Source organism: Centropristis striata, chromosome 16, assembly GCF_030273125.1.
Source record: "Centropristis striata isolate RG_2023a ecotype Rhode Island chromosome 16, C.striata_1.0, whole genome shotgun sequence".
Lineage (NCBI taxonomy): Eukaryota > Metazoa > Chordata > Actinopteri > Perciformes > Serranidae > Centropristis > Centropristis striata.
In genome coordinates this window covers 20506437-20577933 of record NC_081532.1, presented here as the reverse complement: position 1 = coordinate 20577933, position 71497 = coordinate 20506437, and the positions used below count along the sequence as shown (strand labels likewise).

The 71497-nt window shown below is 39.0% G+C and overlaps 4 protein-coding genes and 1 long non-coding RNA gene across 5 annotated transcripts in view; 2 read left to right on the top strand and 3 right to left on the bottom strand.

The window, feature by feature from the left end:
- The window catches only part of nol10 (nucleolar protein 10), a 24974-nt gene extending 295 nt beyond the window's left edge, over window positions 1–24679 (top strand). The window contains exons 2-21 of the mRNA XM_059354027.1: window positions 1639–1684; window positions 1768–1866; window positions 2689–2766; window positions 2867–2904; window positions 4631–4767; window positions 4893–4958; window positions 6019–6079; window positions 7568–7653; window positions 7909–7987; window positions 9599–9748; window positions 9929–9995; window positions 11609–11661; window positions 18224–18350; window positions 21081–21160; window positions 21269–21367; window positions 21751–21843; window positions 22322–22498; window positions 22838–23148; window positions 23349–23451; window positions 23947–24679. Of these exons, the coding sequence (XP_059210010.1) occupies window positions 1639–1684; window positions 1768–1866; window positions 2689–2766; window positions 2867–2904; window positions 4631–4767; window positions 4893–4958; window positions 6019–6079; window positions 7568–7653; window positions 7909–7987; window positions 9599–9748; window positions 9929–9995; window positions 11609–11661; window positions 18224–18350; window positions 21081–21160; window positions 21269–21367; window positions 21751–21843; window positions 22322–22498; window positions 22838–23148; window positions 23349–23451; window positions 23947–24111 (2115 nt within the window). The 3' untranslated portion in view covers window positions 24112–24679. The remainder of the gene's footprint in view (window positions 1–1638; window positions 1685–1767; window positions 1867–2688; window positions 2767–2866; window positions 2905–4630; window positions 4768–4892; window positions 4959–6018; window positions 6080–7567; window positions 7654–7908; window positions 7988–9598; window positions 9749–9928; window positions 9996–11608; window positions 11662–18223; window positions 18351–21080; window positions 21161–21268; window positions 21368–21750; window positions 21844–22321; window positions 22499–22837; window positions 23149–23348; window positions 23452–23946) is intronic.
- Window positions 24680–42725: 18046 nt separating this feature from the next.
- Window positions 42726–44177, bottom strand: LOC131988365 (uncharacterized). Its single transcript, XR_009395872.1, has 2 exons — window positions 44037–44177; window positions 42726–43555 (listed from the first exon to the last, which is right to left on the bottom strand). It is a non-coding gene; the product is annotated as an uncharacterized LOC131988365 (long non-coding RNA).
- A 46-nt stretch (window positions 44178–44223) lies between these two features.
- Window positions 44224–50025, top strand: odc1 (ornithine decarboxylase 1). The gene is made up of 11 exons (XM_059353488.1): window positions 44224–44370; window positions 46004–46152; window positions 46388–46522; window positions 46771–46944; window positions 47090–47262; window positions 47361–47577; window positions 47666–47749; window positions 47873–48035; window positions 48146–48261; window positions 48361–48575; window positions 48685–50025. The coding sequence occupies exons 3-11, from the start codon at window positions 46421–46423 to the stop codon at window positions 48821–48823; spliced, it is 1383 nt and encodes a 460-aa protein (XP_059209471.1). The 5' UTR covers window positions 44224–44370; window positions 46004–46152; window positions 46388–46420; the 3' UTR covers window positions 48824–50025.
- A 1725-nt stretch (window positions 50026–51750) lies between these two features.
- On the bottom strand, window positions 51751–58606 carry LOC131988446 (G-protein coupled receptor family C group 6 member A-like). Its single transcript, XM_059353557.1, has 6 exons — window positions 58328–58606; window positions 57923–58235; window positions 56777–57598; window positions 54601–54825; window positions 54399–54516; window positions 51751–52676 (listed from the first exon to the last, which is right to left on the bottom strand). Exons 1-6 carry the CDS (start codon window positions 58525–58527, stop codon window positions 51751–51753), a joined length of 2604 nt encoding a protein of 867 aa, XP_059209540.1. The 5' UTR covers window positions 58528–58606.
- Window positions 58607–59789: 1183 nt separating this feature from the next.
- Window positions 59790–65022, bottom strand: LOC131988445 (G-protein coupled receptor family C group 6 member A-like). The gene is made up of 6 exons (XM_059353556.1): window positions 64446–65022; window positions 64038–64350; window positions 62901–63704; window positions 62004–62222; window positions 61794–61914; window positions 59790–60715 (listed from the first exon to the last, which is right to left on the bottom strand). The coding sequence occupies exons 1-6, from the start codon at window positions 64691–64693 to the stop codon at window positions 59790–59792; spliced, it is 2631 nt and encodes an 876-aa protein (XP_059209539.1). The 5' UTR covers window positions 64694–65022.
- Between the last annotated feature and the right edge of the window lie 6475 nt (window positions 65023–71497).

The window sequence follows — 71497 nt, the reverse complement described above, 5'->3', positions numbered from 1 at the left end:
TAGCTGACATTAGTCCTGATAGTATGTACTGTGAAAATGTCAATTCACTCTCTCTTTTTTTAACGCACCACTTTAATAGGACGTTTCATATAAATACAGGAACAAACCTAGCTATAGTTAATTGCGACTCTTCAGTTGAGGCCTGAATATTATTATTATTATTATACATTTTTTTTCTTTGGCAATGTATTTCAAACCGTGGCGAAGAAGGTATTCAGATACCATATTTAATTAAAAGTAGGCTACTAATACCACACTTTGAAATTACTCCACTACATTAAAAGTCCTGTCTTCAAAAGTATCAGCATCAAAATGTACTTAGAGTATCCAAAGTAAAGGTCCTCGTTATGCAGAATGGCCCCACTCAGATTGGTATATTTATTCTTAATTCAGTGCTTAACAAATTTATTAGACCACCTGTCATAAAAACGAGAAAATTTTAAAAATCTTTCAAAAAACTTGTTTAAAACTAAAATGTTATTGTTATTTATTTGGCAAATAACAAAGTGAATTCACCCTTTATTGCCAGATTTGACCCAGCTCACTGGGCTTCTCTGAGAAGTCAGAAATTAATCAAGCAGAACATGCAACCACTACAATTCATTTTTCTGTTCAGGAATGCAGGAAAATAACTATAATTTGACATCTTTATCAAGAAATAATAATGTGCTTTCATATTTTTTTTTACAGTTTTTGTAATAATAATTACATTTTAGCATTAAAATATATTGGTTAAAGATCTTCTTTATACTGCTGTATTAACCATTACAGAAACATAAAAAAAATAAATTGGGTAATTACTTATGCTGTTAATTTAGGACCGCTGTCGCACAAACCGGTGGTCCAATACATTTGTTGAGCACTGTTTATTATTACATCATTTGTAGTGGTGCATTTATGTAAGCAGCATTTTATTTTTTGTAAAGATAGGGCTCATTTTAACTACTTAATATAATGTTATGAGGTTTAATTAAAAGAAAAAGTCTAAGCACTTTAACCTAATAATGTTTTTTTATGGTAAATCTCGACCTGAAAAGTAACTAAAGCCGTGAGCTAAATGTAGTGGAGTAAATTGTACAAAATTTGCCTCTTAAATGTAGTGGAGTAAATAAAGTATAAAGTTACATAAAACAGAAATACTCAGTATACCCAAAATTGTACTTAAGTACAGTAGTTGAGTAAATGCACTTAGTTACATTCCACCACTGATTTAGAAACATATAAAAAAAACAGGAGAAATGATCATAGGAACAAGCAGTATTTACAGAAAATGAAAAGCATCAAGCAAAAAAATAAGTTTTCATCCTTGGTTTACATGTTGGGAAAGGAGTGAGAAGAAGTATAAACGTATTCATTCTCACCCCTTCACAAGTTATTAGAACATTTTAACCTGCTTTCCTATTTATGTGAACCTAATACACTAATTAATCATCCTAAATTTGTATTAATATAATATTTTTTTATGTTTAATCAATGCCAAATAAAAATAAAAGGTAATTATTGATATACCTATCCTAGAAATTCATGAATTATATATAACATACAATACAAATGGATATCTAATATACAACATCTGACTCTGTAGTGACTAATGTAAAAGTAACCAGTTATTGATCATCTTTAATCTGTTTCATGTAGTGGCTGTCAGATCGGAAGAAGAGACAGTTACAAAAGAAAGATGTCGGTGAGTTGAGCATCTCAGACAGGTCAATTGTCTTCAAAATGTATGTCATCTTTCTGATTTTTCTTTTGATTTTTTTCCCGCAGACATCCAGCGCAGGATTGAGCTCATCCAGGACTTTGAGATGCCCACAGTGTGCACCTCTATCAAAGTGTCCAGGGACGGTCAGTTCGTCCTGGCAGCAGGTAAGAGGAGCTATGGAAAGATTTATGCCGGGGGTCAGCAACCTTTATGATACTGAGCCCCATTTTTACACTTTCTTGTTAATCAGAGTGCCAAATAAACATCAAGGTTAACATGAAGTTTAATCATGACACTACATCAAAATTTAAATCTCCAACGGATCTGTTGTTTTATTTAGCCTATTTCTTCCATTCATGTTGGGTCTCAAACTGAGTGTCCCAAACCCCATGAGGGTCCGCCAAAGGTTCACAGGGGGTCAAGAAGGCCTCTTTATTTTAAGGGGTTTAAAGCTGCGTTTTGACCAAGAAAGAACCAGGCCCATCTCAGACCTGGGCATTAGGCACGTGAGGTTACCCAGAAATTCTAAATTAATACAACTGCAGTGCTTTTATTTTGAAGGCGATTTACGTATGTGCCTCTGTTCCACAAAAAACACTGAGTTACCTTGTTGCCAATTGGCATCTTACAGTTCCCATTTTATTGTACAGCTTTAAATAACATTCAATCATTTACAAAATGTTGCAAAAGCAGCAAATGTCAAAAAGGGAGAATTAAGTTTAACAAACAGAAATATGAGCCCTGTCCAAGAGTGCTGCCATCCTTGTCGAAAGGTCATTTGGCGTGTAGATGAGAGGATACTTCAACATTTTCAAAATACTCTTTCAGTTATATGGACCCTTCTGTGATTCTGAAATAAAGATTGATGATTGCTAGTGTGCCACAGGTGAAGCCACCGTGTACCTGCCTACCTGCTTTAGCAAACCTTCCTTAAAAGTGTGAATGACATTAATCAGATCATTACATTTTTTTAACATTAATTTCAGGCACGTACAAACCCAGGATCCGCTGCTATGACACCTACCAGTTGTCCCTGAAGTTCGAGCGCTGTCTGGATTCAGAGGGTAAGTTAGTAGACACATCTACCTGCTGTTGCATGTAAGTCACATGTCCTCGATGTCTAAATTGATGAATTCCTTTTCTCTCTCTTTCCCTCTCTCATAGTTGTGGCGTTTGACATCCTGTCTGATGACTACTCTAAGGTAAGACACTGGGGCCCTCTTGCACTGAACTGTGTTATTATTTATGCACATGGTTTGTAAATTCATAGTATTGTTATGCCATCGTTTAAAATGAAGTGCAGGTTAAGGGTGCACGTGCATTGTATATACCCAATATATTTTAATATTATTTACAGTGCTTAACAAATTTATTAGACCACCAGTTTGTGCCACATCTGTCCTAAATTAACAGCATTAGTAATTACCAAAATCATTTTTTATGTTTCTGTAATGGTTAATACACCAGTATGTACTAACTCTTTAACCCAAATGGTATTTTTTGTAATGCTAAAATATAATTATTATTGTTATCCATGCATTTTCAAATTTACTGTTTTACAAAAAAAACAACCTGTAATAGAAAAGCACATTATTATTTCTTGATTAGGATGTCAAATTATAATTATTTTCCTGCATTCCTGCACAGAAAAAATAGTTTAAGTGGTTTAATGTTATGTTGATTAATTTCTGATTTCTCAGAGAAAGCCCAGTGAGTCGGCTCAAATCTGGCTATAAAAAGGTCAATTCACTTTATTTGCCAGATAAATAACAATAACATTTTTAGTTTTAAAGAAGTTTTTAGAAGATTTCTAAAATATTTATGTTTTATCATTTTTATGACAGGTGGTCTAATACATTTGCAATGTATATATATATAGATACATATATTTATATGCGATGTTGCAATTTTCCATATTGTTCTGTAGAGATATTCCATGTACATTTTATCATTTATCTATGTATCAAAAGCAGGAGACTCAATCTCCCTCTCACATACACATGCTAGTTTCATGTAAATCAATGTGTGGAGTTTATGAATTTAAAATTAAAGCTTTCCAAAATGTTGTATACAAGTTAGTCTGATAGAAGATCGAGGTTTTATTTATATGTTGTATTGTCCGGCTCTATGTGAGGCTTTCAAAAAATGGTGTACCTATAAAATAAGAAATAGACACCAAATTGTCCAAGTGTTCATAGCAGTCTTTAGATGGAAAAGTCGTTTTTAAATGGACTGAACTTTTGGTGATTACCTCATACATTTAATATTGAATATAGCTAATTAAGTAACTATATTGTTCTTTTTCAGCAGAACCTTATATAGACAATGTAAAGGTGGTGAAGGTTCTGTTAAGAGGCAACACTCATTATCAGTACACGTGAAGTTATTATTAGGAAAAACCTCTCGTCTCTACAGTTATTCATAAATGTCAAAGCGTGTTATTGTTTTATTAATTATACTATGAAAATGGAAATATTATTAACAGCGTCCGTAGTTCGTACAGCATATTAAACATTTGGAAAATGTGTAATTATAACCATTATATTTTTAAGGTTAGGAATATGCTTGAATTTAAAAAATGCTCATTGAAAAATGCTTGATTTTCAATCTTATCTGGCATTTCATCTTCATATATTTTATATATTAAGTTAATATTAATAGCAAAAGAAAAGTGTCCACATGCATTGATTGCTGTCGGTACGAATGAATGGTTATGTTTTTATAGTTTCATATATAGTTACAACTTAGATGATTATAAAGGCTTTTAGATATTTCTGGTATAGGTACCTTAAAAGTCCTTAAAAATACTTGAATTTTACTCTTAAAAAGCTGTACGAAACTCTGTATAATATGTGTCAAACCCTTGTGCTTTTCAGTGCTATTGTCTTAACGTCACAATGTGTTTTTATCTGTTATTTGTCTCCACAGTTGGTGTTTCTGCACTGTGACCGATACGTAGAGTTCCACTCTCAGCACGGACACTACTACAAGACACGGATACCAAAGTTTGGACGTGACTTTTCTTACCACTACCCGTCCTGTGATCTCTTCTTTGTCGGGGCAAGGTAATTATGACTGTATTAAAGCTAATATGATTGATAGATTCTGGCATGTTTTTAGATCTATCCCTCGACTGTCTGAGGCCTAAGTTGATTGAGTGTCACTGTTAATGTTTCTGTTTTCATTTCAGCTCTGAGGTGTTCAGACTGAATCTGGAACAAGGACGCTTCCTCAACTCACTTCAGACTGATGCAGTGTAAGTATAACAAAGTGTTATACATAGTTTTTATGTGCAGTGATATTTGTATTGTCCAATAAAAGTAAGTGGTTAATTCTGGATTCAGCCAGTTGAAAGCTGTATTTAAATTGTACCATTAAAGTCTGTCAGTTAGACTTAAATGACATTTAAATTAAATCACATAAACCCCACCAACCCACCCTGAGGTTTAAAATATATGTCTTCTTTTAAAAATCTCCAAAAATACACCGTTTATTATAAAAATAAACTGTAAAAATTTTCAGAATTTGAACTTTCAGTCACTTTTTATTCTACATGTCTCATTTAAAATGTTGCCAAAAATAAACTGTTTGGAATAACTAGATCCTGTTAAAAACATGAATTTCTGCTGGGAAGAACGGTCATGTGAGAAATACTCAATAGAAATCAGACAGAGCTGCAGGCTGTTTACACAGAGCAGAGGAGAGAGGACAGGAGAGGTTCCAAGTAGGTTGTAAAAATGCAAATAGTTCAATATATATAGCATGTGGAGACACAATTTTTTCCCCCAATATCCATGACACTTATAGGCACTTGGAAAAGTATTTTTGTTTTTTGTGACGTATAAAATTATAACTTTGTTATTTTGCACAAAAGACATTTTTGAATTGTTGTTCCCACGTTCGCCATGATTGTGCTGATTCCATAGAACTGCAGGGCAGGTAAAATACAAGGCCACAGTGAGTAAAAAAAGCAAAAAAGAGATCGATTGGGGTTCAGAGGGTTAAAGACAGAATATGTTGTGAATGTCGGTCTCTCTGTTCTCGTACCTGGCTGACGTTTAGCAGTAGGAGACAGTTTTTATTTGGGGTTCAAAGGGTTAATTCACACCAAGAATGTGTTTTTTATTATTTTATTTTTTTTATTTTTTAAAAATAAAGAATCACTACTGCGAATGGCAGTGGGTGGCTAATTAATCTATATATATCTGGCCCCTGGCCTCCTGTCAATTTGCAAAAGTTTCCACCGGCAAAGCAAGTTCTTTGGTGTCATTCTTCTCAGCTGATGTTCATGGTTCTTGTTTTTCTTGACTTTTTAGGGAAAACAATGTGTGTGACATCAATCCTGTCCATCATTTGTTTGCCACAGGAACCTCTGAGGTAAGTGCTATAGCAGGCTGTGTGTGAAATGAGGCACGGGTTATTATCACACAAGTGAAAGTGTGACTCTGTGTGTGTGGTCATGTTCAGACGTGGCAATAAAATGCATCTTTGGTGATCCTGTCACAATTGGACAGCTTTAACCACGTCAGTTCCCACCTGACATTTGAATGTGTCTTTAGTAAACACTTTCCATTGTTTCTCACTTACCCGCTCTGTATGCCACTGTGTTTGTGTGTAGTCATTAATTGCTACGTACATTTTAGTATATGCTTAGACATATCCTACACTTCAACCCTGAGTCCAAAAAAGTTTGATTGCTGTTTAAATCAAATAAAGTAGGATAGGACCAAGAGAAGACTGGTTTCTCAACATACTATTGCAGGAATTTGGGGATTTCACCTTCTATAATCCATAACATCAAGGAAGATTCAAAGAATCACACTCAAAATTCAAATTGATATTCACTGAATATATTTTGCCTCATTTTGAGCCACCATATGTGTAAACTCAATTTATTTTTATTTATTATTATTATTTATTTATATTTTATATTTCACTTTTCCCCCCCTAATCTTCTTTTCTTATTTTATCCTTATTTATTTTATTTATTTTTATTTATTTATTTCCTTCCAAGCCTCTGTGTGTAAACGTGTGTAACATTAGTCTCACTGCATTTGCAATTTTCTTCCTCTTAATATCTGTGTGTGCACACGTGATTTTAAACAAGAAAATATTCTTTGTTATGCTTTTACTTTACTGACTGTGGGACCGGAGGTTGGGGTAAAAAGGGGGAAAATGTTTTTGTGCTAATACTTGATATATACTTGATGTACTTATACTTGATATATACTGAAATGAATAAAAACGTATCTGTAAATCTCAGAAAACACAGTTCGTTGCTGCATACTACAATAAAGACCCCGGACTGTTGAGCAATTTAAGTCGTATATTAAGCAAGAATGGTAAAGAATTCACTTTCAAAACTTGAACAATCAATGTCCTCAGTTCTTAAATACTGACTGTTGTTAAAAGAAAAGACGGTGTAACACAGTGGTAATCATGCCCCTGTCCCAACTTTATGAACATTTTGCAGGCAGCAAATTCAGAATAGAAACAAACAGTAATGTATATCAGTTTAAACATTAAATATCTACAATCTACAATGTCATTTAGCAGACGCTTTTATCCAAAGCAACGTACATTTGAGAGATCATACAACACAAGCAAGGATGAATTCAAGAAACAACACAAGAATAAGTGGCATATATTACATTGAGTCCTGTTAGGACGTAAGTGCAGGTTTTGTTTTTTGTGTTGATTATGTGTGTAGGTATTCAGTAAGGAGCTGGGTCTTCAGCCTCTTTTTGAAAATTGAGATGGATTCAGCAGATCGTATGGAGTTTGGAAGGTTGTCTTTGTCCAACTTTTTGGCAGTGCGTTTCCTAACTCTGCATTTATCTGACTCCTCTCCCACTGGATCACCAGGGAAGGGTTGAATGCTGGGACCCTCGCGTCCGGAACAGAGTGGGCCTGCTGGACTGCGCCCTGAGCAGTCTCGCTGAGGGAGCAGAGTAAGTACAGAGCCGCCACACTGAGATGTCACAAGAGTTCAGCTGATGCCAGTCTGACGATGCATATATAGCCACATGGCACTTTTGTCCACTGCCTGTAATCTTTGCATGAAAGCAAGCTGCAAACTGTGCATCATTGTTGTATACTTCAGAAAGTTTTTATCTAACTCACAGTTTCATCTTGTCCCAAAGCGGCAACAATATCGACCAATAATTCATGCTTCTGTCTTTGTGTCTCGTTGTTTTTGTTGACAGAGTTCAAAGTTTGCCCTCGGTTAGTGCGCTGAAGTTTAACAGCTCCCTCACCATGGCAGTCGGCACCAGCACAGGACAGGTGAGACAAAAACATTACACTACATGTTGGGCTAATAATTGAAATTAGTGTGACAGGAAATATTTTTACAATTTCCGCCTGCAGCTGCCTGACATCACTCCTTTTTTTTTTTTACTTTATTTTATCAAGTTTTCACACACATACCATACATTGAACTAGTAAGTGACTAAAATGGCTTTACAATAGATACACCCGTTGCCAATAGCAGTATGACATTAAAAAAACAGCAAAAGACAGGGGGGTACAAATAAATTATTACAGGCTATGATAGTGTTACAGTCATTAACAAAGTGTTTCAAATACAAGACAGGTTGTTTCCTCTTTGCATATAATTGTCCCACTTTCTCCAGAAAGCATCTCCTTTGTCCTTTTGCAGTCTTAAACTGAAGGTCAACCGTTCCATACATTGAATGTTGGTAACTATGTTTGACCATCCCTTGAGAGTGGGAGGTTCCTTCCGAAGCCAGCACCTTGTTATGGCCTTTTTGCTTGCTGCCATGAAAAGTTTCAAAAGATATCTGTCCACCTTAGATAATTCCAAGTCCACGTTCCCCAAGTAAAAGGACAAACAGGAGAATTCAATGTCATAACCAAGGACTTAGTATATAGTATAGTAGTATATATAGTATATATAGTATATAGTATATATAGTATATAGTAGATAGTATAACGAACCCCATCCCAAAAAGATTTAAGGGTAGGGCAACCCCAGAATATATATGTGTGGTCTGCCGTACAGTGGCCACACTCTCCAGCACTTAGGGTGTAATCCAGTCTGTTTGGACTTTTGTTTTGGTGTTATAAAAAATCAAACAAAATTTTTCCATGAAAAATCCCTCCACTGTTGTGAGGCTGTGGTGGTAATTTGTGTGTTGATAATATTAGTCCTACTGACATCATTCCTGATGGCATGTCTGTCAGACATCTATAACACTGATCTATGACTTAGTTCTCCACTTCATCTCCGTTTGTTGTAGCTGTAAACTCAGCTGCCCACATGGCGTGAAATTCTGCCTCTTCTTCCTGAGATTAGTCGAGTCACAAATACGTCATTCACCCTTCTCTGAATGACACTGTTCTCAACACAAGCTTGATTTTGACAGAAAAGGTCAGGCTGTGATGTAGCCATTTGTTCAATGATGAAAGATGCAGTGGGTAATCATAAAATGTTACAGAATACATCTTCAGCTTGTATTGCATTTTATCATTTGGAAACCAACACTTGTGTTGTCTGAAATTACCCACCTTCACTTAACCGCTTACGTAAAGCAGCTTGATTGAATTTTGAAACCCAAATCTATTTTGCATTAAGAAACAACCTGTCACTCATCACAAACCCTCTTTACAGTGCAATCCACTTGTTTTTATTACAACACGCCTGTCATAATTGTTTTTTGTTCTATTCAAGTAGGGGTTTATTTTTATTATTTTCGCTGAAGGTACTGCATAGGTGTAAACATCATTTTTTAGCAAGTGTGCGTGTGAACATGCAAATTTCAAGTAAAAAAATAGATCATTAAGGGGGTTTTCTATGCGGGTCATTTTTGACACCTAAGACAACACAAGGGTTCTTTTGCAGTGGTGTTTTCAACCCTTTTCTTTGTCTTACAGGTGCTGATGTACGACCTGCGCTCCAGCCAGCCGCTGCTGGTTAAAGACCACTTTTACAATCTGCCAATCAAATCACTCAACTTCCACGATCAGCTGGAGCTGGTTGTGTCAGCTGACTCCAAGATTATAAAAATGTGGAACAAAGACACTGTAAGTTTCAGTAAAAGCCTGTTTAAAAACCTAACATGTGCTGCCTGGGAGCGATGATGTGTTGAGGACTGTTTCCACAGACACTAATATCAGGATGGGACATTCTGCATCTGTCTAGACTCTTTCTGATGCCTTTTATCTCATATTAATAGTTTCTATCTATCTATCCATCCACCACAGGGCAAGGCCTTCTCCTCCATACAGCCTCAGACCAACATCAACGATGTTTGCATCTACCCTAAATCAGGTGAGAACACATAAGTTTGTGAAATTATTGCAGAGCCCGAGCAACACAGATGCCAATACTGATTTTAGAGGGGGAAATTCATCAATAACCAATATTGTGGCTGATATAGTAATTTTTTTGAGCTGGAATGAAAACATTGTGCACCAATTTTTCACCACTCTAAATGTGCCCAGAGAGCTACTTTCTCAAACATAAAACTTTATTGAGTCATATTCAACATTATTTTACATCATACAAATGATGTGTTACATTGTCAGCCAATTATATAAATGATAACTGGGGATCTAAAGAATAAATAGGAATAAAATAAATGGCTAAATAAATGTCTTTATTGTTACATTTTTATATAAAAAGAAGAAGAAAAACAATAGCTAACACCATTTCTAAATCACGTCAAGCAACATTTTCTGCATTATATATATTGAGTAAATTGTTGTTTTAATAACGGCACTATTGGACGACATACACCGATACTGATAGGCCAATGTCAGCCAATAATATGTGCCAAGCGATATATCTGTCGGACTCTTTGTTGGTCCCATGCAGGAAAATTTAGGTGTCAGTGGCAGCTGAAGTACAAGAGGAGAAACATGGGAAAGCAACTTTATAAAAATATAATACCATACATAAAAAAATGTGATCTATATACAAAAAAACATTAAAAGAACCACATATACTGACATAAATAGTAACTCTAAAGTGTATTGAGATGAACAGAGACACTATAAAGTGAAAATGAGTCAGAACTTCTGGTATTCGTGCAGCCATCTTTCACCACCAGGGGGTGACATCTAACAGTAGAGTTCACACACTCATGGCATGCTATCACAAGGAACAAAACTGAAGTTAAACTTTCACATTAAACTCATAGTTTAAATCATTATTTGGTTTCAACTTCAGAGTTTTTCTTCTGAAGGTTTTGTTTTTTTAATTGAGGTTTGATCCTGAAAGAGTCTTCATACATTTGTATGCTGTTTTTTCAGCTACCTTACAGATTTTATGGGTTTTTCAAATTCCCTTTTCATCTTTTGGACAGAAGTGTAATTTAGCCTTAGGATATGCAAATTAAAATATTTTCACCACCTGCCTTTACAATTTCACAGACTGGTGTCATTTTTCAGGACCTTTAAATTGCTCGAATATGGCAAAAATCATAACCACAATTAGTTTTGTCAATATTGAGATCAGGATTATTTAACATAGTTACTCACTTTGGAAAAATCCTGCATTTTGAACTTTCTAAAAAAAAAGTTTGATGGAACCTAAGATACTGTGTAATTCAACTAAAGAAAAATAAATTACATAAATAAATAGAATAAATAATACATATATAATCAATTAATATATATGCATTTAAATGCATGATGTAAAAACAATTAATAAAAATCAGTTAGATTACAAAACGAGTGCATCATTGTGAAACAGAATGTTGCACAGTTATCGTTTCATCTTTTTTCCATCACCATAATTATACAAATCAGATTAACCGCCCAGCCTGACTTCAAATATACATGACTGGAACTAAATCCAGTGTTTCCCCCACAGCTGGGCTCTATTAATATCTGCCCTGCTTCCATCCTCACATTGTTTTGCATCCTGTGTCTCATTGTCAGGTATGCTCTTCACTGCCAACGAGGATCCCAAGATGAACACGTTCTACATCCCGGTGAGTGCAGACACATTTACAGGTCACATCCACATCCTGTTCATCAGGTGCTCGCTCTTGTCTGAGACACATTTTTATTGTGCTGTAAAGGATGTTTGATGTTACGAAACAGCTGTTTATACAAGCTTCAGTGATCCGGGTGTGAAACCACATGTGTAGGAGATGGCAATAGAGTGTGTGTGCGGTTTATGACCAGCCGTAACGGTGGGTTACTGCTATTGTTTGTGATGTCAGAAGGTGCTCCTGGAACTACAACGGAAGCAGTTTTAAGGACTTTGCCAGGTGTTTATATGTCTTCCTGTCTATACATGGACGGATTTTGTGCAAACCGTGCAAGATGCATTTACAAAACTTTAAATGGATAGTTTGGATTTTTTTTTTTATTAGGTACTTTGCCCACAGTTTAGTAGATGATGGTCTGCACGTTCCTAGTTTGGGAAGCAGATGCACTTCAGGCAGGAGACAGACTGCAGACGAGGCTTGTCACAAAACGTATTCTAACCACCTAAACAAGAGCCCACCCTAAAAATGTTATACCCATTTATGTGCATGCTATTTTTACACTGGCCCTCATTTATCAAACGAGCATAGAAACGAGCACAGATCTGAGCGTATATTTCGTCTTATGACAGGGTCCACGTGTGATTTATGAAACGATCGTATCTTGCCAATCACAGCATAAGAATGATCAGCTGTTGATAAATGTGGCGGCTCGAAACAAGCGTTATTTAAATACCACGCCCTAATATATACCCGATTCAGATGGCTTGCCTCGAGAGTTTACGACACCGAAGGGCGCAATACGGCCAAAAAGAGAATTTTTCCCCCTAAAGTCAAAAGCTTTATTAGCAAAGTGCACTGTTACAAATAACAACAGTAGCGATATAGACATATTACAGAAATAAGCAGCGACGGAGGTTTATGAAATAAAAGTACTTATAGTTATATACTCAAACAAGTTTGGTGAATATTTTACATTTGGAGCACAGACTTAAAGTTTTCACAGCTTTTTGGTTGCAGCCAGGAGGTAAATAATGTTTTGAGTAATTTTTATTTCCAAAAGAAGAGGAATTTCTCAGAGGCAGAAAGTGAAACGCTGATGTCTGACAGGAGCAACACAACAAACTACTTTTGTTTGGCAGCATAAAAAGTGAAAAGGAAGTAAATTAGTGGTGCTGTCAGCAGAGTAGTGGACCATTAAACTCCTGGCAAGGTTGGAATATTTAATTTATACATTGTGATATATAAAGCCTAATAGCCTATATGATATCCAAATATTGTTATTATTATGATGGAGAGATATTATTAATCTCTTTACATTTACTAAGAATGATGTCCCAGTCAGAGGAGTGTGTGGCAGCGCTGATTGGAAATGTTTATATTCAGGCAGCACCGCTGGTGAAGGAGACGTCGACGCTCCGGTGTCGGAGCTGGATAACGCTAATTAACAGAAGACAACAATATTTATGTTTTCAAATATTTTTATTGTGAAGCAGACAGTATATCAAAAATACATCCATCTCTGGTTTGTCCAATGCTTCATAATTTCATTATAAGTAACAAAGGTGTCCTACAAATAAGCAATAAATGAAAAACAATAAATGTGAGAAAAATATAAAAAGTATACAAAAATATGTAAACAATTACATATATTAAAATAAATAAATAAATAAATAATAACACCCTCCCTGACCCACCCCGTCCCGCCCACCCAGTACTACTCAATTTGTCCTACATCCTGTTTTAAGAAAGAAATAATTGGTTGCCACATCCTCTTGAAGTCTTCTAACCTACCACTAAGAGAGTAACAAATCCTTTCAAGGTGCAATGTTTCAGTCAGAGCCAGTGCCGTCAAACCAAGCTTTGAAAGTAGGTGTCTCCGTTTTTTTCCAATGGAGGAGAACAAGTTTTTTCCCACAGAGGAGACCATAGGATAGAAGGCGGCGCTGTATATTCTGTAGGTTCCCAGTGCTCCCTGATGCCCCTAGTATGACCAAGAGTGGATCTGGTTGTAATGTAGTCTTAAAGACCTTTGAGAAAAATGAAAACACTGCTGTCCAGAAATTTTCTAACTTGGGGCATAGTGCGTAACTGTGCAGTAGATTTGCCTCTGCTTGGTTACACTTCTCACAGATGGGTGATATTTCTGGGAATATTCTATGCAGTTTTACTCTTGAGTAATGCAACCTATGCAGAGTTTTAAACTGGATCAGGCAGTGTCTAGCATTCAGGGAGCAAGTGTTAATATATCTCAGGCTTTCGTTCCATATGTCCTCTGCTATCTCAATACCCAATTCTTTTTCCCAGCCTTCCTTTATGTAATCCGTGTTCACCTGATCTAGCTCCTGAAATGAATCATATACAACTGAAATTGCATTCCTCTCCATCGTGCAATCTCTGAGACACCTGTCTAGCTTGTCAGGGGTGGCGTTTTCAAAATGGTCCAGATGTGTCCTTACAAAGTGTCTGACTTGGAAATATCTAAAAAATTCACTTTTTGACAGACCATATTTCTCTTGAAGTAGTTGGAATGACGCAAATGAACCACTAACATACAGATCACCCACACTGTGCAGTCCAAGTTCTTTCCATCTATCAAAGCCTCCATCTATTATAGAAGGGGTGAATGATGGGTTTGCTGATATTGGGAGTATAAAGGATAGCTTCCTAAGTTTGAGTCGTTTTGATATTTTCCTCCAGATTTGAATAGTGCTGTGTATAATTGGGTTGTAGCTATAGCATGACTTTTTAAGGTGGATGGGAGACATCACAATAGCACCGATCGAATAGGGAAAACAATCCTCTCGTTCCATGTCCAACCAGCTGGCGAGCACAACAGTCTCATCTAGCCAGTAGGAGATGCATCGGATATTTGCTGCCCAATAATACTTGACAAAATCTGGGAGGGCCAGCCCACCGTTTGTTTTATTTTTGCACAGATGTCCCCTTTCTGATCCTGTGTGTTTTGTGATTCCAAATAAATGAAGGAATCATAGAATCTAGTTTTTTAAAGTAGGTTATGCTAAGGAAGATGGGTACATTTTGAAAGAGGTACAGTAACTGAGGGAGACAGACCATTTTGACTGCATTCACTCTACCAATCAAGGAAATAGGAAGGGTTTTCCAGAACTCCAGCTTGTTTTTAAACTTATTTAATATAGCCACATAATTAGCTTCAAATAATTTATTATATTTCTTTGTAATTTCTAACCCCAAGTATGTGAATTTCTCACATGCCAATCTGAATGGAGTATGTTCTAGTGCACCTGGGTCACTGCATCGCACTGGCATCAGCTCACTTTTAGTCCAGTTCACCCTAAGACAACAATATTTAATATCCTCGGCTAGTACTCTTAAAGAATTTCAAGGTCCCAGGGTGTATTTATTTTAGATTATGTTTTTATGATAAATGATGTAGTCTAAACATGTTTTGGTTTGTCACCATTAAAAATAAAACACAGCAGAGTTTTTTCAGCTCCAGGCATCGATACAATAGTCAAAGATCAATTCTCCGACTCAGACGTGTGGACTTCACACTGACTCAAATTTGCGTACACGAGCTGAGAGCAGACTGAGATCTGATCGTACCCTCCGCTTACGTCCAAATTGATAAATGCCGAGCCTTGCGTAGAAATGTTCGTATGCCCACTTTACGCTCACTTTCTGCCGTACGCTCGTTTGATAATTGAGGGCCATTGTGTCCACCGATTTTTGTAGCTGTTTCATTTGGCAGTACCTTTGCTCAACCGTAGAATTTCCATGTTCCTACGCATAAGGTCGGCCTTTGTTTAGGTGGTTAAATTCCATTTTGTGACAGGCCCCTGTCTGTAGTCTGTTTCTTGCCTTGCCTTGTCTGCTTCGCCTTCTTGCTACGTACCTAATACAACCGCACTTTAAAAAATCCAAGCTGTCCCTTCAAGATGGAGCCATGTTTAAAGATGGGCCCATTTTTATTTTAGGTCACAGATCATTGTTGCCAGTTTCTATTATTATTATTATTATTATTATTATTATTATCATCAACACACTGTCCTGTGACTCTGATTTTATATTGTGTGTGATTATGGTGATGTGTGTACAGTAAACTAGACTCTGCTTTGTGTAAATGGGTAAATTCCACATGCTGAACTTCAGCCCTACACAACTTAGCTGTTGAATCTACAGCTGAAATAACGGTTTTGCTAATTAATTAAGTCCAGTTTCTTCTGGCATTGTGCTTTTGGAAGTTCTAACATACATTTCTCACAACTGTCTTACATTTATTTAACTGAACAAAGGTTAAAATTGTGATATTTCTTATTTCTGTCAAAATCACTTTGTTCTGCATGTCTCATTTAAAATGTTGCCAAAAATTAAATTAACTGAATAACTAGATCCTGTTAAAAACATTAAATTCTGCTCCTCAGCGACACCGTGAAGCCATGATTGATTCTTCTGAGACGAACAGTCACGTGACAAATATTCAATAAAAATCAGACAGAATTGCAGGCTGTTTACACAGAGCAGAGAGGAGAGGACAGGTCGTAAGTAGAGGTTGTAAAAAAAGGAAATAGTTCAATATGTGTCACATGTGGGGACCCAATTCTTTTTTCTAATATTCATTGCACTTGTGGGCACTTGGAAAAGTGTTGCACATAAGTTCCATTTAATTCCAATTTTTAAAAACGTGTTTTGTCTTTTGTTTTATTTTATTTAGTGTTATTAGGACTATATTCTGCACAAAAGACATTTTTGAGTTGTTCCTACTTCTAGCCACGATTGTACTGATTTTAGAGAGGTCAAATAATGAAGTTAAATACAAGGCCACAGTCACTAAAATGTAAAACAAGCAAAAATGCCCTGAAATGGTTTGTTGGAGTTCAGAGGGTTAACCAAACAGTTAGACAATATATTGAGAGAAATGTGCAAACAGATCAGGTCAGGAATCAAACCTTACTGTAATGTCCTGAATCAGAAAACTGCTCCACACAACTCTGATTATCTCTGTTGGACAGCTCAGAGCTTTATCAGCCCTACGCTCACCTAAAGAATGACGTCATCATCTATGTGGCATGCACACATTCCACAGAGCAAGCAGAAATGCTGACTTTGCTCTATTGCATAAGACAAGTGTGTTAATCCATTGATTCCAGCTGTAAGTGGACCTTTTATCTACTTTACTCACAACTAGTCAATCCTGACACAGCTCTGTGTGTTGGTCAGTGTGTCAGGGTTCGTAGGGGTGCTTGAAATCCTTGAAAATGCTTCAGTTTAAATGTTGTATTTTCAAGGTTTAAAAAGAGCTTGGATTTTGCATAAAGTGCTTGTCAATGCTTTAAATTCTTACTGTATTTCTCTTGCAATCGGACTATATCCATCTATAGACTATAGATAATCATATCTTCAATGTAAAAAATAATGAGTAGCCTATCTGAAATGAAGACCGTTCCTCCTAAAAATGTAATACCATCGCTGTTGGTATGGTTAAGTGAAATCTCCCCCTTTTAGTATGTAAGTACTCATCTAAAACATGCAATTTACAACAGGTGTAAGATACTGTAAAAGCTTGAAAATTGATCTTGAATGTCCTTGAAAAATGCTTGAATTTGACCACTGCTAAAGTGTACGAACACTGGTGTGTTCTTTAATCACAAATGCAGCTGGCAAAGATAAACAACATTTTGAACCTTGACAAACGGCAGAAAATACAAAATTACTCAACTTGACTAACATTACACACTGAGGATGTTGACCGGGAACACGTGATTCTGGTGAAATTTAAGCATTTTTCTTCCATTTCGGTGAAAAAGAGGGGCACTTCCTGGCTGTCATTTACAGGTTGCTGCCAGGACAAACCCCTCAATCAATAACTTGCAAACAGCTGCAGACAGATGTCCCAGGAATTAACAAATACTGTTTAATCAATTTTATCAGAACAGAAACCTAAGAGCTCCTAATTACTTTAAGAATTTGAATGCATTTTTGGCACCTGTGTGAAACTTAAAAAACTTGGTCACACATCAGAGAGAGAATATCCAACTGTTGCAATCATACGTATTTTTCGGGCTCCATAGCGCCTCCTAAAGTGTGGAAGGCATTAAAAGTAGGTTCCATATTCATCCGGTCTGGTGCACACATCGCGCTCATCATTTTTGGACATATTTATCATTGGAGTTCAGAAGGTCCATCCACACGGAAGTCAGCCATTCTGAAATTTGTGCAATTTATACAAATTTTTCTAACTTCTTCTCAAGAGTTTACCAGAGGTTATTCAAACTTGGCTGGCATAACCCTCTGACTAATGTGACGCTAAATTGTGAAGAAAAAAAGCATGTGTCTTTTTATATAGTGTATGTAAACTTCTGGTTTCAACTGTATCTACCCCGTCATGACCCGAGACGTGCAGCAAGGTGCGATGGCCCTTTCATTGCTGCTCGCAGCTTTAGTTTCACACAGGAATGGAAACATGAGCTTGGAGAGTTCGTCTATTTTTGTTTCAACAAATGCATGACAAGTTTCATACTTAATCAAAAGGTCCACATCTGAACCGTGTGTGTGTGTGTGTGTGTGTGTGTGTGTTTAGGCCCTGGGCCCTGCACCTCGGTGGTGCTCCTTCCTTGATAACTTGACAGAGGAGCTGGAGGAGAGTCCGGAGAGCACAGTCTACGATGACTACAAGTTTGTAACTCGGAAGGATCTGGAAAATCTAGGTGAGACCTTGTTGCCCTCATTTCTCCTCCTGACAAAAAACCTTCTTGCACTTGGAAACAAATCTCAGAGTTACACAATTTCACTTGTTTAGTTTGAAAGTCCAGAGGCAAAGTGAGATCACTGTACAAAGAGGGAATTTAATCCCAGCCCTGAAAGTTAAACCCAAAACTATAAATCAGTGTGAGCCACTTTGCCGCCTTAGGGGTTTGCACAGTTGGCTAGACGACCTAACTAGAGGCCTTGAGCAGCGCTGCCGGATCTGATGAGAGAACAAAGCAACCATATCTATGGAAACAGGCACAAAAGAAAAGACTTGAGAGAAGACCAAACAGGTGATCTTACCTACCAACATTACAAAAAGCTGAAGAAAACAAATAAAAGAGGAACACATACATGATAAATATAACTTACTGGACAAGTCTTGTTGCCCTTTTTTAACTATCATTGAAAATATTACACATACTGGGCCATCTCTATTTATACAGGGTGTCTATAAAGTCTCTTTACAACTTAAAATATGTTTTACAAAAGCAAATAGACAGACAAATATGTGAAAAGTATTACAAAATGAGGAGTAGATATTGAAGTTTGGACTGTGGACTGGGGAATACCGGACGTCTTTGAGATTACTTTGTAACCCCTTCTAGTCTGATGCAAGTCTACAATTGCTCTCTTTTTTGTGAGGCATGGTACACATGAGCTTCTTGTGAATAGTTAATGATTCAAAAAGTTTGAGTGTTTGGTGTAGATCAAAGTATCTCTACACCTCACTCAAATCTCATGTCATTTTTAGGACTCCACGTTTGCTAATTCTTGACTCCAATAAGGTCTTAATGGAGTCATTAGCCAAAGGGTTCACTTACTTTTTCTACCAGCATTTTGAATGTTTATGGATATATTCAATAAAAACATGACATTTTATAATTGTTTGCATGGCGATAGGTTAAGCATGTTGTGTTTGTCTATACTTGGGACTTAGTTGCAGATCAGATCACATTTCATGACAAATTAATGCAGACAACTCGGTCATTTCAAAGGGGTTCACATACTTTTTCTTGCAACTGTAATTCACACTTACAGAAATCGTTCCAAACATGAGGTCAAATCCACTCTTTCTCACACTACTTTTTCAAATAGTTGCGTAGTCCTTGGCATTATTAGCCAAGTAGTTAAAGAAACTCTTGTGTGACATTGATTTGAGAAATATCTCCCACTGAGTCACCTGTGTATGTGGAAAGGAGAGGACCAGAGAAACGGGGGTTGGAAATGGATCCTGCAACATGAGGACCTAGACATGTATAGTTGAGACAAACAGGAGAAATATAGTTAGCAGTCACTCTAGAAAAAAGCCCAAAAACCACAACTGGCAACTTGCAGTATTTGTTAGTGACTTTACATAAAAATAAACCCAAAGTTGCTTTCAATAAGTGGATTTGGTGATGCATCAACGATTGAGAGGCTTTAGGTAAGAAAAGAAGTGTGTGTGTGGGGGGGTGGAAGTAAGGATGGTTGGGGGAGTAGGGCCTGGATGGGTTGAATGAACATTGGAATGCAGGCTCAGCAGTAAAGAGATCAAATGACAAGAAGCAGAAAGGTGGTTGGCTGCGGTGAAATAAAAGGAGAGGAGGGAGCAGGGAGGGGAGCAGCAGTGTTGATTTACAGAAGCTGTGTGTAATGTGGCCCTGTTACGTAACTTTGAGGCAGCCGACCACGCTGAGGGGAGATCCTGGAGGTTACTCAACACTCTTTATGTTCTTCTATCTACACACTCTCACTTTTGTGCATTTATTTTTCCGTTATTTCACGCCCTTCAAGCTTTGACGCAATACCTTTTTAACCATGCTGCTGCTCCCAGTCACACCTGCGAGTGAGTCATCTTTGGGTGGAGATTTTCTCTTTTTACTTATTTTTTCTCTCATACAATTTGAAATCCTAGAAAATCCTCAAAACGACAAGAACAAGGGTGCGGTACAACCACACCATTTAGCATGCCAGAAATGCAGCATGTTCAGATACATAGTATGTGAAATGCAATATACACCAGAAATACCACCATCACATTTTGCAATATGAAAGCCTGCATCCTTTCTTTGCAACTCTGACTCACGTTTGAGAATGTTGCATTTTTTAACTTTAACATGCAAGTCCCAGGATTATAAAAGTCATTAGAACTAATCAAGTAGGGTTTTTCAATCACCACTTTTGTCCGCACTGTGCCAAACCACGCTGCACAGATTTGCATTTCTATTACCAGTTTTAGCGCACCAAGTAGAGCCGAGCATCTCCCTATATGGCCAACCAGTGATGACCCTCCCCCGTCAAACAAGCGTATGTCGCAAGACACAACTCATGACGTGCAGGGGACCATAGAGAATAGCTTGACATTTACATTTTATAAATCATTTTTGTTTACAAATCTTAGAAAAATGCACCCAAATATATTTTAATTTGTGTCTGTAAAAGTATTTTATAGGACACGTTTTGTTGCAAAATGTACAAAATTTTATTGCAATTAAATTTTCAACCAGTGGTTGAGCGACCAATCACCAGACTGACATTGCTATCCATACAGATGCTAAACATGTTTAAATGTTTCTGCCCACAATATCTAATAAATTCAGTTTTTTTTCTCACAAATGCCTGCCTTGAATTTTTAGTCCATTTTAATGAAAGTATATTACCAATTCCAGATTATTGTTCTGACTGTGTGTTTTCCTTACTTGTGTCAGGTTTGTCTCACCTGGTGGGGTCGTCTCTGCTGAGAGCCTACATGCACGGCTACTTCATGGACATCAGACTGTATCACAAGGTCAGACTGCTGTGTCAGCTTTGTGTTTACATATCAAAACCCTGTTAAAAGAGTGTTTCAAAGAGCTTTGCTTAGATTTGACAGTTATGCTCTTTGGTTTGGCTGCAGGTCAAAAGCATGGCAAATCCTTTTGCATACGAGGAGTACCGCAAGGATAAGATCCGCCAGAAGATCGAGGAGTCCAGGACCCAGAGGGTGCAGGTTAAGGTGAGAGGGCCTGACACAAAGTCTCGTCTTTCCATTACTTCACTTCACCTATTATTTTTTCTCTTAATCTATACTTTCTCTTAATATATTTTTCACATTGTCCCACATTGTTGCAATACGTTTTTGACGTTGACTTGCATCAGATCCATTAATTGCATGGAGTTAAATGTACTTTTTAAACTGCTTGTGAAGTTGTTTAATACGTCATTTAAAATCTGCTTCACATTCTGTCATATTCATCTCAAAAGTTTAAAACAAAACTTTAGCTTTGTAATTTTTTAGGCTGTCGTTGAGAGTGTTGCTTCACAAATTAAGCTGATTGCATTATCCTGCCCGTTTCCTGTATGTGTAATCAAATGTTCAATATGTTCTGACGGAAACAGAAGCTGCCTAAGGTGAACAAGGAGCTGGCTCTGAAGCTGATGGAGGAGGGTGATGACGAAGCAGAGCTGGCTTCTCGGAAAAAGAAGGGCAAGGTAGGAGAACATAGATTTCTAAATCAAGGTGTTTATGTCTCCATGTGCACTTCCAGAGTCTCTGAATGTATTATTACTTACAAAATAAGTTTTTAATTGCTCTTTGTGTCCTGTTCTTTCTGGGGGGGATTGCTTATTGATACGACATACCATTGTTCCAACAGATGGCTATATGGGTCCGGTGGCCCAATAGTCCAAAAATACCCACTGGACTCCATTGACTGCTGTGCTTTTTAAAAAATAATTATGTTTCATAGTGTGACAACGCTGTGGTTAAAGAAGGGTTAGGGACAAAAAACACTTGATTAGGGTCAGAGAAAGGTCTCATAAGATTTCAGTGAAATTGGCTGAAGAAAATTAAAAATCTAAAGTTTGAAGTTTGAGTTCTTTGACTTCTTTAGCTGCATATCTTTCCTACCACAGCATCTGTAGGCAAACCCTCATCATTTTCCCCATCTCGACTTTCCAAAACTCGCAGGCTCTCCCCAGCGTCCTGGGAGACGACCGATTCAAAGTTATGTTCGAAAACCCAGACTACCAGGTGGACGAGCAGAGCGAAGAGTTCCGCCTCCTCAACCCCATCGTCTCCAAGGTGGGAGAAAAGAGAAAGAAGAAGCTGCGTCTACTGGCTCAGCAGGTTGCCGCTTCCCAACAGGTAACACTGAACTCAGCTGTCAGCTCGTTTCCTGCACAGGTATGGAAACTACAGCCTGCAGTCATTTACAAATGCAAGATTTAAAGTTTTGAGCTGCTGCCACATGAGAGGAGATGCAAGTCATAGGAAATAATTTAATGGCTTTGTGCTAGAGGGGAGAAGTGTAACTAAGTAAATACTGAATGAACGTGAATCAAGTGTGATATTAGACTACAGTGCCCCATAATTCCTCCAGGCCTCTGTTTCTCTCTTGTTCACATACTGTATATTCTAGACATTGTATAGGCTGAGGCCAACAGCACAACATCACATCAATGACTTTGTAACATCTCTATCCAGGCGGATGAAGACGACGATGAGCCAGAGGGGCGAGCCAGCTCCGATGAGAGCTCCGACGATGACAAGAGCTGGGTGGAGGAGGTGAGGGAGCAGCGGAGGTTGCTTTGGCAGGAGGGCCGAGACCGCCGGAGGCAGGAGAGGAAGGAAGCAGACCGCAACACCGTGCTGCTGGATAAGGAACAGAACGGAGGAGAGAAAACCGCAAACATGGCTGAGAGCAAGAAGACAAGTCAGCCGCAGTATTATCAGATCAAAGCTGGGGAAGAGTTCAGAAGTTTTAACGACATGGCCCGCAAGCAGAAACTACAGAAGTATGTCGTTTGGAAATATATTAAATGTGAACTGTGAGAGGAGTGCTGGCTTATTGTGTTATACAGACTGCTCTAGGGTTTGCAGCTGTTTATGACAACCTGAACTGTCCAGTTATGGAAGAAATCCAAATAACACAAATCTCTGACTGCCCTGTATATCGTTGGTATACTGTGTCTGAGAATTGTGTGTATTCTTCCAGGACTTCTTTGGAGGACCGTCTGAAGTTAGAGGAACACTCTGGAACCAGCAGCATGACCGACACTGCAGTGGGCAGCAAGCAGCTAACCTTTACTCTCAAGAAGGTAAACTGTTGGTTGTTGTTTATTCATTTAAAGAACAGCTTTTCCCTTTTTTGCAAATTGTAAACCAACTAGTGCAGGCAATCGTGCAAAGTGGAGAGGATGCACCAAGGTGGTCTGAAAGTGCATTGCAGTGCAAGGGAGAAGCTTTAATTTCAAACTGTCCCTCAAAAAAAAAAAATTTTTAGAAGGGCTATCAAAGCAACAAAAATCTGATGTTGCACACTGCAGACACTGATGGTAAAACCGACATTTTTCACAAGCAAAAGGAATTTCATATTACAAAAATTCCACCAATAACATACAAAACAAAAGCAACATCTGAGCAACCTCTTTAACAAAGGAAAAATCTGAAAGGATTCATTCTTATGGTAGTATATGATGCAATATACAGTAGAAAAGAGCATAAATGGACAGGAAGAAAAAGAAGAACTTGAAGAGATAGTTTTGTTTATTTGCCTGAACACACATCAAGCCTTATTCTGTCCTCCTTTGCAGTCGGAGCAGCAGAGGAAGCAGCAGCAGGCAGAGCGGGATCACCACGAGGAGAGGAAGAAGCTGAGGAGATCGGCAGGACACCTGAGCAGCGGCCGCGGGAGAGGCTGGGGCGGCGGCAGGGGAAGAGGAGGAGGAGGGAGAGGGAGAGGGAGAGGTCGATACTGAGAAAGGCAGCCTTTATCTCTGGATGGATAACAAAGGCCTCGCAGGCACAGTCTTCCACTCACGTCAAGGTGTTGAAGCAACAACTTAAAATGAAGAAAGCAGATTTTAAGCTGTATAGAGATATCGAAGACCGGAGAGTGACAAAGACTAAGACAGACAAGCCTGTGTCCCGTTCCTGGGTGGTCTGTGCCATGTGTTTAGCTGCTCTCTGCAAATTCAGAGCATATTATAAATAAAAGATTACCTGTGGTGCTGCCTGTGTGAATATGAAGCATATGCAATTATCCAGAAGTACCTTGAATACATAATTTCTTAGCAGGGGCAGCCCCAGACAGATTTAGAGATATGAATACCTGAAAAGACTCAATGTGACCTGTCTTGTCTCAGGCATCTAGTTTCTTCCAGGTGGTCTCAGTTGAGCCTGCTATTTCAGTTAATGGAGGCGAGAAAATGTATGATTGTGGAAAAAACAAATATTATTTTTAATCCTTTTTGTTATGACTGTGTATGTTGTTAAGCCAACACTGGATTAACTACACTTGTACTTTATATTATATTTGGTACAACACTTGCTTGTCTGCATTGTTTTTATTCACTAGAGCATGCTTTCTTTGCAGCAGTTCAATACTTAAATGCGTCAGAAGTAAGAGGAGGTGCAGAGAAAAATGTGAATGGGGAAAGTTTTTTTTTTTTTTTCCCTTGCCGCCAGCGACTGTCAGTTCTTGGAAATGGAGGAACTGCCTTGGTGTCCTTCCCATCCCCCCGTTTGCTGATGGTGTGAACCCCCTCTGCTACAGCATTGGTCCATTTTAAATGTGAGGGAGGTGCCGTCAGCATGGCTCATTTGAACTCATTTGATGTCACCATGCTTCTTCACCATGAGCCATCTCTCAAGTTGTGTGACAGCATGAACAGCACCTCATTGAAGAGAATTCCAGTAAATTAGCATGTTGGATAACAGCCAAACATAATTTTAATGTTCTAACCTTTGGAAGAATAGCTTTACGGTTGGGAAATAAACTTTTTTTCACTTTGGTGCTGAGAGTTGCATAACAGGATTGAAACCGATTTCATCTCTGTATGGTCATTAAATGCTGAAGCTTGAAGCTGGCTAGCTTAGCATAGAAGAAGGATTGGAAAAGAGCTAGACTGGCTCTTTCTCCTAGTGACATTACTTGCACATGTCAGTTATCTGTCGTTTTAACACTCACAAGCTTATTGCCTCTTTCTAGACTTTGTACTAAGCTATTTTAGGATAAAAGATTGCTGGCTCCTGCTGTATATTTCCCATACTGATAAGAGTGGTATCTATCCTCTCATCTAACTCCCAAACACAACACAAACTAGAATGGCAGTTGGAAGAGGGGGGGACACCTTCCTCAAGGCCAATCCTGCAGTCATCTTCTGGACTTCTGGACTTTTCAAGAATGCCATTTCAAGCTGCAATAGTTACAGCTCTCTGAAGTTTCACCTTCAGTCAGAACGTCCAAGAGGCCTAATGGGGGTTGATCCCAGCTTTGTACCCCCTTAGGGGTTGTAACAGGCATTTCAGGGGGAGACTGTTCCAGGCAGGATGGTAAACCAACAGGATCGACAAGATGGAACAAACGTGATGTACGTTATTTGTACGAAACGCTAATAAGAAATGAAGTTGACTGTATCATCAGAAAGATGCCTCTCACTTGAGCTCGACAGTAATCGAATCATGTTCAGCAAAATTTAGAACAACTTTGCTCGAATGCACTCTGTTACACAGCACTACCATCTCCAGATTGCAATGCGAACGAACGCCAGTATTACACCATTGAAGAATCAGTATGAAATTCCTGAGGCAAAATGACAGCAGAATTTCGACTCAAAATACAGCTCGATATGGCATGGAAACGCAGTCTGTAAAGGGCTAACGTTTTATTTTATTGCTCTGGGTGTTGATTTCAGTTTTCAGTATTTGTAGGACAGTGAAGAGCAAAGGAAAAGGATCAGATGAACCATGATTGTGTACCAAGAGTTCTACAGAGTTGTATTCTTGTGAATTTTCTCATTCTGGCATAAAGGTACAACCTCCGGGCCTGAAAAAAGTGAAGGCAATGCCCAAGTGTCTTAAAGCGATGGAGGTCAATAGGAAAATAACTCTACTTCTCATTTGATTTATTAGCCCAGTAAACATTGTAATAATGAGTTTATGGTCTTAATCGATAGTTGCAAGTCTTCTCCAATACAGCATGATGTTCATTTTGTAATTTCAATTCAATTCAATTATATATTATAGCCCAATTTGTCCAGGAGGGCTTTACAGTGTACAGCATTGACACCCGAGAGATAGAAAATTAAAAAATTATAAATGTTTTGGTACAAAGCCTTTTAAGAATGAAGAGAAGGCCTTTTACACAGGGACTTGTTGAGAGATTACCATCAGTTGAGAGTAGGTTACTGAGCGATAGGACAAGGCTCCAGCCTACTTCAGTTGGGACATCAGTGACACGGTCCCACTGTGGAACAAATAAACATCATTTAGCAAAGTGTCATCTGGCATAGTGCTTTAATCTGGGCTCCAGGCAAATGACCCCCCCTTTCTCTTTCACAATGCTTGGCAACTGGCAACTAGGCCACAGGAAGTGGGTCAACCAAAGTTGGCACAAAGAATAAGAAACTGAATTTCCACAAAGACGAGGAAATGCTATGTGATATTTTTTGCCTTGTAATTGGAAGCATTACGTCAGCCGGCCGTATGCCTCTTGTGGTTTTATATTTCTGAAGATTTCTGTCTTGTGGAATTTACCAAGGCATGTTTTCAGTTGTAAAGATCAAAAATATCACTTACTCCAATCAATGTAAATTAGAGCTTGATTGCAGTCAGACATTAAGCATAAAAGCATTGAACAGTGAACCTGTATGAGGTCATCGGTAGACCCTGATTTTCTCAAACCTAATAATTATTTATTTTTTCCCCTAATCCTCTTCCGTAGTTCAGTTCAGTTCAGTTTGACTGAATACTTTGTTGGTCAGCCTGTGGTTTGACTCTCATTGTGGAGAAATAAAAAGACTGAAGTGAGATGGATAAACTGAGAATTTGCTCTTTTTTGACAAAACAATTCTTGATTGATTTTAATTTTGTGGACACAGAATGCAGTGAAATAGTTAAATTGCAATATATTGTATCGCAATACTCAACATATCGCGAAATGCTTAAAATCGCAATAATATTGTATCGTGACTCAAGTATCGTACCTCATTCTCATCATCATTATTGTCATTACCACTTCTCACCATTTCAGCATCAGGTTGATCCAGTCTCCCAGGACTGCCACCCACAGCAGTTTGATTGCTTCACATGAAACCATATGGGGAACAACAGGAAGAACATGTTGCATATGTCTGTTTCCATGGAGACTGAAAGGAAATAGCCCTGGCTGTGGCTGAAGTGAGACCACAGGTAGTGTGAGCAAGTCTATTACCACTGCAAAAAAAGGTGTAAGCGTTGTTTTCTGTTTGTGCAGTCTGTGTCAGGATGAAGACCTACCTTTTCCAACAATACCTTGGTTAAGTCATGGTCACCTAATATATATATATATTTTTTTTAAATGCTCTTCTTTTCTTCTTTAACATATAGCGCTCCTGTAACAATTGCAGATGGCTCTTAAAGTTATGTACTTACTTGATTTCTGGGGTCTAAGGCTTATACCACCAGGTTGAATGCACTTATTGTCGCTTTGGACAAAAGCATCAGCTAAATGACATGTAATGTAATGTAATGACACTGCAAAGACATTTATTATAAGTGCATGCCAACTTGCTGTAACTTCGCAGGCCTCTGTCAGTGGCCTAAGATATATGTGATGGTTTTTTACTTTTGCTTCATAGAGCACATATAAGTGTGTTAACAGTAACCATGACAGCCTGGATGTGAAGCTGTGAGCCTTCTCTTTAGTCTCTGCCTTTTCCCCCCAAAAGGATCAAAGCAGTGAAATGTGCTGACGCAGCCTGTTCACAGAGCTTCAGGCCAACCCAGGACAGCACAAAAGATCTTCCAGTGAAAATATGATCACTTTTGAAAACAGCCCGACCGATTTATTGGTCAGGTGATATTGGTCTATCACAATCATATCTGTATCTATCATCATCTGCGTATATGTTGTCAAGTATGCACCAATATGACAACTTCTTTTACAATAAACAAAACGAGGAAAATTATACTTTTTTTTCAGGCTTCATTTCTAGAACTGGGTCACAAAGTAATGCATTGCATGTTTAATGTATAACAATGTTAAATATTCTTTCATAAAGAATCCTTCTGAGTACCTTTGTTTAGTCATATTGATGCACAATCCATATATGTCTATTTTTATTTCAACTAACAAAAAAAAGCATTAATTTGGCAAAAAATCAGTTTTGGTATTCAACAGTACCTGGGCTATACTTTTGAAGAAGAGCTGCATGGTCAAAAATAACAACCTTTACATATAATACAGACTTTATTTACACTTTAATGGCTTTATGCTTTTCCAAAGATAAAAATATGTATATTGGATGAAGCCAGGTTCAACATTCCTGTTTCCAAATGTTGACATATTAATCAACCTCTAATACCTCTTTCTAACACAGAAACACAGACACATAAAATAATCATAGAATTCCTATTTTACATGTTTTAAAGAATTCATTTTATATAAATCAGGATGTGAAAGATGTATGAATAAACCCTTCTATAGAAATCTTCACAATATTGGTAAGAATAAAACCAGAAATTTTGGTGTATGCAAAGTGATGATTTCTGGCTCAGAGTATGAGAACAATAATTAATTTTCATTGTCTTGTCCTAATGTAGTATTTAGATCATTAGATGTGTAAATCTCATTATATTTGAACATTTTTGTAGCATTCAGGAATATAGTTTCAAATGTTTTTACTACTCTTTCTCTGGGGAAAAAATGCATTTTATATAGTAACTACTTTGTTACTGAGTGCTGAGACTGATTCTTAATTCTCAATAATTTTCCATTTTCATAAGACACAAAGTAAATTTAGGTCACTGCCACAGGGAGCTTTCATGGTAATGTTGAAGATGTGACCCTGATGAGTCAGCACCGGGGCTCCACCTGGAATAAAAAGCCAATCCAAACTTTAGAATACAGGATAGGTGTGTGCTGTTCACCTGATACCTGCAGTGATTCGATAGGCAACAACATTGTGTAACAGCCATGCGTAGCCAGTGAAAACAGATCTCAGGGGTAAAAGTAGTAAGCTAAGTACAAGGGCCTATTTTTGCCTATTGTATTTGAATATTTCTGCATACCGGGGTCCCTAAACAGTCTGAATTGCATAAACTGGATATCACCTGAAAGCTGAGACTCTTGCAATTCAATGAGGCCAATTGTATTCATGTGTGATGATGTAGGTTCTCATAGTAGCCATTTCATTGCAGTGAGAGCATTTCTTGAAACTTGACCTTGCTGTATAAAAAGACCTGTTGAAACCTCTAGGATAATCATAGCCTTATGAAACTTGAGACCTAGGGCATTCTGGAGATTCCTGGGGATTTTACAGAAAAAGGTTTCTCAAGTGCTCGCCATCTAATCTCCAAAAATACAGAAATCTCCAAAATGCCTGAAGTTTTTTAAACCAATTCACAGCATTGATTTTCTATGTTGTTCCAAAGGTCTTGGCGTATTAACAATATATTCTGAAGGGTTTTTGACCATTTTTATATACTTGAATTAAAAAAATTAAGCACCAAAAGTGGTTAACAAAGGGTATCAACCCCAAAAAATGCTACTACAACTTATAGGACATAATTGAGCATGGAGATGGACTTCAGAAAGCCTAATCACAATGTTCTAGTCAGACGTGGTTTGACTTAGACACATGAAAGGATCCATGGTCTTTGCTCCTTTTGTGTTTATAATTAAACCTTAAACACACTATGAGCTGATATATGCCCAATGTTTCACTGCAATCAAGCTCTAATTTGCATTGACTGGAGTAAGCAATATTTTTTTATCCATATCTATCTATATATAGACCAGTATCTTCAGAAATATCAAACCACAAGGCACATGGGGGGTCTTCATAATGATTTGGCATGCAAGGCAAAGAAGGAATTCAGTTTCCTTATTCATTGTGCCAGCTTTGGTCGACCCACATCCTGTGGCCTAGTTGCCAGTTGTCATGACGAAGCCCAAGCATTGAAAAAAAGAGAAGGGGGTCATTTGCCTGGAACCAATATTAAAGAACTTCTCCAGATGACACTTTGCTAAATGATGTTTATTTGTTCAATTGTTGGTTCACTTTTCAACAGGATTATGGATAAATGAATGGTCCAATTTTTAAAGAAATTTTGGGGAAAGGTATTTATGCTAATAATCAGAATAGTTAGTCCCCAAGTCTGCAAAAACTATTGTTTCACATGTCATGGCTCTTTTGCCCTTGGCTGTCAAATACTGAAAATAGCAATCGACATGCTGTTTAAACACTTTGAGCAATAAAATACACTACATCATCTTTGTAGCCTCCAGGATGTTTCCACATAACAACTTTAAGTTCATGGCTCTACCAAAGTCAAATACTTCCCAACTTGGGAAAATCGGAGTAGCATATGAATGCACCATGGCCTTAATTGAAGCCTTTTTAGTTTGTGTTGATTTTTCTTGTTGATGATGTGTTCCCATTATGTGATAGAGGAATTATTCGCAAGGCATGATTGCATACAACATGAAATTCATGATCACTGGGCCAGAGGTGCAAATGACGCCAAGCCTGTGACGTAAATTATGCAAATAGCAATGTATGCATCTTCCTGTATTGATTAGAGTTTTACATTTTCAGGCGAGAAATGTGTGTGTTGCACAGTTCTCTCCAAAGTCTCCAATAACACGAGAAAAAGTTCCTGGATTTGTTGTCAGTCGCTTTCCTGAAAAATAGTCGCTAAGGGGGTCTGAAAAGTCGCTTAACATAGCAACAAAGTCGCTAATTTGGCAGCACTGCTTCACCGGCTTTTAAAAATGGCACGTGTTGTTGTGGCTCGAGTACTGCCTCACATCCTGCTTAGCGTTCTATCCAATCAGCGACCAGGCTTTTTTCAGGGGAGAAAACGGCCCTGCTCTTCCACAGGGACAGAAAAAGTCCCTTCAAAAGACTGCTCCAGATGGCTCATATTCAAATTAGTGGCGTTTCGGCAAGTGAGCCCTGCCTCATTCCAGGTGTTGTAGTGGAAACACCCTTATTATTATGAAGGCATTGTCATCGTTTTTGTAACAGGTCCCAACCAAGAAAGCAGCAACCAAAAAAACATCCAGTGTTTCAATCAGGTAGCTTTAGAGGTACTTGTATGCAAGTTTTGTTACCTTTGGACAGAGCCAGACTAGCCATTTCTCTGTATCGTCTTTCTGCTAAGCTACTGTAAGCTAGCCAGCTACAACTTTTAGATTTTTATTGAACACATATAGATAAAAGTGGTATAAATCCTCTCATGTAACTCTCAGCAGGAAGGTGAAATTAAGTATATTTCACGAACCATTAAAGAATGTCTTGAAAAGGTCACAACATTGAAATTATGTTTGGCTCTTTTACCAAGTGTCCAGGGTGATTTTCTTTTAATTCAACATGCTAATTTACTGGATTTCTCTTCAATGAGGTGCTGTTCATGTTGTCACACAACTTGAGAGATGGCTCATGGTGAAGAAGCATGGTGACATGAAATGAGTTCAAATGAGCCATGCTGACGGCACCTCCCTCACATTTAAAATGGACCAATGCTGTAGCAGAGGGGGTTCACACCATCAGCAAGCGGGGGGATGGGAAGGACACCAAGGCAGTTCCTCCATTTCCAAGAACTGACAGTCGCTGGCAGCAAGGGGGGGAAAAAAAACCTTTCCCCATTCACATTTTTCTCCGCCCCTCCTCTTACTTCTGACGCATGTAAGTATTGAACTGCTGCAAAGAAAGCATGCTCTAGTGAATAAAAACAATGCAGACAAGCAAGTGTTGTACCAAATATAATATAAAGTACAAGTGTAGTTAATCCAGTGTTGGTTTAACAACATACAGTCATAACAAAAAGGATTAAAACTTTAACTTTTGTGCACAATCATACATTTTCTCCCCTCCATTAACTGAAATAGCAGGCTCAACTGAGGAGCAGCTGGAAGAAACTAGACGCCTGAGACAAGGCAGGTCATGTCGAGTCCTTAAGGTATTCATGTTTCTTTCGAAGAACTACCACCCAGTAGCTGGCGGCAGGCTTGTCTGTTCATCAGTGTCAGACAGTCTATGCTGCTTGTTCAGAATGTCCAGTCTCCTGTATCTCCCGAGAGCCTTTTTTTCATTTTTCTTCAACACTTTTAATAAAAGCCACTAAAACCTTGGCATGAGCTGAAGACTGTGCCAGTAATTCCTCTGTTATCCTTCCAGAGAAAAAAGGCCCTCTGTGAGGACTTGGACACAGTCTCAGCTATTTCTTCTCCTCGTGTTCCAGAATAAAACATGTTAGATAAACAATGTCCTGCTGCATTACCAAAACAACCACCCAAAATATCAAAATTATGACTAGGTTTACTTATATCAACCCTCTGAACTTTACAATCAGGTTTGAAAAGCAGTTTTCTCACCAACAATTTCAACAGTTATCAGAGACAAAATGTGTAAAAACGTAAATTATTATCATTTTTATTTTATTTCAGACAATACTTGAATGAATCATGTGTAACAAATGCTTCCTTTGGGAAAAATTAATAATATTTAATTGTATTTTTTAAAAAGTAAAGAATTTGCACAAACCAGGTCCAGTTGTCCCAAAAGTATGCATACTGCATGCAACAGTACAAACTCTGCAGTAAGTACTCAGAGTAAAAATAAAAAGTATGTGATTTAGAATGAATCATAGCTCATCAGTCACGCTGCCATGGATGCATGCGTGTGACGCAACAGCCTGTCTTTGTTTCCAGTAGTTATTTGATGTCAGTTTGGTGTGTCTGGGCCTCAAGCACTCGTTTCAGCAGTGGAGAGGTCCAGAAGCTGAGTCAGTCAGGTCATCTAAAGAAGAAGGACAATGTGTCATTTTACCAACAAAGTAACGACCGTTAAATATGGAGTGCCGTTCTTTTGTGGTATAATACACAACATGACAGTCAGAAAGTAAACTCTTACACAGCTGGATAAATTCCATATTTTGAGTGTGCTCTGTCCCTGCTGACTGTGTCTGTGTATACACCACACAGTCTTGCTAAACTTAAATACACACAGATAGTCACAGAGGAGAATTCAGTCATTGAGACAGAGACAAGCAACACAGATATTTATTTTCTATCATGAGTTGAATTATGCATGCTGCATAACGTCCCACCCAGTCCAAGTGCACTTGATGCTGTGACGGTCGTTTTGTTTATTGAAAATTCTGCATTGCTACTAGCTAAAAACACAGGAGCTGATATAATCTGAAACACTGGAAAACAGTGAGCGTTTTTCCAAGCCCCCAGGAATGGCACTGGGCTGTAAACCCAATTTGACGCAGTGGCCAAACCATGTAATTACAATTTCAATATCTGTGACTTGGTGATTTAAAAAGAGACTATTCCCCGGTGTTTCCACTACAGCCCAATACCCGGAATGAGGCGGGTCTCAATCGCCGAAACGCCCCTATTTTGAATATGATCCGTCCGGAGCGGTCTTTTGACGGGACTTTTTCTGTCCCTGTGGAAGAGCAGGGCTGTTTCTCTCCCCAGAAAAAAGCTTGGTTGCTGATTGGATAGAACGCTAAGCAGGATGTGACATAGTACTCGACCCCACAACAACACACGCCATTTGTAAAAGCCGGCGAAGCACTGTTGCCAACTTAGCTACTTTGTTGCTATATTAAGCGACTTTTCCAAAAAAGCGGCTGGCAACAAATCCAGCGACTTTTTCTGATGTTATTGGAGATTTTTGGAGACTTGTTCTTACTCTTCTTAACGAACTGCGGGGGCCAGCTCTCCCAGCTGCAGCTGGAGCCGGAGGGGATGTTAACCCCTTAGCGTCCAGTCTGCAAATTGGTAATAGGCTAACAGTTAGCTCTGTACCAGTACAGTGCGTATGTTCTGCTGCTGCAGGAGGTGTTCACTTAGCGATCTCTGTTTGCTTACAACAAGCACCAGACACTCTGTGCACAGTTAGCTATGCCGGTTAATTCACAATCACTGTGTTTATGAGGCAGTTAAAGGAGTGCTAGTGCACTTGATGTACAGGTTCACAAGTGCAGAAGATCCAGGGAATTTTCTACACAGAAGTCAGACTTTTTTTTTGTTTTATGTGTATCAAGGTAAATACTCAGATGTACCCACAAAATATAGCTACAGAAAGTACTGTGACTGGCTGGTGCGCAGTTCTCCAGAATTCACAGAACTGTAGTTATATTTGTAACCCTTGTTCTCTTTATCAACATGTTTAAATATCTACTGGATGGATTGATACAAAGGTTCATGAAGTCCTATTCTCCCAGAGGATGAATCATAACAATTAAGCTTATCCCATGACTTTTCATATAGCGTGAAAATCCATGAAATAGACATTTTTGTTTTGGGGTGAAATGTATCGAGAGATATTAGATGGATTGTTATTTGAATTTTGGAATTTAAACACAGATGCTCTGAATTAACTGTAATAACTAAGGGGATCACTTTTCATTTAATACAAAATGAGTATGTCTTGTACAACTTATCTTAAAAAATATCTACAAAACAAATACTATGAATTATCAGTCTCAGCTGTACGTCATGTGGTGTTAATTACTAAGTGCTTCAACTCTGGTATTGTGCATGCTGGCTCACTGTGACGACTTATAGGGACAATTGAATGTGATGAAATGACGAGGCTCTCTAGCCCGTGGAAAGGCAAACAGCTTCTTAGAGGGTTGGCAAGTTGAACCAAATGTGAACCAGCACCAGCACTAAAATTAGAACTAGGTTTGGGTTGGTCGAAAACGGGTATAAGTTGTGTTTAAAGAAAACTTTTAAATACTTAAGGTAAGGCACCAAAACTACTGGTTTAAGGTTAGGTTAAAATAACAGGGTTATGCTTAAAGGGTTAGGGTTAGGGTTCTGGTTAGAAAAAAAAAAAGTTTATTCCAGATATAACTTCTGACAACGGGACACAAAGGAAGTTTCCTGGTTCATAACCCATCCACCTCCCACCTGACAGTGAATGTATGCAGCTCTAAACATCATATTGCTATGTAACAACTTCCGTGTCAGTCTGTCACATCAAGAAAGGTAGAAAGTATACTTTCTACCTTTCTACTACTACTACTACTGATACTTCAGACCTGCTCAGCTCTGAAACAGCTCCTACTCAGAGGCTGTCAAGTACTTGAACCTTGATGAGGTCATCAGTAGACCCTGACATTGCAGAGACTTTTCTTTAACATTTATTATAAGTGCATGCCAACTTGCTGTAACTTTGCAGGCCTCTGTCAGTGGCCTAAGATATATGTGATGGTTTTTACTTTTGCTTCATAGAGCAAATATAAGTGTGTTAACAGTAACCACGACAGCCTGAATGTGAAGCTGTGAGCCTTCTCTTTAGTCTCTGCCTTTTCCCCCCAAAAGGATCAAAGCAGTGAAATGTGCTGACGCAGCCTGTTCACAGAGCTTCAGGCCAACCCAGGACAGCACAAAAGATCTTCCAGTGAAAATATGATCACTTCTGAAGAAGAAATGATGAGTCAGCAGAGAGCCAGATTAAACAGCTCTCGTCTCATCACTCCAGGAACAGAGCAGACAAGTGGGAAAGTAGGTCAGCTGCATGATCAAAAAATGTCATTATAACAACATTTTGGCTAAAAAAAAAAAGAAAGAAAGAAAGAAAGAAAGAAAGAAAGAAAGAAAGAAAGAAAAAGACTGGAATTGGGCTTTAAGGGGAGACACTACAGGTGAATATCACCATGAAACTTTCCCAGTTGATAACTTAAATTAAGAATACTAGTGCAGTGCCCGTAGGAAGTATGTATTCGTATAGTGGGAGATTAAGTAGATTTTTCAATTATGGCCAAATGAGGTTGTGTGTGAAAGTGAGATGTACAATGAGGTATAATACTCTGCCGTAGTGTTAATATACAAAGGGTATATTGGGTAATACATGGATGTACATTGAGATATAAAGAGACACAGAAATAGTTATTTTAAGAAAAAGAAACTTAATCATTCAACATGGTTAGACATATACACAGACACAGATATAGGAGGGAATAAGTTTACATGCAGCACAAACAGATGGATGTGAATAACAGAATTTGCACATTACATGCAGACCGCATACTCCATAAAACACTTACTTTTCATGAGGTACGCACACCATCCAGCACATACACATTGAACATTGATATTCGCTGGAAACTATTCGAATATTTTTGGAAAATCGAACCTTGTAGCGCACTTTAAAACTCTGAAAGATAGGTAGGCTAAATAGACTTACAGATGAGATGAGTCAGGCGTGGAAATCCAGAGTGAATTGTGTTACTGACCAGGTGTAGGCCTATCACACAATGGGGCGGAGCTCCCCTAAAAGGTGTCCGATCGGAAACAGTGCCGCAACACGTCCCACGTAAATAATGATATTTTGAAAATGTAATTCAAAAATCTTCAAAATCGAGGAAGCACACCTTCGTGCCATGCACAAGCCACACACACACACACACACACACACACACATGCACACTTCTTGCTTTTATAGATAGATTTTTTTGTATTACAAATTTCCTGAAATGTTCTGTTTAAATATACAAATAGGCTGTATCTATGTTAACTTTTGGTGAATTCAGAATAAATTTACAGATGCTAATAGGAAAAGTGTAGTAAAATAAACACTTATTGTGTATTTTGCATGTTTTCTTTACTCTACTTTGAAAGAAGACATGTCAGGGAAGCAAAATAGGCCAAAATCTCAAAGCACAAAAACAGTTTTTGCCTGCAACTTCTTGTTCAATGTAGTATTTTGATCATTAATTGTGAATATCACATTATATTTGGCCCTGCGATAGTCTGGCGTCCTGTCCAGGGTGTACCCCGCCTCTCGCCCAATGACAGCTGGGATAGGCTCCAGCACCCCGCGACCCGATTGCGGATAAGCGGTTAATGGTAATGAATGAATGAATGAACATTATATTTGAATATTTTTAATATACTCAGGATGATAATTTAAAAGGTTTTTACTACAGAAATATACAATTTTGATGTTCGCTTCTTCTCTGAAAGACTGCCATTTTGTATAACAACTACTTGTCCTATACTTCTGAGTGCAACTGATTTCAAATATACTCTTTATTCTCTTCCTCACAGGCATGATCCAGATGTTTCAGCACTGAGATTCCACCTGAAAATAAAAAGCAGAGAGATACCAGCTCCAGAAGACAGAATAGGTTTGTGTCCTTCAGCTCACAGTGGTTGGACAGACAAATGCAATGTGTCTCTGTAACTGCCATGTGTGGACAGTGAGGTTTTATAACATCGTATCATGTCTGTTTTTTGACTTTGTAACAAGTCAGTAAGTACAAGGCCCTGTAACAACCTTTAAGTTCATTCTGACCTTCACATTCCACACACACAATCATACAAGACACGCTGGAGCTGCAATACATATTATCACAAGACATTTAAAAAAAATAAGCATGAATAAGCAATAAGCATGACTATAAAAATGCAAGTTTACACAGCAAGAAGTCACAAAATCAACTCAGATCATGCATTGATGAAATAGATGAAGATGAAACACTTTTTTAAACATACAAAATAAAAATCTGAATAGTTAAGCAGTAAGACACAACCTTGCTTGGTCATTTTGCTATAGTTTTGGTGAATGTTAGCAATTTGAGGTAAATATTGCTGTGTCACTGGAGTTATTGAGTCATTTTCTAACTTTACTGTACGTCAGGTTTCAGCATTTACTCTAAAACTTTAATTGGCTTGTGGCCACAGTGATAACATTCAAAAAGACAGGGAAGGCAGGAGCGTTCCCTGTACTGGAGGTGGTGATTCATTGATACATTCCATCACTATGCAATCATAGTTCAACCAGTGACCTGTAAAAAACTATTAAGATTGTGCAATGTCTGTATGTGTGTAGTTCAGAGAGTGAGGACAAGAAGGCCGGAGTACTGCGCCTGTGAATGAAGTGACTATGGATGAGTCCAGTCAGCAGAGAACCACAACACCAAACCTTCAATTTACTTTTTTTTAAGGTATTGCGGTAACCTGCCAGACACTACAGCATGACCTTAATTACAAGTCACCCATCGTCTGTGTATTTCATGATAATACAGAGCTTGATTTACCTCCACTCTTTTTTCTTGGAATGTCTTAGTCACAGTAAGTAAAGTCTCATTCTGGTTTGATGTGTTGCATCTCTTTATGCCTTCAAACCAACAGCTTTGTCTCTAAACTGAGAGGTCAGTGTTGGGAGGATTACTCTTAAAATATATTTCACTACAGACTACATACATGTAATATAATCTGTTAGATTACTATTCTAAATTCTTTGGATTACTTTTATCTGGGCATTACTTACACTTGCATGCCAGAAACACATTCCTGACCGTGTCCTGTGGCAGGTGCACAAATTGTTGCACTAATTAAAAAGGCCTTTACCAAAGCCACAATGGCACAATGTTAACTAAAGTAAAAATAATTAGTGTCGCCTATCTGCCTCTTTATTCACATCAGAGTTCTTCTTGGTTTATGCTTCACCCTTCCACCAAGTTTCTATTAAAATTTAACAGTAATTTTTTCCATAATCCTGCTGGTAGACGGACAAACAAACATAACCTCCTTGGCACGGGTAATAATGTTATCCCTTCTAGTAATCTATTCTAAGACCGTTCAGAATACCACCAATTTAAATGAAACTGTAACAGAATACAGATACTCATATTTTGCATTTTGAATAGATTTAATACAGTACTAACACATTTATTAGACCACCTGTCATAAAAACGAGAAAACATAAATATTTGAGAAAGCTTGTTTAAAACTAAAATGTTGTTGTTATTTATTTGACAAATAACAAACCGAATTCACCTTTCTATAGCCAGATTTGAGCAGGCTCACTGGGCTTCTCTGATAAATCAGAAATTAATCAACATAACATTCAACTACTAAAACTCATTTTTCTGTTAAGGAATGCAGGAAAATAATTATAATTTGACATCTTAATCAAGAAATAATACTGTGCTTTACTATTTTTTACAGGGATTCTGTTAAACAACAATAATTATATTTTAGCATTAAAAATATCATTTTGGTTAAAGAGCGTCTACATACTGGTGTATTAACAATTACAAAAACATAAAAAATGATTTTCATAGTTACTGATGCTGTTCATTTAGGACATGTGTGACACATTTCGGTGGTCTAATACATTTGTTAAGCATTGTATGTTATCCCACTACTTGTAACCCGTTTCTCACAATCCCTGTCAGAGATTGAAATACAGTTTAAACCAGTGCACTTCCTGTCTGTGTTTCAGGCCAGTCATGCTTCAGTGTCCACGTGTTTGCACCAGCTGGAGTCTTCAACGTCATCACAGCTTTAAGTTGATTAGGCTATCAGTGTGTCAACATGCTGCTGGGGGCTCACTCCATCAAAGTCACACTGACCCGAGTCAAAAGAGTAAAACAACACCACAGGTACCATCTGCTTGGACCGGCCTGGAGCCATGAGGGAGACACTAAGACCTCCGGTCTCATAAGCAGCTTTCTGGACCAGACAAAAACGCTCAGGTATATTGAGGTCAACACTTCATGGATTTTTCCTGGTAACCTCTTATGAACAAACGCATGTTCATGGTAGGACCAGGTTGTTTCAGTTGAACCAAATATTTAAGTAATTCTGTCTTTTTTTAAACACAGATGCGGAGCAGACACTGACAGAGATAACTATATTGTTTAAGATTAAAGTGGTACATTTATGAGAAAAAAACTCACACATTTTTGAGAAAAAATTATACTAAACAGCCAGAAATTTACCAGAAATCAGATATTTTTTTAGATTAAAATAAAATAACTAAAAAAAAAGTTTTTTGTAAATGTGTCGTTTAAGTGTGTTAAGTAGAAAAAGGTTGTTTTTTTTTCACAAATTTGACTTTGCAGTCAGATTTTGCATTCGTAAAAAAATCCTGATTTTAGTTCAGAATCTCCATATTTATCCCAGTTTTTTTTTCTCATAAAATGTGTTTTATCTACGATTTTTGTTTCCCAATAATTATACGCCATCGTAGAACTTTGGTGTTGGGACACGGTTATGTAGATGTGTGTTACAGTATGCACATTGAGCTGGATGGTAAAGGAACATACCACTGACTGTGGCATTCCAACTATGAGCGAACAATGAAGTGAAGAGAAGTAGAAGACCAGACACAGTAATGCACATGGCACACAGTCACCAAGGCCGATACACTGCACTGTATCTTGTGGGTGGCCAATAACAATCATCATCCTTGTCCTTTGTGAGGCCTTGTAAATGTGGGGGTTAGGCCACAATGGTCCACAGTAATGATAACACAAAGTCCACACAGAGCGAGAGATAGACATTACAAGAGGAGGAGAAAGAGAGGGGTGAAGGAGAGGGTAGAGACAGACATTTGGTGGAAAAGAGACGAAAACAGAAACATACGGAAATTACTGGAGTCAAGAGAAACAATCTAACTTGGGTTTTCTATGTAATACGTGTTTGGGATCTTGTGATTTTGAACAAGCTGATAAACATCTGTTGAAAATGAATTAGCCCCCAAGTGTAGGCCCACTTCCTGACAGGCGTGGGTCTGCACAGGACGCCGAGGCCTGCTAGAACGAGTTCAAAGTCAGGGCAGGTCTATAAGGAAAAATCTGCAATGTATGAAAATGATTGCGGATTATGTCATCCTACAAAATTACCGCTTAATCTCATTTAAACATTTTGAAAGGGCTGTGCTTTTTACTTTTTCATAATTAAACCTCTTGGAAAACATGACTTCATTCAGCAGCCGCGCAGAAGACTTGAATGGAAACCCCGTTGTGCAAAGATGTGACTGCCATCTTGATTGTGGCCTCAAGACCTGGAAAAGATATTAAGCACAGCCCACAGATATGTGGTCCTCATGAAACCCTGAAGCTTGCTGTTAGTGTCCTGGAACTGATGCCTGTGCAACATTTCCACATGTACTGTTTGGTCACACTAACCAGACTCTTCTTTTTCCTCCATTTGGTAATGTCTGCTTTCGAACCAAATGTCTATGAAACCAACCATTGGACTGATTAGACTGTGCAGGAAGGGGGACATGTCTGGGGACGGGAATCTGATGAGTCTGGATGAAAAAATCACTTAAATAGTTGTACCATTGGAGACTTTTTGCTTATTATATTCTCAGCAGCTTACAGGCGCACATGCTTTTTTATAAGGATATAGATATTTAAAATGCATAAACTGTATATCTACACTTATAGAACTTGGCTTTACAGAGCTGTTGTGACATATGTGTCTGTGTTGACATCGTGTCTGAGTCATCTTGTGATCTCCTTTAATCCCATCAAGCAGGTCAAGAATTCTGGTCACAACATTGAGGCCATGCATGTTGTCAGTCAGGGCCAGACAGTGTGAGTGAGCATCTCTGGGATTAACACAATCGCATGGAAGGTTTATTCCATTACAGCTGGCCATTGACAACTTGTATTGGAGAAGTGAAGTCAGCAGGGTGCTGGGAATCCTGAAATAGGACACATGAAACTGTTGTTTTACTTTGTCACCCTTATGTGGAATGCTTTCATGAAAAATGATTTGGTTTGTTCCTATTACTACAGTTACATCTGATTTAATATGATGAAGAAGTGAAATGAGAAGTAAACTGTATATACTGTGTTTACTGTATATAAATATAAATAAATAATCATCTTTTCAGCTATTAATCTTTATCAGAACATAATTTTCCATATCCCTACACAAGTCTTGCACTGGCAATGTTTGGACTTCATCAAAAGAGAAGCTTTATTTTAAAACCTATGTTAACTTGAAAGAAGTTTTCGAGTTTTTTGGCCGTCTCAACAGTGAATGAAGAATCTGAAAATTGAGAAAATCCACATTTAGTATGAAAACATCAGTTTACAAACTCTCACACAACAGGCGTTGGATAAATCTCATAACCACATGCATTTCTGTTAAAATCTTACTATCTACTTCTGCACAGGTGTGATACATGTTCCTGATTTCTCTGCATGAGTAACAGTCCTGCACAGGCTTTGTTTATACTCATGCAAGAAGACACCAAACAACTATTTTAGATAGTAAGGTTTTAGCAAAAATCCATGTGTTTAGGAAATAGTGAGCATAAGACTGGATAAATGAGACTTTTCGTGGTTTTCAGATTCCCCCATTCACCGTGGAGGCATGTGAGAAAAGCAATTTTCTTCCAGAATCCATTGGTACAGGGGTGACTGATTGCAGGTATACAGATAGTCACTTTTTTTCTCCGATTTTTCTTTTAACCAAGGCTCATAGATTACTTAACTGAATGGTAATGAAACACTACTACACTACTGACTTCATTGTAACATATGTGGGTGATTGCATATAGGCCTACAAATAGTCACTTTGCTGGTGAAGTATTCCAATAGACTTCTCAAAGGCTCAAATCCACATGTATTTATTTCAGTTTGGTCACTTGTCAAAAGAAACAATTCAGAACAATATAAATCTCAGAGAATACCCCTTTTTTCCTCTGATTTTTATTTTTTTTATTTCAGCCTAGGGTCAAAGATGATAAAGGAAAAGCTGGATGAAAAAGAAGCATACCACTGACTGACTTCATTGTAACAGGCATGAGTAATTGCATACTGCCTACAGTCACTTTTCTGTCTAACTTACACTTTTTAAAGGCTCAAATCTGCATGTATTTATTTCACTGAAGTGTCCTGCCAAAGGGAACAATACAGAACAATATTTATCTCAGAGAATATCCATTTTTTCTAGTAAAGATTTTTTCTGTTTTTTTCTTTTCCTTTCCTTTCCTTTCCTTTCCTTTCCAGGGCCGGTTCTATCCATCCATCCATCCATTTTCTTCCGCTTATCCGGGGCCGGGTCGCGGCCCCGGATAAGGGCCGGTTCTTCTTTAGTTTCTTCTTTAGTTTCTCACAGATCTTCTCCACGGGGGCGTGGTAGCTGACCGGTTCTAGGCAGGCATGTATGAGGGGGCAGTCAGAAATGTGAAGGGGGCATCATGTGTACACATCACGCTCCAGCACTTTTTTTTCCTGTGCTTATAGTAACGATGAATTGAAAGGGGTCTATGTGTCCAACTCCGAGAAGTGGATTGCACTTTGTCAGGCGTCTACCTTCAGACCTGTCCAACTTGGGTGTCCCATCTGAAGACTAAGCTCCTGCTGGTTTAGCTCTTAAGGTCACTGAGGCACGCACACCCCCTGAACCAAAATAAGGTGGCAATCCCTCAGGGGGGGAAACTGAAAAATAAAAATAAAATAAATGAGTAAAATAAAATAAAACATCCGTCTTCCAGATTTCAACCAACAATTGTGTATCGTGTGTCCCTTTTTCGGCAATTTTTCCGCTACTACAGATAATTTTGCCAAATTGTAATGTATATACATTTTTTGAGTATATTAAAATGTGCTTTCTCAACTTCTAAAATTTTTATTTGAGGGGGCAAGACATTTATTTAAGGGGGCTTGGCCCCCTCTTGCCCCACTGTAGAGCCGGCCTTGTTCCTTTCTCTTTTTTAAACCACGGCTCATAGATTACTGAGCTGGATAATAATAATAATAATAATAATAATAATAATAATAATAATAATAATAATAATAATAACATGAGAATTATCAATTTTACATGAGAAGTCAAAGCTGGACCAGACCAGACTATATCACTTATATGACCACACAGAGTGAGTACTAACTAGTTAACAGGTGGGTGTCTTGTATTTACCGTTATGCAGTCTTTTCCTAGACATAAAGTCGGCTTCAACTGGCTGTGTAATCTTGTGTGTTAAGTCGTTGTCTAGCGGTCCCTGTCTGTCTGTCTGTCTGTCTGTCTTCCCCGCCATGTGGATGAGGTGACAAGCCAAAACCGGTTCATACGTGGATGGGAGACCGGTTCCAGCTGGCTGCGTTGCCGTAGTAACAAGCTCTCTATAAATACTGACGGGATCCTTTACCGGCTTCCACTCTAGTTTCAGTCCCGATAGAGGCGACACCTCCAACATTTTTTTTATCCCAGCATTCTGGTCTCATGGACACACTCTTTGTAAATGCTTTTTAAGGTAAGTGTCGGATTTCTCGAATCATTCAAGTAAAGTCACATTTGAGCTTAAATGCTTTTACGTTACATGACGTTGACTACCGTTAGCAGGCTGGTTCCGTTATGGCGGCTTAAAAGGGACAATGAAATGGTCTTATTAGGGTTGTGTGTGCTTGCTATTCCACCTTAACGTCAATTTTACGAAAATAATAAATCGCATTCTAGTGTAACCTAACATTACGACGTGGCCCGTGTGACAGGGAGATGGTTAACTAACGGTATTCAGCAATTATTAAGTAATTCTTGCTAACTAGCCGGCATAACGTCCGCCCATGGTTATAACCTTTTAAGAGCGATAGACTTTGTATTTTTACGTTCCGCTCAACAAGCTTTTGAGTTCGCTATGTTAACTTTGCTAAACCACGTTACCAGTAATGCTAAATCGCCTCATGGCACAAAGAGCTCTACACGGAACCGGCATATTGACGTCGGCGTTATTCTTCAGTCGCTGGTTGGTTCATTTTCCTGCCATTCTTTCAAGTTGAAGGCGGATCTTCTTTGTAACTGGATTAAATCTGCAGTGGGCGGGGTTTAAACACTTGGTCCTTTCAATGACTTTTCCGTACAGATGGTGTGTCAAGTACCGATTATAACATACTTGTAAAATGGAGCGCTTTTAAACACTAGAGGTGTGGATATCTTTGGCATAACTCAAGTCTTGTCAATTGTGGGCCATATAATGGTTTTTATAGAATATTTCGTAACTCAAGTGTATAACAATAAAATTCCTAGCAGTTCACACATTTATATCGTCATCATGTTAAAATAATGTAAAAACTCGTTTTTTCAAGTTTTGCAGGAAACACAAAAAACTTAACCAAAAGTGTAACATATGACATTTATTGATCATTTCACTCAAAAAAAGATGTAACAAAAGATTGCTATTGGCATAGTAATAACACTGTGTGTAAATTATGTAACTTAAGAGAAATAAATGACTTTTTGAACATGCCTTTGTGACTTAAACAAGATATGGTAACACTTTATTTTGAAGGTGTCTACATAAGAGTCACACAAGCCTGTCAGAAACATGACATGACAAGTATCATGAGCATTAATGTTACTTCAAAGTGTCATTAATGTTCATGACACATTCCATGTCATAGTTAAATAGGCATAATAAATCTGCTTAGGTCACACACTTGACATAGGCCATTATCTTAAAGGGGTAAAATCACATGATCTGATCAACTGAGGGTGTAGGCGATTTTACCATAGGTGGCCAGCGTCATGAGGAGATGATTTGGGCAAAAAAAAACCCAATTTTGACAAAAAATGACTTGGGCAATTATTTTAACAGTGTGACGATATGCAAGAAAAGGAGAAGACTGCTTACTCTGTTTAGGCCTATAAAACCCTAGATCAAAAATGTATAGAAATGCAGAAAAAACAACATAAATGCACTCCAAATATATGAAATAATATAAACTAGGAATTAAATATGAAGTGTCATTAAAAAGGCTAACATCTTTCAACCATTACAGATCTCCATCAGAGCTGGTTGAAAAATGTAAACTCTCTAACAGATAAATCTGCAACTTCTTCCCTGATTTCCCCTTGTATGTTCAAATACTCTTAAATGCCCTTGTTTACAGAATCATCACTGTAGGAACACGCACACTGGCTACTCAGCAGGCCCTGGCCTTGAGTCTTATCTGAAGGGATTTAACTTCACTGGCGAGCCACCTTGGCTTCTCTGCACCTGAGGAACATCAGCACTAAATTTCATCTCTTTCATATCCAAGTAAGTGTCTCACTGTGTGCTTTTTCAGCTTGATCCAATGCTGCATTGTCATGTTACAGATAACACTGTCATGTACTTAGCTTTCAGTAAAGTACAATGCTTTGAGAATTGCTCACACTTGCACCATTTGAGACTTTCCCATGAGTTGGGAACAAAGTGGACTTTAGTATTCAAGGACACAAAAGACGCTGTGTTCTCAAAGCTGAATGTAATCTCAATATGTCCTGTCTTTCAGTTTCCTAGTGACTAATCAAAAGGACTTTTGACCATGAACACTGTCAGTCCCACCGAGTTTGACTTCTCTTTCCTTGAGGAGGGATTCTCTGCCCGGGATATTGTTGAGCAGAAAATCAATGAGTCATCCATGACGGTAAGTGTCCTTTGCTGACATCGTTTAGTGAATACACAGATGGCCACATTTGTTCAATGATGAGTGTCAAAAGGATACAACTAAGCTGTTGAACTACACTTTTGCTCATGTTACTGGAATTGGATTGTCTGAGCTGTTTTAACTGTATATTCACATTGAATGTGACACACATGGTGTTTGCAGTGTATGTCATATTCTACATTGGAAAATGTTTTGGTTAAACCCTTTTTCCATCGTCTCCCTCACAGGATGACCGGGATGCTTTCTACGTCTGTGACCTGGGAGATGTACTAAAGAAACACCTGCGCTGGGTGAGGGCCCTGCCTCGAGTCACTCCTTTCTACGCTGTCAAATGCAACGACAGCCGGGCTGTAGTTATGACTCTGGCATCCCTGGGAGCTGGCTTTGACTGTGCAAGCAAGGTGTGTTTTTGGAAAATTCCCACAGCAGTTCTCAAAATAACACAATACAAAGCTCTCTTGATGATTAGCTGAAACTACATTGTGGCAGCTCATGTTTTTATATTAGCACTTTTTTTTGCTGACTGTTGGCATTGTCCCCCTCTAGACTGAGATTCAGATGGTTCAGTCTCTGGGAGTGGATCCAAGCAGAATCATCTATGCCAACCCCTGCAAGCAAGTTTCTCAGATCAAGTATGCGTCTGCCCATGGGGTCCAGATGATGACCTTTGATAGCGAAGTGGAACTCATGAAAGTGGCCCGCTGTCATGAGAATGCCAAGTGAGATATTTTACCCCCCCATAACGAGAGCTTCAGTGGTATTTTATTTTATTTTATCAGCATTCATTTTAATATTTAACCCTTTGTTTTTTGTCCAGGCTGGTGCTGCGTATTGCCACAGATGACTCAAAAGCAGTGTGTCGCCTGAGTGTGAAGTTTGGGGCCCAGCTGAAAGCTTGTCGAGGTCTTCTGGAGCGGGCTAAAGAACTGGGGCTGGATGTGATTGGTGTCAGCTTCCATGTTGGCAGCGGTTGCACTGATCCCGAGACCTACACCCAGGCTATCGCTGATGCCCGCTGTGTCTTCGATATGGGGGTGAGTTGAGAGAGAAATGCATTTACAACTAATTTATGTAGGAGTTTACTCAGCAAAGTAAACTGACTCTGAATGTTGTGAACTCTAGGATGAGCTGGGCTTCAACATGGACCTGTTGGACATTGGAGGTGGTTTCCCTGGTTCAGAGGATACTGAACTTAAATTTGAAGAGGTATCCTGCATTTTTTTTCATCTTCCACTTGTTGCAGCTAAATGTACTTAACACAGTACCAACTCAAGATAAAGTATTTTCATTGTCTGATATTTACCTGTGGACACCTTTTCCCCTTGCTAGATCACAGCAGTAATCAATCCAGCTCTGGACAAGTATTTCCCTGCTGACACTGGTATTAAGGTCATTGCTGAGCCAGGCCGCTTTTATGTGGCCTCTGCTTACACTCTGGTTGTCAACATTATTGCCAAGAAGGTCATCATAGACGACGAGTCAGCATCTGATGGTAACTGCCTTTTGTTGTCAGAAAAAATGTCTAATTTTGGCAAAAAATAGTTTATTCTGAAAGCAAATTTGTAACATATCTCAGTAAAATTATTGATGCTTTCTTCACAGAGGAAGACGAAGGGACCAATGATAGGACTCTGATGTACTATGTCAACGATGGAGTGTATGGATCCTTCAACTGTATACTCTATGACCACGCTCACTGTTTGCCAACACTACATAAGGTAAGTGGAACTCAAGGATTGAAAAGTGTCAAAGTTTCTTATCAAAAGGTGAAACAAATAGTAATAGTTTGTCTTCCACCCCCTTTTTTATACTAATAGAAGCCAAAGCCAGATGAGGCCATGTACACCTGCAGTATCTGGGGCCCGACATGTGATGGTCTTGATCGTATTGTTGAGCAGTGTAGCCTGCCTGACCTGCAAGTGGGAGACTGGCTGGTCTTTGACAACATGGGCGCCTACACCGTGGCCGCTGCCTCCACCTTTAACGGTTTCCAAAGGCCTGACATCCACTACGTCATGTCCCGCACTGCCTGGTGAGTAGATGTCACACAAGCCGAAAGGAGTGGTTAATAATGGATCACATTAATAAGTAAGTCTGATTAGAGAAATCTTTCTAACTCTTACCCGCACTGTCTCCTACAGGCAACATGTGCAGCAGATCTGTTCCCAGGGCATGCCAGCTCCTGCGGAGGAGTCTTGTCTGTTTGAAGTGCCAGCCTGCTGTGGCCGAGAGAGCAGCTTGGAGATGCCCACTAAGCCTTGCCAGGCCCACGTGGTTTAAACACATTCTGTCTGCTGCAGCAATGTTCTCCAGATCTAGCATCCTTTTTTTTTTTTTTTGTTAATTATTGAAGAGGGTTCTGTTTTCCTTCTTCTACCCAAATGTACGTGAAATTTCAAGGCCAGTTACTTGACAGGAGAATGAGAGGAACATGTTGTTGCACACATTTCTGTGTTCTGTATGGAAGCGGGGATCAACCCTCTATGAAATGAGGCTGAATCACACTCTGAGTGTCTCTGTGTGCTCCAGAGTGTTACAGAGCAACTCTGTACTTGAACTTGTTGCTTCAGTCTTCCTGCCCTAATTTGGGAGAATGACTGTAAGAACTGGAGTACTGTAGTTCGTGACGCAACTATTTGCTCAACTGAAATAGTGTAGGGAAAAACAAAACAACTGACTGAATGTTCCCCTTCACCAGTAGGACTCACAACACTTGAAACTGTAGCAAAAGTCCAAGAGATGAAGGGTCAACAATGCTATTTTAATACATCACAGGAATATTAGCAGATTGCTTCCACCTTATGCAGTCTCCAGTCCTGACCGACCTGCAGACACATCTCTAGTTTGTAACGTGCAAAGAGGTGGTTGGAGGGGTGATTTAATTCCTCAAAAAATGGCTGCTATGTTTATATTTATCTTTTCCATGATCTCCACTTCTGTACAGAACCTCTCAAGTGTTAATCCTCAAGATGTTAACATATGAAGAAATACTTTTTTTTTTCTCTATTTATTTTTTTCCTTCAGTAGTTATTCTTTCCAATGCAAAACTGTAATATTTAAAGGTACACACACACAAACTAACAGGAAATGCATGTACAACATCATGCATGTCAAAATCACCATATAGTGTGCGTCTGTCTGCAGCATTTCAAACAATTTGTCAGACCGCACTAAAGATGCAGATATTTCGGCTAATCATTTGCTCCTCATCTATGTCCTGGTCATCTGACCTTATCGGTGGCACCAAAACCAAATCTTAAAGATTAACACTTCAAACACAGGGACTCAAGAAGCAGACTGCGCCTCTCCTCTTCTCCTACTTATTTTATTTTTTATGTTTTGTAGCTTGTAGAAGGCAACAACCAGACACTTCAAGTGGATACGAAAGAGACGGGATTGCAAATTCATAATGCTTTCCTATGGAAACTTTTTTGAAAGTTTTGTATTTTTTTAATAAATAAAGCATTAGGTGCAGAACCAAATTATGGACGTTGTGTGTTTTGTACATGTGGGACAATATTTTAATAAAAATGCTTGTATAGTGCTATGACCCATAGAACACTATTGACATGTTTCAAGAGTTCCATCTAGTGTTTGCAGCAGGAACTGGGTCTAACTACTGCTGCCTGTGACATTGCAATGTCTCAATTATTCCAGCTCAGACATGGAATGTGTTTACAAAAGCACAAAAATCCCTTCATGATTTTAAAAAATATATATATCTTGTTTATATGTTTTAGCATGTAAACACCATCCATAATTTGTACACAAGCCTAATAAATGGTTAATTCATGTCCATGTAAACACACTCATGATTCATTTCCTTGTTTTCACTGTTTTATTCTTCTACTTACTAGTGTGTTTCAGGCAAAATAATTTATTTTGCATGCCAGTATAGAATCATCAGCTGAAAGTAAACCCCTTTCCTAAAATGGGACATGAGGTCTAAAAGATCCTTGTCTGTGTCTGGATTGTAATAAAATAAATCCTGACCTTTTATAGATTTTACACAATGCAAGTTGGAAGAATTAGATAACATACCCAATCTAAGAAGATAACAGATACGCTTTGGTCCAGAGAGTCACTACATCCATTAAATAATTTGATTTAATTATTTAGTATAGTTTAAGTAATATCCGATCCTTTATAAAGGGCTGTTTATAATATATATCAACATGTTACTGTTACATCTTACATCTGGAATTTTAGATTGGGATTAATTATGTTTTATTATGTAGCTTTTATGTGTGTGGTAGTGTTTATTTATATATTTATTTTTCAAACCCTGCCTAAATTGAGCTGATTGTGTCTTTGTGTTTGTTTCCATTTGGTCCATACAGTGAACGCTCCAGGGGAAAACTTTCCAGGAACAAGGAGATGGAGTACTGCAGTATTCACAAAGAAAATTTCATTTTTTTATTCACAGTACACAGCCCTTCATGATGAACATCACTCTTCCCAGACATTTCATATCTGAAGACTTTTAATAGTGCGCTCTTTACAATATTAGAATAATACATAGTACACTAATGTGCACTGTACATTATTTAACTCAGTGTTTCCCAACCTCTTTTGTGCCATGGCACATATTTTACATTAGAAAAATCACACGGCATTTCACCAAACAAAAATGTCAAAAAGACAGTAAAAAACACCCTAAATATGTTTAGAACTGCACGTGTCATCTGTCACAATTCCAACCCTCCTCCTTTATCTGGCCTAGGAACCGGCAAAAGTGATCCAAAACTGACTGTAAGCCAGCCAGTGGCAACTTTGCACATGCAAGATTCATTTGCAGACATTTCCTTGACCTTTGACCTCAATAAATCTAAATAAAATATTTACATACACTTACACATTTTTTGTGCAATTAACATTGAGTAGTAAAGTAGTAAAGATCAGAAAAAATATACATTTTTTGGAGAGAGAAAAATCCCATAATTTACAAGCAGTTGTAGTTACAGTAGTAAAGTAGGATTTCTGGCAGCATTATACACATCAATGATGCTATGATTTCACATGATTTCGTATTTCACAATTATTTTTCAGGATAATTGTTACCCATTAAGTTTATGAGTTTATAATTTTACCATGAACATAAGTGGTTTGAAACATCAATTTCAAAATAAACTTTTACAGGGGAAAAAACTGACAAAAAAATCCTTTAACATAGAGCTTTTTGGCATACATATTTACTTGTTTCCTGCTTATGATATCACCACAGCCATGCCTCTTTGCTCATAATGCTTCCTGATGTGCTCGGTAATGGCGTTCTCATTATTAATCTCTTTCCTGAACACCATAATGTAACACTTTGGGGCCAGGTGACAGCCGAGGATGCTGTAGGTAGAAATGAGAATGGCTGCGCTTTCAATGCCTCGTTGGTCTGTGCCAAATTTTTTAATATAAATCGGGATGAAGAAAATCCAAACGATTAAGTACAGCAGCATACTAATGGTGATTAAGCGTGCATTTTTATACAGATCTGGCAACTGTTTACCTTTGAATGCAAACAGGAAACAAAGAAGGGCCAAGAAAGCGTTGTAGCCTAACATGCCAACAAAAAATAAATCAGAGCCTTTTTGACACCGCTGGTCGAGGGTCTTGTCAGAGTTCAGTTCATGATGAGTTGGGGGATAATAACAGAGCCATGACACACACAGGGCCAGCTGGATCCCAGTGACAGTAACCACCACAGCCAGTGGCTGGTTTAGCCTCTTCACCCAGGACCCTGCCTTCAGGTCAAAGTGGAAGCCTACTAAGATTTGGAGCAGGTTGGCCAGGATACAGGAGATGCAGAGGGAGAAGACTATACCAAAGAGAGGCAGGCCTACCTTGCAGGAAGCATCAGTGGGTCTTCCTGTGAAGCTAAATGTCAAGCAGAAGCAGACCAGCAAGGAAAAAAGCTCCAAGAAACACAAGTAACCTCCAACAGCCTTCACAATGGGAGTTCTACGATAGATTGTGAACAAAACAGCAAACACAATAGTAACAATTATGCCAAAGACTCCTAAGAAACTCAGGAAGATAACAAAGTAATCCGACCACTCCAGGAATTTTTCCATTTTCTTCAAACAGCCGTCCCTCTGTGGAGTTGAATACTCGTTTGGACTGCAGTGTTTACAGCCCTCACCTGCAGAAGCAGCAAATATACTTTTTAAGTGTATTTCAGAAAGAGTAAATATCGTTCTGAAAATGTATATTATGTAACCACTTTGCAATAAATTTGCATTTACCTATCTTACTTATCACTTATCTCCCTTACTGCCATAAAGATGTGTTGTTTGGTCGCACCCCCATGTGTGTTAATTAAAGAGCCCAGTAACCACATCGTAAAATAACTGCGTGCATGGTGTTTGAAAGAAAGGCCTCAGTGTCCGGTCCCCCACAGAGGACACATACGAGTTGCTGCTTCTCAGGTAACAGTTCAGCTGGTAGACCAGTAAGTTATCCAAAATATATTCAAATGAATGCAAGCAAATGCAAAGTGTTCTTTAGACATTCAGAATAACAAGGTAGGAAAAAAAAAGTATTGAACCCTACTATGCCAGCATAACTGCTGGCATCGCATTTTTTTGTTTTCTGAATAGTCTAATAAATCACCTTAAAACATGATATAATTACCATATTTATTGTGGTTTATAACTTTAACATTACGGGGGTACACTCAGAAATATTGTGCTCAGTTTGTACCTGGGGCAGTCCAAAGTCTAGTTGCAGTAATTAAACCTTGTAAGCAGGGCTTTAAATGAACTTTTTTGATCACCAGCAAACAGTAGATTTTTAAAGTTACCAGCCAATCAGATTTTCCACGAGCCAAATTTTGTGATCTTTTTACAGCTTCCACTTTGAAATTGTTTGTTCCAACCACAAAATTGCTCGTTTTAAGTGTGTCTTTAGTGTAGAACCGGCAATTCTTACAGTACATGTTATTCATTTCTTTGTCAAATACTAACCACTCACGACCTGACAGCCATTTCAAATAAAAAGTCCTTGTTTTCTTCTTTCCCCCTCCTCTTTCATCTCCATGGTCCCCTGTGTCTTCAGCCTTCCTCTTTTGCTCTTCTGTTTTTTTTTTACTCCAGGTAAATATCTCCATGTTTGTTTGTTTTTAATAATAAAATGACAAAAAGAACTCTATATAAAATTTAACAAAAAATTATAAAATTATATTTTTTTTAATCTTCTTCTTTCCTACGTTAACTTTACTACTACTACTACTACTACTACTACTGCTAATACTACTACTACTACTACTTTCCGCCCCTTTGTTTTGTTTTGCACTGTCTTCTCTTAAGTGTAGCTCCCTCGTAACCGATTCCACGCACACTAGGCACGTAGCCAATGGTCGTATGACACATCATGACATAGTGTTCATGGGAACTAACTCTAACTCTAACCCTAACCATGGGTAATGTAGGATTAGTTCCAGACCAATCTGGCAACACTGACGTCTCATCATTTCTGCGGCTGGTGCCAATTTAAAGTCCTGCTTGTATGTATGTATCTATTAGATAACCAAACAGGTACATATATGTTCTAGTATGAAAATGATCGCGGGGTGGAGGTGAAGTCACAAAAGGGGATAGTTTTTCTATTTTTTTGTCTTTGCTGTAGCAGGGGATCTGAATAAATTTGTCCGTATGACACAAAAGTCATATACATTGGAATTAAAGAGACTAAAACTAAAATAGCCGATTAAATAAGCTCCAATGGAATAATGCAGATAAAACAGTAGAATAAAAATGAGATTGCAGTGAAAGATAAGGATAGATAGATAGATAGATAGATAGATAGATAGATAGATAGATAGATAGATAGATAGATAGATAGATAGATAGATAGATAGACTTACCATTTCCTGGGGAAAAATCTCCATCTTCACATTGAACACAATCATTGCAGCACGTGTTTTTTTTCTTTTGCAACTCGTGCCCTGGTTCACACGTTTTATAGCAGTTGTAAACCGTTACCTTTAAAAGACACAACAGTATCAGTACAATATGACTCATAGATTATTTTGCAAAAATAAATATGTGATGACATTTAGACCTTACCGTCACATTGCAAAAATGACTAACAAGATCATCTGGGACTTTGATTCCTCCATCTTTTCCATTAGGCCAGTACTCTCCGATGGTTTTTATGCGTGCTGGCTGTTTGATATCAGTCATGTCCCAACGTAAGATATCATATGCTAAACTAAGAGGGTCTCCATTAGAGTCAAAGAATATTTGTGTGGTGTTCACAGTGAAGTTTACTTTCTTTATTTCCATGAGAAGCTGTGGACAAATAAACAAAAGTACAGTGATGCTGAATGAAAGACATTTTGTTATTATTGCCTCTGTTGTTGAAAACTTAAAAACAATAGAGAGCATATCAGAGACTACCAAAAATGTTAGGAATGTGCAGTGAAAGCTAGAATATTATAGAGACATTATTGGAAGAAAAAACTGGAGCAGTGTGTAGTAATGTTTGTATTTAATAACCAGATGGAATAAATCACATAGTTACAGCTAGGGATAGGGCCATAGGCTAAGCCTCTATGTGTAATTAATCACACAGTTAAAGCCAGAGGCATGGGCAGCCATGGCCGTAGAGGAGCACATGATTCTTTGATGAAGTTAGATAAGAGTCGGGGGAAGGGCTGGGCAGTGATTCTTTAATGAGGCTAGGTAAAGGCCGGGTAAGAACTGGACAATGATTCTTTGATGCTTTACCAAGTAACAACTGATTGATGATCCCTTTTTAAAAAAAAACACATGCAGGCCCCACCATAAATAATGGCGTCACTCGGTGAAGGGTTTGAGAGTTCAGCAAGGGGTTCAAGCCAGGCGGCAACCTCCGGGTCTGAGCAGGGAGGCAAACCAGGAAGTGCCTTAAGCTGCATTCTACCGAAAATTCCAGCAGGGGGCGCTAAGTTTGGCTGCCAAAAAATTCTGTCCATTCATTTCAATGCAAAATGAGAAAAGTTCTTACTTGATTTATTACCTCAGATTTTTTTTTAGGACAACACTATGTTCTCAATCGCTAGTTAGTTCAAATAATGGCCCCATTTAGAAGAAAATAGAAGATAAAGAATTGTATGATTTGGGGCGTGGCTATGTTTGATTGACAGGTGGCTAACAAAGCCAGTCGTCATCAGGAGAGAAAGCAGAACAATGCGTATACACTGCAACGTGTCAATAAAGTTATATATAACGTTATATAGATCTTAAAAAAGGATGTTTAGCGGTTTGGTCTCATAACTTTGACCCTTTCACTGTATTTTCACTTAATGACAGTTTATTTGAACCTTTTGTTCAGTAATTTGTTCAGTTTGTTCAGCATTTGGTTGGACTTACAGACACTCCAAGGAGTCGCTGTTCATTTTTCTTAGGTAAGTAACGTACATTTTGTTTTGTATTTTGCTAGCCAAAACTAACATCCCAGTTAATGCTAACATGAATTGGCAGGGACTTCTCATAGTCAGGTTGAGGTGTAGAGAGGCGTGTAGTCAGTGTCGTCAGATCCCTCTCGCTCCTCCGCAGTCCAAATATGGTCTGCTCCCCGTAACGGAAACAAGATGGCGATGCAAGATGGCGACGAGTGTGACACTGAACTCTATGCTTCCAATGGGCAGTCCACAAACCAATGGGTGACGTCACGGTGACTATGTCCATTATTTATATACAGTCTATGGTTCAAGCGTGTGTGTTATGACGCAAATAAAGCTTGTAGCTAGGCAATTCAATGGCAAACAGGGGGATGGAGAAATGGTTGTATGGTCTGCATGGTATAAAAAAGTGTAGCCGAACTGAGAATTCTTCAGTCAATCCTGGTCCGGACAGTTGACTCGGGTTAAGTCTTCTGTACGAGAATAAACTCTACCGCATGAAACTCTGCTCATCCCATTACTTTTTACACTTGCACTTTGTATCAATTTTTTGGGGGAAATAATTGGTGCATATGTTGCTGTATTATTGGTCAAATGTCCTCATCTGTCCCAGGCTTGGTTCACTAAATTTTTACACAAAACATTCTGTCAATAACTAAAAAAAATAAATATGTTTAAATATGTTTCTTTTCTTTTTTTTTAGTAAAAGATGAGTAAAATCAATTTCCCCCAAAACAGCTGAAGAGGTATCAAACTTCTCATCAAACAAATTAATGCAAATCCATAAATCTTAAAGGTATACTGTGAAAACATGCACGAGTAATGTAAAATCGGTCATATATGTCACTTTACTGTACCTCCAAGGCAGTAAATTTGTTGGTTCGTTCACATCGGTGGTTGTCACATTTTAGCAGGCGCCTGAGACCCTCAACAATGACTTGAACAGCTAAGTAGATATTGTATGATTCATCCTGGTCGATGCATTTAGCTAAGGACCTTGGGTTCATACACTGAAAGATGTTTGGTAGTGGGCAGTTAGTCTCAATCTCAGAATGATTGGAACAAAGTGGATACTGAGTCAGGTAATGTTGGAGGATGGCGTTGGACGTCCCGTTGAAAGTCCCGTTGAACGTCCCGTTGAACATTGACATGACGTAGTCTTGAAAACCAGGCACAACCTTCCTCTTAGAGACGAATCCGAAAACCTCCCCGGCCATCTCTATGCCTGGCAGGGCAGAGACCTTTGAGGAGGTGGACCATGTATCACTTGCAATCCAAGTCCTGTTGAGTCTACATTTTATAGCTTCTTCCATGAGGAATGCAACATTGGCGTCCTTTGTGAACACAATGATGGCCTCAGCAGAGGATTTATTTATATTGACCAGCAGCTTATTCAACTTGTCATAGCTTTGGGAATTTCTGCGGGAAAAGTAACCTGGCAGGATGTCAACGAATTCAATGCAGATATCTTCTTTTTCCCTGATGAAAGTTACAAGCTTATCACTGCCGTACTTCCCGTACTCATCATCACTTCCTATTATGGCCACTGTTTTCCAGTTAAACTTCTTCACCAGCTCAGCCATGGCCTTTGTCTGATATTCGTCACTGGGTATGGTTCGCAGAAAAGTGGGGAACTTCAACTTCCTGCTGAGCTGCTCGCTTGTTGAAGCATAGCTAATCTGGAACAAACAGAAATACATCATGTGGACACTGTTCCGCATGTTGCTTGCAACAAGATTGCAAATCATCCTACGTTATTATATTGCAGCATCTATTTGATACTGTGTAGAAGTTCTTATTCCTGACTGAATGTAGATACCAAACACCCCAGACTCTCCACTGCATCATGGCAAGACATACCCCATTCTAAGTTCAAACAACATGGTTCTCTTAATCTTTAATAGACATAGGAATTCTCTCATAATCTTGGCCTCAATCAATGCAGGCACTGAAAATATTTTGCATTCTAACTGATAACACTATCAAATAAAGAGAAGACAAACCTGGGCAACTGACGACAGAGCAACAACTCGTGCAACAGCTATTGACACCTCCGAATACCTTTCACCTATCACTGCCTTTGTGTTGGGTTCAGATAAAGCAGACTGAAAGTTTGGAGGTACTAAACAGCTCTTAGGCTCCGACTGGTTCTTCAGCAACTGAAGTGTTGCTCTGATGGCAAAGCTGACATCTCCACAAGTGTCATAGATGTCATATCCTAGGGTGATGTTGGGTAGAACCCTTGGTGTGCGCTCGTTTACTTCTCTGATGGCATATATCATCACTTGAGTGCGAAGAAACATTCGGATATCATAGCTGCAGAAACAGTCAGACAGATGGAATTCCTGAAATGATTCATTGATATTACAGTCCAGTGAATGGACTAACATCAACAAGAGCGTACTTACTCGCTGCAGGAGAGTGGTGTAGGAGATTCACTCCGGTTTGATTCTAAGTGAATTGGGAAAAGTCCTCCAATGATGACGTCCCCAGGAGAGTATGCGTGTAGAAGACCAATGTCTCCTGAACAAGAACAAAATATGCTCATGATACTCACACATAAACATAGCAGGAACATCATGGATACACAGAGGTAAAACACATGCATGCATTGGTTCCTCTCTCCAACATTAACGGTTGTCTGGTCAACACCTGTTATATAATTACTCTTTGTTGGAAGTCAGACTGGATCATTTGCATGTTTCCGGGCGAGCAGAAATGTTAATCCAATGCATCTAAGCATGGTGTGTTCACTGGTGTCTAAAAAAAATGGGTTAAAATGCAGAGTTTGAATTTCTCCTTTGTGGGACAAATAAGGCAATATTAAATCTTGAAATCTTGAATCAAACAGAATGGGGAAGTTGAGGCAAACTCTTACACATCTTTGACACCTCAACAACTGGTTGACATTTATAAAAGGCTGTTTATAATCTATATGTATCAACATGTTACTGTTATATCTTGTAGTAACAGGAACATGTTGATACATATACCTATATTCTTAAATATTCACTACACTCAGCTAGTTCTACTTACATTTACAACATATTTTACATTTAAGAATTCAATAACCTCTGTAATCTGAGACATTACATCCAGAACATTAGTAATAGTTTATCATGAAATTGTTGGCCTTTGACTTCACTTCACAGCTTAATTTAGGCAACAAATTATCCTTTATTTATAAAGGATAAGGTTTATATTGTCTTGTTACAAAATTTGTTTTTTTAAATCCACCTGGCATTTTAGATTATGGTTAACTATGTTTTATTTTGTAGCTGTTATATATGTTATGGTAGTGTTTATTTATATATTTATTTTCATCCTCTGCCTAAAACGAGCTGATTGTTTCTCTGTGTTTGTTGCCATTTGGTCCAAATAGTGAACGTTCCAGGGGAAAAAACTTTCCAGGTACAAGGAGGTGGAGTACTGCAGTGTTCACCAAGAAAAGGTAATTTTTTTATTCATAGTACACAGCCCTTTATGACAAACATCACTCTTCACAGACAATATCTGAAAGACAATATGATTAAAATGTGATACATAGTGCATTGTGCATTATACATTATTCAACCATTCTAGACCAGTACAAAGTAGCTTAATATTTTTTTCAAAAGATAACATATTTTGCCAGCAGTTGTAGTTACAGCAGTAAAATAGGATTTTTGGCAGCATATGTACATCAGTAATGCTATCATTTCACATGAATTCATATTTCTGTCAGGATAATTGTTACCTATTAAGTTTATGAGTTTATGATTTTACCATGAACATTATCGGTTTGAAACATCACTTTCAAAATAAACTTATACAGGGAAAAAAATCCTTTAACATAGAGCTTTTTGGCATACATATTTACTTGTTTCCTGCTTATGATTTCACCACAGCCATGCCTCTTTGCTCATAATGCTTCCTGATGTGCTCGGTAATGGCGTTCTGATTATTAATCTCTTTCCTGAACACCATAATGTAACACTTTGGGGCCAGGTGACAGCCGAGGATGCTGTAGGTAGAAATGAGAATGGCTGCACTTTCAATGCCTCGTTGGTCTGTGCCAAATTTTTTGATATAAATCGGGATGAAGAAAATCCAAACGATTAAGTACAGCAGCATGCTAACGGTGATTAAGCGTGCATTTTTATACAGATCTGGCAACTGTTTACCTTTGAATGCAAACAGGAAACAAATAAGGGCCAAGAAAGCGTTGTAGCCTAACATGCCAACAAAAAATAAATCAGAGCCTTTTTGACACCGCTGGTCGAGGGTCTTGTTTGAGTTCACTTCATGATGAGTTGGGGGATAATAACAGAGCCATGACACACACAGGGCCAGTTGGATCCCAGTGACAGTAACCACCACAGCCAATGGCTGGTTTAGCCTCTTCACCCAGGACCCTGCCTTCAGGTCAAAGTGGAAGCCTACTAAGATTTGGAGCAGGTTGGCCAGGATACAGGAGATGCAGAGGGAGAAGACTATACCAAAGAGAGGCAGGCCTACCTTGCAGGAAGCATCAGTGGGTTTTCCTGCGAAGCTAAATGTCGAGCAGAAGCAGGCCAGCAAGGAAAAAAGCTCCAAGAAACACAAGTAACCTCCAACAGCCTTCACAATGGGAGTTCTACGATAGATTGTGAACAAAACAGCAAACACAATAGTAACAATTATGCCAAAGACTCCTAAGAAACTCAAGAAGATAACAAAGTAATCCGACCACTCCAGGAATTTTTCCTTTTTCTTCAAACAGCCGTCCCTCTGTGGAGTTGAATACTCCTTTTGACTGCAGTGTTTACAGCCCTCACCTGCAGAAGCAAACAAAGACATGCACATTTCACTGAATGAGGAATGTAAGACTATTGTGCAGATTCATGAATCAATTCCATTGAAACGTATTATGTGATAAATACTCAAATAAAAAATATTTTGATTTACATAAATGAGGAAATACCAAACATCAGCATCTGATCACCAAAAATGACTATATATGTATATATATACATATATATATATCCTCCTGTAGCAGCAGCACATACACACTGTACTGCTACTGCTAACTGTTAGCCTATTAGCAATTTGCAGACTGGACGCTAAAGGGTTAACATACCCTCCCGCTCTGTGACTGCAGCTGGGAGAGACTGCTGCAGGAGGACTGTGCCGGACTTGGACTCGTTCTTACACTTCTTAACGAGCTGGGCCGGTGGCTCGTTAGAATAAGAACTAGTCTCCAAAGGTTTCCAATAATACCAGAAAAAGTTGCTAGATTTGGTGCTAGTTGCTTTATTTGAAAAATAGTCGCTAGGGGGGTCTGCCATCAGGCTGTCTCATTCTTCAAGAGATTCTACCAGACTAACTAAATTTCCCCTAGGGGATAAATGAAGTAATTTTGATTGATTGATTTGAAAAGTCGCTAAATATAGCAACAAGGTTTTACAATCTTTTACATCCTGCTTAGCGTTCTCTCCAATCAGCAACCCGGCTTTTTTCAGGGGAGAAAAACGGCCCTGCTCTTTGACAGGGCCAAAAAAAGTACGGTCAAAAGACCGCTCAGGACGGCTCATATTCAAATTAGGGGCGTTTCGGTGAGTGAGACCCACCTCATTCCGGGTATTGGGCTGTAATGGAAACACCCCTATTGTTGAGTTCCAATAATCAGACCTTAGGCGTAGATTAAGATGTTTCAACTGTACCCCTTTTCCTTTAAGGACTGATATTGGACCTCAAAGTGCGTATCTATTTGAGGACAGAACAGTTACATATATGTTCTAGTGTGAGAAATGATTGGGGGGTGGGGGTGAAGTCACAAATTAGATAGTGTTTATATTTTTTGATGGACGGACGGACAGACGGACGGATGGACGGACAGACAGATGGTAGACTTACCATTTCCAGGGGAAAAATCTCCATCTTCACATTGAACACAATCATTGCAGCACGGTTTATTTTTTTTCTTTTGCAACTCGTGCCCTGGTTCACACGTTTTATAGCAGTTGTAAACCGTTACCTTTAAAAGACACAACAGTATAAGTACAATATGACTCATAGATTATTTTGCAAAAAAAATATGTGATGACATTTAGATCTTACCTTCACATTGCGCATATTTCTAGCAAGGTCATCTGGGACTTTGATTCTTCCATCTTTTTCATCAGGCCAGTACTCTCCGATGGTTTTTATGCATGCTGGCTGTTTGGTATCAGTCATGTTCCAACGTACGATATCATATGCTAAACTAAGGGGGTCTCCATTAGAATCAAAGAATATATGTGTGGTGTTCACAGTGAAGTTTACTTTCTTTATTTCCATAAGAAGCTGTGGAGACAAACAAACAAAAGTACAGTGATGCCGAATGAAAGAAATGGTGTTATTATTGCCTCACAGAGAGCATATCAGAAACTACCAAAAATGTTAGGAATTTGCAGTGTAAGCTAGAAAATTATAGGTGCATTACTGGAAGAAAAAACTGGAGCAGTGTGCAGTAATGATTGTGTTTAATAACCACATGGAATAAATCACATAGTTACAGCTAGGGATAGGGCCTCTATGTGTAATTAATCACACAGTTAAAGCCAGAGGCATGGGCAGCCATGGTCGGTAGAGGAGCACGTGATTCTTTGTTAGATAAGAGTCGGGGGAAGAACTGGGCAGTGATTCTTTAATGAGGCTAGGTAAAGGCCGGGTAACAACTAGACAATAATTCTTTGATGCTTTACCAAGTAACAACTGATTGATGATCCTTTTTTTTTTTAACACATGCAGGCCCCACCAAATATAATGGCATCACTTGGTGAAGGGTTTGAGAGTTCAGTGGGGGGTTCGAGCGGAGAGTGTTATGATGCAGTTTAAGATGAGTAAAAATCAATTTCACTCGAAACAGCTGGAGAGGTATCAAATTCTCATCAAATATATGCATATCCAAAATGTTGAAGGCATACTATAAAGACATGAATGAGTAATGCCAAATATGTCATATATGTCACTTTACTGTACCTCCAAGGCAGTAAATTTGTTGGTTCGTTCACATCGGTGGTTGTCACATTTCAGCAGGCGCCTGAGACCCTCAACAATGACTTGAACAGCTAAGTAGATATTGTATGATTCATCCTGGTCGATGCATTTAGCTAAGGACCTTGGGTTCAGACATTGAAAGCTGTTGGGTAGTGGGCAGTTAGTCTCTCTGTCCTCCTCAGAATGATTGGAACAAAGTGGATACTGAGTCAGGTAATGTTGGAGGATGGCGTTGGAGGTCCCGTTGAACATTGACATGACGTAGTCTTCAAAACCAGGCACAACCTTCCTCTTAGAGATGAATCCGAAAACCTCCCCGGCCATCTCTATGCCTGGCAGCGCAGAGACCTTTGAGGAGGTGGACCATGAATCACTTGCAATCCAAGTCCTGTTGAGTCTATATTTTGTAGCTGCTTCCATGAGGAATGCAACATTGGTTTCCTTTGTGAACACAATGATGGCCTCAGCAGAGGATTTATTTATATTGACCAGCAGCTCATTCAGCCTGTCATAGCTTTGGGAAATATTGCGGGAAAAGTAACCTGGCAGGATGTCAACGAATTCAATGCAGATATCTTTTATTTCACTGATGAAAGTTACAAGCTTATCACTGCCGTACTTCCCGTACTCATCATCACTTCCTATTATGGCCACTGTTTTCCAGTTAAACTTCTTCACCAGCTCAGCCATGGCCTTTGTCTGATATTCGTCACTGGGTATGGTTCGCAGAAAAGTGGGGAACTTCAACTTCCTGCTGAGCTGCTCGCTTGTTGAAGCATAGCTAATCTGGAACAAACAGAAATACATCATGTGGACACTGTTCCGCATGTTGCTTGCAACAAGATTGTATTTAAAGGCCTGAGGGTCAATGTTATTACATTGCAGCATCTATTTGATACTGTGAAGTTCTTATTCCTGACTGAATGTAGATACCAAACACCCCAGACTCTCCACTGCATCATGGCAAGACATACCCCATTCTAAGTTCAAACAACATGGTTCTCTTAATCTTTAATAGACATAGGAATTCTCTCATAATCTTGGCCTCAATCTATGCAGGCACTGAAAATATTTTGCATTCTAACTGTTTATACACTATCAAATAAAGAGAAGACAAACCTGAGCAACTGACGACAGAGCAACAACTCGTGCAACAGCTATTGACACCTCCGAATACCTTTCACCTATCACTGCCTTTGTGTTGGGCTCAGATAAAGCAGACTGAAAGTTTGGAGGTACTAAACAGCTCTTAGGGTCCGACTGGTCCTTCAGCAACTGAAGTGTCGCTCTGATGGCAAAGGTGACATCTCCACAAGTGTCATAGATGTCATATCCTAGGGTGATGTTGGGTAGAACCCTTGGTGTGCGCTCGTTTACTTCTCTGATGGCATATATCATCACTTGAGTGCGAAGAAACATTCGGATATCATAGCTGCAGAAACAGTCAGAGGACAGATGGAATTCCTGAAATTATTTATTGATATTACAGTCCAGTGACTGGACTAACATCAACAAGAGCGTACTTACTCGCTGCAGGAGAGTGGTGTAGGAGATTCACTCCGGTTTGATTTTAAGTGAATTGGGAAAAGTCCTCCAATGATGACGTCCCCAGGAGAGTATGCGTGTAGAAGACCAATGTCTCCTGAACAAGAACAAAATATGCTCATGATACTCACAAATAAACATAGCAGGAACATCATGGATACACAGAGGTAAAACACATGTATGCATTGGTTCCTCTCTCTGTCGAACATTAACTGGTGTCCTGTCAACATCGCTCATATAACCACTCTTTTTTGGAAGTCAGACTGGATCATTTGCATGATCAAACAATATGAGGAAGTTGAGGCAAAACCGTCACTCTGACACATCTTTGACACATGAACAACTGGTTGGCCTCAAATCATTCATAGAGGAAGGTTTATTCATGGTAATAAAAAGTTGTGATTCTATGTAAAACATAAATTAAATCAGAATGTATCAAACTCAGACTTTAGAGTTTATTTTTACAAACACAAAAGGTTATCATTTGGAACACTCACCTCTTAAAACCCACTGGCCTGGATAGGTTTAAGGCTAGGAGAAGGGTTAGGATTAGACCAAAAATATTGTTGACGGTAAAGCTTTTTGATATATAACATTCGAAAACTGCAAAATATTTTATGGTTAAACAGATTTTTATTCATGGTAAATGTTACGGCCACCAACTTCCTCTGGCCTCTTTCTTGAGGATTGGTGCTGCTCCCTCTCTCTCTCTCTCTCTTTTGCTCTCTCTCTCTCTCAGGTCCTGCCACGCCCCTCTCCGCATGCCTGGTTCACCCACACCTGAATGTGATCTGTTCGTCAGGGGAGCTGTATATTAACCCCCAGAATCAATGAGCTTCCCACTCGCTTCTCACTGGGACAGTGGTCGGAGTGAGGTGTGTTCTTAGTGGAGACGGAGGCCGACCTTTGTAGTATCTTTGAGACGTTTTGCATGAGAGTAGAATTTGTTTTGGCTGGACAGTTGTTGTTTGTGTGAGTGTGTTGATGGGTGAGTGTGCAGTCTGTGTAGTTGGTGACCGGTGGGAAGTGAAGTGTGTGAGTGTTGGCCGACGTTCGATAAGGCCCAGTAGCAACACTTCCGTGCTGCTTCCTCGTGGCTGCTGCACCATGGCTGGGATGGAGGGAAGTGAGAATAGCTACAACAGCATGGAGCTGAGTGAGGAGGACAACAGGAGTGGTATTGAAAAATGTGGAGGGAAGCAGGCTGGGAGAACATACAGGAAGAGAAAGAAAGAGGACAAATGTGGAGTTCAGAAGAGAGGAGAGTACTATCTTTTACTATATTTAAGACAATAATGAAAGAGTGAGTGAAGTACATCGACCTTCTCTGTTCAGAAATCACAGGCTGCTGATCAGTTAGCTGTAACCACCTCACAGAAAAGGATACCCCACTTAGTTTTACACAGATTCTAATAATGTGGATGTGCAACTATCTTATTGGTCAAAAACTGTTGGGGCAGCATCCTGGTTTAAACTTTACCCTTCCCATTTTAGCACACAGGCTAGTCCCAGCTTCTTGGTGCTTCAGCTTCCGGACACCGCCCTGTGGAGAAAAAAAAAGCTAACAGCACACTTCTGTATCTTGTCTAGTGTTCGTCAGTGTCTATCTCCACCTGGGCCCCTGATCTTGAATTGTAGCACCAAGAGTGCTTTAGTGTTTCATCTGCTTGCCCTCAGATATGTGGTAGCGTGCAAAGTGTTATCAGTATGTCCTTTCTGTTGATACTCGTTATTTCTGTGTGCTGTGCATGGCATATAAAATGTGTGTTTTATGCTTTGCTAAATACATTTTGTAGGTGCAGTTTCTTCTCAAAATACTGAGAATGCTTGCTAAAGCCTGATTTCCACCAGCCGCGGAACGGCTGCGCTGCGGTATCCGTTGCTGATCGCTGCCACTCTAATCAATGAGACCATTTCTAATGAGATTAATTCACACCGGGCACATAACGGCAGCGTAGCAAGCCAGCCGTATACATGCGAGATAATAAGAGCACCCGATAATCTTGAACGCACAGGAGACCGCGAGATCCCGTGATAAACTGTGTGTATAAAGTAAACAACAAAAACAAACAGCTTACTTTGCTTCTCCGACGTGGAAGATCTGTTGATCTGGACATGTATCCTTATAAATAGAATATGTTATGTCATAATTAGGGCCTCGGGGCAATCGCACCAAGCACTGGTCCCTACAGCAATAGGGACCAGTGCTTCGCCCCGAGCACTACTGTTATACTGTGGATTTTTTCTTATTCCTCTTCCGGACGCATTTCGTCCCGCTACTAGTCCTACAACTTGAAGAGTTGCAGGACAAATTATATATCAAAACGTGCGGTTTGATCGGGATCGGTGTGCTATTATAATAAGTCGCGAAAAACTGCCCAAAATTTTGCATTGAAATGAATGGGACGGCCGAAAAAAAATGAGCGAAAAAGAACAATAATTGGAGATTTTTAAACGTCTACTCCTCCAGCATAATTTCACCTAGAGACTCCATTTAAACTTTAAACAGTAGACACAAGTCTTGTGTATCGGTGTATTAATCCACGTTTCGATAGGTCATATAGTTTTTTATCAATCCCTGTTCAATGACCATGATCAGTTTTGGAGAAATTCTGAGATTATAATGGGTGTGTATTGCACGGAATGTTCGTGTCACAGTGTGTGACATCATCGCCAGAGTGTAGAGGGAGAGAAGAAATTGTCAAAAAATAAATTTGAAAACTGCGCTCCAGGCCGCAAATTTCACTCTACAGAGATAATTTTTACATAGAAACGTAGGAAAATTTGTCTTCTCACTCACAATCCTCTGGTAAAGCTGTCAGAGTTATAGTTTGGGCGTATGACGCACAGATGCGCCACCAAAACCACCAACAGCCTCATTGGCTCCCATATTAAAAACGCAGGAAGATTTTGAAAAAAGGAAGATGGAACTGTTTTTTTAGATCGCTCTAACAAAGCTATTTTTTAATTTTTCTTTAAAAAAATCATATGTAGACGTTCAGGAAGAACTCGGGACGCTCAAAGTGAAGTCAGATCAATGATAGGTATTATGGTTTTGCCAAAAATGCTTTCTGTTCGAGGCCAGAAATTCGAGTCTGTCCACCTCTGGCTGCTGTCACTCTTTCGGAACATTAACAGCTGCAGTTAATTCTGTTGATTGCTTTGATCTGATTGCCTTTGATCTTTGATGTGATTACAGTTACAGATACACACACACACACACACATGCACTAAAGTGCGCACACTCCTCACACATGCATACACATGCTTCATACACGCACACACAGGTAACTTTATGTGATTTTAATTACACACACACACACACATTTTGAGGTTAAAGGGCATAGTTTGAAATCTCTGAAGAATCTCATCATAGTGTTCACACACCAGCAGTAGCCCCTGTGGCCCTTTCAAAATTTCCCCAGAGGAAATTTTGTAGTTATTGTATGCTGTTCCACTTCAACAATCAGTCTCTGGTTCTCTATGTCGCCAACCCTCTGAGACCCTTTGATTGATTGATTGCTGATCTGATGCCGGTCAAGATGTAATGTTGATGTGAAGTAGTTTTAGGCTGCATGAACTGCGTATTGTTTTATTTTGAATGGGGGCGGAAGTGTATTACATTGATTCTGTGTCGGAATTCCTGTCTGGTGCAATCTGCTCTGTTGAGCTTGACGCGGTTTAGCAACGGCTCGCGGTAAAAATAGAAATGTTACGGATTGAAAGCGCTGCAGAGCGGAGAGCCGCGGCTGAGACGCTGCTGAGACATTACGCGGCACGCCCGGTGTAAATGGTCTCATTGATTAGAGTGGCAGCTATCAGCAATGGTGACCGCAGCCGTTCCGCGGCCGTTCCGCGCCCGGTGGAAATCAGGCTTTACTCGTCATTATGTTCCCGGGTCTCAGACTTTCTGCCTGGTTCTCAAACTAAAGTAAACATTGTACGAAGGTTTTACTTGTGGAGTACTCCAATAATGAGATAAAGAAAGAAAAATGCAAAATTTGAAAGGAAAATATACTTAAACCAGTACCGTGGAAGATTTGCAATTATGTAAGTAGTATATTTAATTTAAAAATATATATCAATCTAGGCTTTATTCATAGGCTAAGTCCACTGGTGTGACAGCCATGTCCACCAGTGTGACGCTGATTTCATTTCACATTATAGGACAGTGCTGTCACACCAGTGGACATTTTCAGTCACATGCTCAGTTTTTGGCCTAGCTGTATGCTAGACAGACTTCAATCCAACATTACAGTGGAAGGTTTCCATTATCTAAAGAACTAAAAGAATATAAATGTATGAACATTTTCATATTAACACTCAAATTACATCACACCAAAGGACTACGTAATTGGTCCCATTTATAACAGAGCATGGAAGGACCCTCAAACGGCTGGATTTGAAGGATATACATGTCATCGACATCCGCCGAGAACTGTCCCATGTCCAGGATCCTCTGCAGGACAGAGTCCTTCTTCTGCCCAAATTCCAAGGATGCATGTGTGTATCCTCCGTGCGCTCCGACTACCCATAATGCCTTGCGCACACCGGTCTACCGGGAGATTTAAAAATGGCAAGCATAGAAACAGTGACGCCGACGGCGCAATATGCATTTAAATAGTATTTCCAGTTTACACTGAATGTCAAGGGCGTAGGAACCGGGGGGGGGACGTGTCCCCCCCAATATTGTAGACAGGCGCATTTGTCCCACCCAAAAATTATACCGCGAGACGAGAAAAATATTTTATTTTGAAATATTTAACTCACATGCTTTTATTTTGAAAGCGCAACACAGCCTCTTGTCACCGGCCCGCCCCCGCCCCCTCAACGGCTCAGACGGTTTGAATCCTGAGTGTGCAACAGACAGCAGGTCAGAGATTAAAATGAAAAGAAAGCAGCAGCTCACTTTAAGTGAGTTTTTTCTCGTAGGGAAGAAAAGAAAGAAAGAAAATGTGAGTTGCTAATAATTTTGCCCAAGAGGATAATTATATTTTCTGTCAAATGTTAGACTGGTTGATGTTAAACTGATGTTGTGATTCAACATCTAACTAGTACACTCTTAACACGTCCGGTTTTACGTCTCGGCCTATCAACACAATTTAAAAACTAGTATATAGTTTGAAATCCGCACTTTCGCCACAAGTTGAAACGGAGAGTCAGTGAGGCTGCATCTCGCGGCTCCGTCGTCTTAAAGCGGTCACGTGATTTGGACGCGCCGACGCGTCCGTTAAATAACACAATTTTTCTATTAACTTAACATATGTGACTCGCTTGTTCTTGACATTCCCATCAGTATTTTTCTATACCTTACTCATCTCCACTGCCTTCATACTAGAGATCAGATGTACTTCTTCAAGAAACTGGTAATGGTGAGGGAGATGCAGGGACAGCCAGCACAGCAGAGTTGCAGGTAGGTGTTATATGAAGGTTGAGGTGATTTTAGGTTGTTGATCATAAGAGGAAGGTTTGAACATTATATGAAGTGAACACGGTTGAATTTAAACAATAATATAACAAACATGATTTTGATATTGCACTAGCTTTCCCATCAGTATTTTTCTATACCTTATTCATCTCCACTGCTTTCATACTAGAGATCAGATGTACTTCTTCAAGAAACTGGTAATGGTGAGGGAGATGCAGGGACAGCCAACACAGCAGAGTTGCAGGTAGGTGTTATATGAAGGTTGAGGTGATTTTAGGTTGTTGATCATGAGAGGAAGGTTTGAACATTATATGAAGTGAACACGGTTGAATTTAAGGGTTAGCGTTAGAGTGCTTGTAGTAACTGCAGTCTTGTTCCATTGTGTGACAATGTGACTGTTTTCCTTTTAGGGTGTTCAGAGCAGGGACAGACAGCTGAGAGACACTGAAGTCAGAGGACAGAGGACAAAGTTATATCAGCCACACCCAAAATTCATTGACACTCAAGTACTGTCCAACAGAACTCTCTCCTTCCAAGAGCGGTGGTACAAGGACTTTCCCTGGCTACATTATGATGCAGTGCAGAAGGGGGTTTTGTGTTTTTACTGCATGAGAATTTACCAGGACAAACTCACACCATTTGCTGTAAAATCAGAACCTGTATTTATCACTTCTGGATTCAAAAATTGGAAAAAGGCGATTGAAAAATTTAAAGCGCATGAAAGTAGTCATACACACCGTCATGCTGTCTCTGTGACTGCACAAGAAAATCACCCTGTAAATGCACAGTTGTCCAGTGCTTTTGCAAATCAACAAGCAGACAACAGGCACTGTCTGGGGAAAATCGTGAGTTCAATCAAATATTTGGCACGACAGGGACAGGCCTTGAGAGGACATGAGGATGAAAACAGTAATTTTTATCAACTCTTGAAAGACAAGGCAGAGGATGATGTCCTTTTAGCGAGATGGTTGCAGAGGTCCCAGAAAGAGTACATCAGTCCACAAATCCAGAATGAAATTCTGTCTACAATGAGCAACAATATTGTGAGTGGAATAGCTGATACAATCAGAGATCTACCAGTTCTTCAGTATGCAGTTATTATGGATGGAACACAAGACATTTCTGGGCAAGAACAAGAAAGTATTTGCCTGCGTTATGTTGACAGTGACCTGAAGCCCCATGAAGAGTTCATTGGTTTTTATTCTGTTTCTGAAACAACAGGACAAAGCCTTGCTGGAGTCGTTAAAGATGTGCTGCTGAGATTAAACTTACCAAGGCATGGTTTACGAGGTCAAACTTATGACGGGGCAGCTAATATGGCCGGGAAGCATGCTGGTGCACAGGCACTGATAAAACAAGTGAAGCCACTAGCACTTTACGTTCACTGTGGAGCCCACTGTACTAATTTAATCACACAGAAAGCTTGCTTAGCCTCTGTTCTGATCAGAGACTCGTTGGATTGGGTCAACCAGCTTGGAGTCCTTCTGTCTCATTCAGGGAAGTTTAAGGCTATCCATGAAGCAATGGCACATGCAGAGAATCCATCATGCACTGCAATAAAACCCCTGTGCCCCACGAGATGGACAGTACGGGGCAAAGCCATCAC

Excerpts from the sequence above, each read along its gene's own strand:
- odc1 (XM_059353488.1), top strand. The coding sequence starts at position 46,421 with ATGAACACTGTCAGTCCCACCGAGTTTGACTTCTCTTTCCTTGAGGAG. Across the intron at positions 46,523-46,770 it reads TCAATGAGTCATCCATGACG|GATGACCGGGATGCTTTCTA; the intron begins GTAAGTGTCCTT and ends TCTCCCTCACAG. Across the intron at positions 47,750-47,872 it reads CTGAACTTAAATTTGAAGAG|ATCACAGCAGTAATCAATCC; the intron begins GTATCCTGCATT and ends TCCCCTTGCTAG.
- LOC131988446 (XM_059353557.1), bottom strand. The coding sequence starts at position 58,527 with ATGCATGTGTTTTACCTCTGTGTATCCATGATGTTCCTGCTATGTTTA. Across the intron at positions 57,599-57,922 it reads CTCTGTCGTCAGTTGCCCAG|ATTAGCTATGCTTCAACAAG; the intron begins GTTTGTCTTCTC and ends TGTTTGTTCCAG. Across the intron at positions 52,677-54,398 it reads AGATTTTTCCCCAGGAAATG|GTGAGGGCTGTAAACACTGC; the intron begins GTAAGTCTATCT and ends CTGCTTCTGCAG.
- LOC131988445 (XM_059353556.1), bottom strand. The coding sequence starts at position 64,693 with ATGTTGACAGGACACCAGTTAATGTTCGACAGAGAGAGGAACCAATGC. Across the intron at positions 61,915-62,003 it reads TTGCTAGAAATATGCGCAAT|GTAACGGTTTACAACTGCTA; the intron begins GTGAAGGTAAGA and ends TGTCTTTTAAAG. Across the intron at positions 60,716-61,793 it reads AGATTTTTCCCCTGGAAATG|GTGAGGGCTGTAAACACTGC; the intron begins GTAAGTCTACCA and ends TTGCTTCTGCAG.